The sequence below is a fragment of the Impatiens glandulifera genome, chromosome 1 (assembly GCF_907164915.1).
Source record: "Impatiens glandulifera chromosome 1, dImpGla2.1, whole genome shotgun sequence".
Taxonomy (NCBI): domain Eukaryota; kingdom Viridiplantae; phylum Streptophyta; class Magnoliopsida; order Ericales; family Balsaminaceae; genus Impatiens; species Impatiens glandulifera.
Window position 1 is genome coordinate 42,368,034 of NC_061862.1, and position 69,808 is coordinate 42,437,841.

The following is a 69,808-nucleotide window of genomic DNA, read 5'->3' on the forward strand; positions in this document are numbered from 1 at the left end:
CAACTTTGATTCAAGTAAATGATAATATACAGTAGAACCAAAACTATGCAAAAAATCATAATTAGTTGCAGGTTTTCCAGACCATACCTTTAATGGAGTCTTACCATCAAGTGCAGATGATGGTAGGCGATTTACCAAATATTGAGCGTATGACACAGCTTCTGTCCAAAATTTCCTGTCTAACCCAGCATTAGACACCATACATCGAACTTTCTCCACCAATGTCATGTTCATACGTTCCGATACTCCATTCTACTGTGCTGTTTTTCTGATTGTGAAGTGTTAAACTATGCCACACTCTTGGCATAACTTCTGGAATAGATCATTCTTGTATTCTCCACCGTTATTAGTCCGGAGAATTTTGATTTTTCTTCATGTCTCGTCTTCAGCTTGAGTTTTCCATTTAAGAAAAATCCCAAACACTTCACATTTATTCTTCATAGTAAACACTCATACTCTTAAAATCATCAATAAAAGTAACAAAATAATGTCTACCTCCAAGAGAAGGAGTCTTTGCAGGTCCCCAGACATCTGAGTGCACATAATCCAAAATACCCTTGGTGTTATGGATAGTAGTGTCAAATTTTACTCGCCTTTGTTTTCCCAGAATACAATGTTCACAAAAATCTAATTTACAAACTTTTGTACCTTTCAACAATCCTTGTTTGAAAAGAGTTTGTATAGATTTCTCACCAGCATGCCCCAATCGCATATGCATAACTTTGTTGCCTCTAATTCCTTACTACTCCCGGAAGTTGATACACTTGTTGTCCCATTAACTGTACTACATTGATAGTAATACAAATTATTACTTTTCCTGATAGCTTTGAACATCACTAGCATTCCAGATATTACCTTAAGAATTTCATTTTTCAATTTCACATGTAGGCCTTTTGACTCCAAGGCCCCCAAAGAAATGAGATTCTTTTTCATATTCGGTATGTACCAAACCTCTCTGATAATTCTGGTAGATCCGTCATCATTTCTAAGCTTGATTGAACATATCCCTTTTATTTTACATGTACTAACATCTCTCATGTATACAACTCCGTCATCTAGCTCCTTAAAGTTAAAGAACCACTTTCGAACTGGTGTCATATGATAAGTGCAGGTTGAGTCCAATATCCACGCCTCATAATGTGATGTTGTCTGTGACATCGATAAAGAGTATTCTGAATCTGCATTACCTTTGTTTTCTACAACATTTGCATCTTCAGAATATTTCTCCTTCTTCTTCAACTTTAGTCAGTTAATCTTCAAATGTCCTTTCTCACGACAAAAAGCACATTCATCTTTGGCAACTCTACTTTCGGATCTTCTTCATTTCCCTTTTGATTTGTTTTGTTGACGGTCCCTGACCTTCAATGCTTCATCTGCTGTACCTATTTTGTTTTTCCTTTTGTCCTGTTTTCTCAATTCATGACTATATAAAGTTGAACTTACAGCATCAAAAGAAACATTTTCCTTCCCATGAAGTAACGTTGTTTCTAAGTGTTCAAATTCATCAAGAAGGGACGATAGCAACATCAAAGCAAGATCTTCATCCTCAAACTTGACATCAAAGTTTAACAGATCTGCTACTAATTCATTAAACTTAGTAATATGTTCATTCATAGTATTACTTGATTGGTAATTAAATCGGAACAACCACTTCTTCATAAGGAGCTTATTCTGACCACTCTTCTTCAGAAATGTGTCCTCCAATGCTTACCATAATTTCTATGCAGAAGTTTCATTCTTCACGGCATACTTCTGCTCTTTAGACAGTCACGATCGAATTGTTCCGTACATCAACCGATTCATGATACTCCATTCTTTTTCTTCTATTCCATCTGGCTTTTCAACCTCAATAGCAACATCTAGACCTGCTGGAAAAGACAATTTAGAATCTCATATTGCCACATGCCGAAATGCCCAGTTCCATCAAAGATTTCCACCGCAAACTTCAAATTTGACACAGGTGTCCTTGTCCAGGATGACGAAGGAGTTGACGCCCTTTTTGAAGACTTAGTCTCCATGCCAAGGACGAACCTTCAGCTCTGATACCACTTATTGGGAAAAACCCTAACAGAAACACAAAAGAAGAAAACAACCGAAAAAATACACTAACAGAATTTGATAACAGAGTTCAGCCAAAATGTTGCCTACGTCTCCGAGCACTAAGGCTATAAATTAATAAGGAAGAAGAGATACAAATATTGGGTGCTATAAACCAAAGAGGGGAGAATTTCTTTATACACTAAGAAACTTCCCCAACTCCCATCATCTTTCGATTTGGGATTTATTCTAATTGTGAATATAATTTCTTTTATATACTAAGAAACTTTTTCACTCCCATCATCTTCCGATGTGAGATTCTAATTGTGCCAAAAACAACAATGTCATGGAAAACAAAGAACCAGACGACAGTTTCACGATCAAGTGCTGAAACTGAATACCGCAGTCTTGCATCCTCTATTTGTGAACTGGTATGGATTTCTTACCTCATGGAAAATTTAAAACAGAAACTGCAGTTACCTATTACATTATGGTGTGATAATCAAGCAGCGATTCACATTACAGAAAATTTAGTGTTCCATGAGAGAACAAAGCACTTGGAGATTGATTGACATATTACAAGGGACAAGTTCAAAGAAGGTTTCATCTTTCCCAAAGATATATATACTCGAAATCAAGGGGCATATTTTTTCACTAAGGCATTGGATCCAAATCGATTTTAGTTGCTGTTGTCCAAAATGAATCTCAAAGATGTTCATTTTGAGGAGGGAGTGTTAAAATATAATTTAAAGTGACTGTTTATAATTTATATTTTAGATGTAATTTGAACATTAGACTAAAGTATAAGTATACTTTGTAATATTGTTGCATATATAAAAAGGGAGGCAGTCCCTCATGATCTGCTACGTTTTGTAAAATTCTTTACTTCTAAACCCTAATCTCATATATATTCTCAATCGGAGTTCTTTAGATTTGTTCTTGTGTTTATAATAATCAAGAACACCTCATATTTTTTCTTGATTAATTGGGGCTTTAAAGGAATCGATAAAAAAATTGGAGTTTGAAAATGTTTATCGGATTTTTGTAAAATCTAATGAATTGATGAATGTGTCACGAACTCAGTAAGCGAACAAATGACATTGCTCATAAGAGAATAATTGACAAATATGCAAAGAAGGGCTTGAAGACGATGTTATAAAGTTACAATTAATTATTAATCTTTTAATTAAAACTAATCCTTATTCTTAATTATTAAGAGATTACATTATATAAAAGATTTTTAGAATTTTGAATGCACGGATAATATTGTTAATGAGAATTCTCATTTTCATACTCACATTGTCTTCTTGAATCCATTATCTTTTTTCATTATCTCGTGATTCTTCTTTATCTTCTTATCTCATTGATTTTCTCCGTAAACCATTTACAATTGTCCCATAATAGTTGGTTGTAACAAGATCCTATAACTTCATTGATCGTTTCCATACATTTGTTTTGAAGTTTCCCACCAAGAAAAAGGTGAGGCCTGAAGAAAAATAAATAAATAAATAAATAAATGACAGGCTTAGGATTCAAACCAAGACTTGCACACTATTTGACCAAATCAACAAGGTCTGATCAACAACCAGCGCCCAGACCCATCCACGGCTGTTTGACCCAATCATCAAGGCTCTAAGCCTTGTTTAGTTTATGCTTAATTGATATTTGCCTTATTTGTATTTGGAGGCTTTATTAATAATTCTAAATATCCAAAAGAAATGTAAAATGACTAAATAAATACTTTACAACAAAGTGAGAAAGAATTGCTTAAGTCCTTGTTTAGAATTTATTTTATTTTTTTAACTTTGATTCATTCATTTATTATTTTATTTTATTGTTTTATTATTTTTTTATATGTATTATTGAGATCTTGTTTTCATCTCATAAGGATATATTGATACAAGACTTTAGTCACATATTTAATTTTTTATTTATCTTTAAATAATGAACTTGAATAATTAAACTAAATGTAAAATGTTTTTTTTTATAAATGATCAAAAATTTAGAGTAGAGATCATTGAATGATTTACATGTAACTCATCACCAAACCTTTCCTTATTTAATTTAAGTTTTTAGATAATTTTGATTTTTATAATATTTTTTGAAAACAGTCAAAAAAAATTATTATTATTATTATTATTAATTTTTATTTATTTAAAATCGGTACGTTAAATTAAGTATCTTAATATAATTATTTTATTTATGTGTTATATTATTATATTATTATATTATTTAATAAAGAATAAGGTTAATTGAAAATATTATAATAATTAATTTTTATTAAATTTAAAAGTGAGAGAGAATAATATAATTTAAAACATAAATACAGTTTTTTTAATATTTAAGATTATAAGTACCTATAATTATATTTATTTTAGTTTGTATATAAAATAATAATTTAATAAATATTGTTTTTATTAAATTTTATACTTTTATATCTATTGAAATATTTAAATTTTATGTTTTTTTTTTTATTTAAAAATAAATAAAACAATTTATTATTATAAAAGGTTTTGTTTATAAACAATTTTATTTATTTTTTAATTTTATAAAATAATAATTTGTTTTTAAATATATATAATTTTAAATATAAAAAGAATATGCTTAATAATAATAATTGAATTTTTATTATACTAAATTTCTTTATTTTTAGATTTTAAATTTATATATTTAGATTTTTTTATATTTGAAATAATATTTAATAACTAATATTATATTTATAATGTTATATGTTTAAATATATTTTGTTTATTTACTTAATTTTAAAATTTAAAATATTAACAACTTATTATAATTAAAAACTATTTGTTTTAAAATAAAATATATTAATTTTTACTAATATATAATTATAAATTCTAATAAAAATAAAAATAAATAAAATTTATTATGATATAACATTATAAATATTTTTATCACCCCTTTTCAACTAGTAGCCTTTTCAAACAGATTAAAGAATTCATTTTTATTAAAGTTAAAAAATGAAAAAGAATAATTAAAATAAATAAGTAAATAAATAAGATTAATTCTATATAATTAAGTAAATAATTAATAAAAAATTAACTAAAACCATATATATTAAAAATATATAGTTTACATTATTATGAAAAAAAATAAAAGCATCATTATTATTTATAAAATTGTAAATTTTGAAAACATATATTTATTTTTTTATAATATATATATATATATATATATATATTTACAAATATTATAAAACATAATTTTATTAAAATAATTTTTATTAAGATTAATTTTATAATTTAATATAATTGTTTTTAATAAAATAAAATATTTTATATATTAACTTTTATTAAAATATTTATATGAAATTTATTTATTTTTATCACTGTTATATTTATTTATTCGTTTAATAAAAATTATCATTATTTGGTTTTTTTAATAAAATATTAATATATACTTAAAAATATATATTATAATTAATCATTTGTATAAATCAAATATTTAATAATTTATTTTTATTTAATAAAATATTATTTAAATAAAAAGATTTTTTAAATATCTTTTAATTCATTATAAATAAAAATATTTTATATTATTTAAATATATGTTTTTTTCATATTTATTATTTATATTTTAATAAAATATAATAATAATTATTTTGTTATTTATTTAAAAAATAAATTTATAAATAAGGTTAAATTTAATTAAAAAAAAAGTTAAAATCAAATATCTTTTTAGTTTTGTAATAAAATATTTTATGAAATATTTTTTATAAAAAAAAATTATATAAATTTTAAGCTTTTTATATTTAGGCAATTTAAATTTGTTTAAAAGATTTATACTTTAAAATTATTATTTATTTTCAAGTTTAAATATGAAAATTTAGTTATTAAATAATATAAAATATTGTTTTTTTAAGTATAATATTATTTTAAAATAAATAAAATCGAAGAAATATATTTTTTATTATTAAATTCTATTCTATTGTTTTGTTTTTATTATCAGATTAAAATAATTTTAAAAAATAAATTAATTAATTTTAGGATTTTATATAATTAGTAAAAAAAATATTAGACAAAAATTTATATTACTATTATTTTCAATTAAACTATTAACTAAATTTTCTTTTATATTTTAATTATATATTAATTAATATATTAAAAGTTCAATTGTCACATTTAATAAAAGTGTAAGTTTGTATTTAGTTAAATTTGTTTTAATCAACCTATTAATTTATTTGAATAAAACTTGAATTATTTAATAAAAATAAATTATGATTGATTTTGAGGAATTATTATTATTTTAATAAAAATATTTAAAATATATTAGTATCTAATGATAATTTGTTATATATATATATATATTTATTTATTTATTTATTTATTTATTTATTTATTTATTGGTATTTTGATTAATGTATTAAGTGAAATGATTAATGAAAGAGGGTAAGTAATGATGTTCAATTATTTATGTGACATAAATAATTCATAAAAAAAATAAATTTAACTCTACAACCAAAGTAAAGAAAATAAATGTTTTAATGTTGTGTTTGATAACTTGACTTAATTGAATATATTAAGTACTTGTTTAAAATAAATAGGTTTAATAACACATATTTATAATCACTTATTATTATTATAGACTTAAGAGAAAACACGTTAAAAATAAAAATAATAAGCTCAAATATGAAACTTATTTTAAAAATGGGAAAAAGCTTATCGTGATACTCTAAAAATTAAATCATCAAAAGACAAGTATATCCTTTTAAATTTAATAAAATTATTGTTATATATTATTGTTATATATTATAAATTCGTATTATTTTTCCATTTTTTTATTTTTATTTTCCTTATCATAATTCATTTAATTATTTTCTATGAGATTATATTTTCAAATATTATCAATAAAATATAAGATTATATCTAAATTAATTATAAAATAATATATATATATATTTATATATATATATATATATATTTATATATATATATATTATCTCTTATATTTATTTATATATATAAATATAAAATCGTATTAATTTTTTAATTTTTTCTAAGTAAACAAACTTCCTTCCTTCTCTGAGATAAATATTTTTTTTATTATCTCTTACATACATACAGTTATATATATATATATATATATATATATATATATATATATATATATATATATATAAACATTATCGAATAAAAATATGATTATATCTAAACTAATTATAAAATATAAAAAATAAGATATATATATATATATATTATCTCTTATATTTATTTATATATATAAATATAAAGCCGTATTAATTTTCTAATTTTAAACAAAAAAAAATTCTTCTAGAATAAATATATATTTTTTATTATCTCTTATACATATATAATATTTATTTTAATTCTTTTTATTTAATATATTAAATTATATATTTCAATATATTATATTAAGTTTATTAACTAATATGAGTAATATATAAGGGTATAATAGTTTAGATGTATTATTGCATATATTAGTTTTAGATATTATTAAAATAACTAAAATATTGAATACTTAAATTTGATGTGTTTGTTAATTTAATTTTTTATCTCTTGATATTTAAGTTATAAAGTACTTAAAATTCAGTATTCAAAACTTAATTTTAAATTTTATCAAATTTTAAGTCTTTATTTTTACCATCTAGATTTTATATTAATATTATTTTCATTATAAATTGATGAATTTAGATTTGAACTTGTATTGAACATGTTATTTCATGGAGGTGAAGATGAATGTGATAGGTTAGTTGAATAAATCGATTTTTTATTGCTTACGAGTATGAATACTCATATTAGCCTCGCAATTGAAAAAATAAAATAAATTTGTCATCCATCGAAGTAAAAACCAAGAATTCTTGGTCAAGATGAAATCTAGTCAACATAACCAGTTTTAATTAGTGGGTATGATAATATTTTGTATTGCTTTTTACCATGTAATAAATGTTGGATGGTGGGTAGAAAATGGTTGAAAGTGGTTGTATAAATGAACATGGAACAAGAAAATACTCTTAATAATAATCTCTCATGTGTAAATGGACTCAATTTTGTTAATCATTCCCTTTAAATCACATCACTGTCCCTACTGTGACCCTAATATATGAAATCCACCCGGGGTATTTTTGAAAAGATGAGAAATAAATGAGTTGGAATGCTATGGTCAAGATGTTAGTTATAGGTTGAAGATAGATCATAATAATTAAAGAAGGCTATCACAACTTCTTCTTCAAGGATTGGAGATTTGAGTGATGATGCCTTGTTCCTTTTTAATAAGAGAAGTTGGCCATTTGTGTACTTCAATAAGAGAAACATAGACCACTTTCATAAATGGAAGAAAAAGTTCCACCTGGTTCAGGTTTCATCCAACTAATGAATTGATGAATGTGTCACGAACTTAGTCTCGCCGAAGCTCCACTTGCTGTTATGTGACAGAGGAGAAAAAAGAGAGAAGGCTCAGAGAACAAGAGAAAAAAGAGAGAAGGCTCGGAGAACAAATGAAAGAGAAACAAATGACATTGCTCATAAAGAGAATAATTGACAAATATGTGAAGGGCTTGAAGAGGATGTTATAAAGTTACAATTAGTTATTAATCTTTTATTTAAAACTAATCTTTATTGTTAATTATTAACAAAATAAAATTATATAAAATAATTTTAGAATTTTGAATGCAGGGATAATATTAATGAGAATTTTCATTTTCATACTCACATTATCTTCTTGAATCCCTTCTCCTTTTCTTTATCTCACGATTCTTCTTTATATTATCATCTTTTCTAATTGATTTTCTCTGTAAATCATTCGTAATCATCGCATAATAGTTGGTTGTAACAAGATTCTATAACCTCATTGAACGTTTCCAAACATTTGTGTAGAAGTTTTCCACCAAGAGAAAGGTGAGGCGGACGTGGAAATCCGCTTCAGAAGAGAAGAAGAGGAAATAAAAGATAGGCTCAGGATTCAAACTAAGACTTGCACGGCTGTTTGACCCAATCAACAAGGCCTGATCAACCACTAGCGCCCAGACCCATCCACAGCTGTTTGACCTAATCATCAAGGCTCAAAGCCTTGTTTGGTTAATGCTTATTTGATATTTGCCTTATTTGTATTTGGAGGCTTTATTAATAATTCTAAAAATCTAAAAGAAATATAAAATGATTAAATAATATTTTACAACAAAGTGAGAAATGATTGTTTAAGTCCTTGTTTAGAATTTTTTTTTTTTTTTTTTTTACTTTGATTCATCTAAATTTTAAGGTATTATTGAGATCTTGTTTTTATTTACTTATATTTATTTTCATCTTACTTATTTCTTTTTTTTCACCGTGACTATAATCTAGACACATCTCAAGATAAAATGATACAAGATGAACTATAAATAATCGAACTAAGCGTAAATTAAAAATTTTATATAAATGATCAAAAATGTAAAGGAGAGGTCATTATTTCATTACACATTTTATGGTTTTGATTTCCTAACCAATCACCAAACATTGGTCTACATGACTGACTGATTTAGTCTAATCATTAGGCTTTGTTCGTATTTGGGTTTTCAAAATAATTCAACCAAATTAATTGTCACTTCACTCATCTTTTCATCCTTCAAATCAATCATGTCATTAACCAAAATACTAAAATACCCTTTATTTTAAATTATAATTATTTATTTTATTTATATATATCAATACCCTTTAAGTTTTTTTACCAAAAAACATTATCATTTCCTCAAAATTATCACCAATTATTACCAATAATCATTTTTCTCTCTTTCCAAGTTATTTAAATAACCTGGACCGAACAAGCCCTCAATTAATTTAGGTCAAACGGACTGATTTGACCAATTGGCCTAAGCCTTATTTAATTTAGGTCAAATGGTTTAAATTATGTTTTGATTTTTATTTTTATATTTTTTTAAAAACCGTAAAAGGAAAATTATTATTATTTATTTAATTAAATTAGGATACGCTTAAAGTTAAATTGTCTATAATTTTAATATAATTATTTTATATTTATGTGTTATATTATTATATTATTTAATAAAGAATAAGGTTAATTAAAAATATTATAATAGTTAATTTTTATTAAATAAAAGGGAGAGAATAATGTTATTTAAAAAATTGATTTTTTTGTAATATATATATATATATATATATATATATATATATATTTTAGTTTTTTTATTACTGGTCAAACAAATATATTAAAAAAGATAATTACAATTTTTTAATAATAAAATCATTATGAATAACTATAATAAAATTTATTTTTGTGTTTATATAAAATAATAATTTAATAAATTTGTTTTTATTAAATACTTTTATATCTATTAAAATATTAAAATTTTATGTTTTTATTTATTTAAAAATAAATAAAACAAATTGTGTTTTTGTAAAATGATTTATTATAAAAGGTTTATTTATAAACAGTTTTATTTATTTTTTTATTTTATAAAATAATAATTAGTTTTAAAATATATAATTTATATTATAATTTTATATATAAAAATATGATTAATAATAATAACTGATTTTTTATTATACAAAATTTCTTTATTTTATATTTGTAATAATATTTAATAATTAATATTATATTTATAATGCTATATATTTAAAAATATTTTGTTTATTTACTTAATTTTAAATTTTAAAATATTAATAAATTATTAAAATTAAAAACTATTTTTTTTAAAATAAAATATATTAATTTTTATTAATATATAATTATAATTTCTAATAAAATTAAAAATAAATAAATAAAATTTATTATGATATAACATTATAAATATTTTTAGCTTCTAAGTTAGCACCCTTAACTATTTAACTATATTACCTTCATAAATTTAATAAATGAATAATTTTTTTAAATGAATAATTTTTTTATTAAGAGTTATTTTTTATTAAAGTTAAAATATGAAAAAGAATAATTAAAATAATTAAGTAAATAAATAAGATTAATTCTATATGATTGATTAAGTAAATAATTAATATAAAATTAACTAAAACAATGTATTATAAAAATATTAAAGATTAAATAAATTGTTTTAAAATTTTATTAAAAATATATTTGTTACATTATTATGAAAAAAAAAACATCATTATTATTTATAAATTTGTAAATTTTGAAAAACAAATATTAATTTTTTATAATATATATTTTTACAAATATTTTAAAAACATAATTTTATTTAAATAAGTTTTATTAAGATTATATTTTTTAATGAAATAAAATATTTTATATATTAACTTTTATTAAAATATTTATATAGATTGATTGAAACTTAATAATTTTATTTATTTTTATCACTATTATTTTTATTTCTTCATTTAATAAAAATTACAAATATTTGGTTTATTTAATAAAATATTAATATATAATAAAAAATATATATTATAATTAATAATTTAATAAATCAAATATTTAATAATTTATATTTATTTACTAAAATATTATTTTAATAATAAATATTATTTTAAATATCTTTTAATTCTTTTTAAATAAAATATTTTATATTATTTAAATATATATATATATATTTTGCATATTTATTATTTTGCATATTTTAATAAAATATAATTACAATTATTTTTGTTATTTATTTTAAAAAATAAATATATAAATAAGGTTAAATTTAATAAAAAAAAGTTAAAATCAAATATTATTTTGATTTTGTAATAAAATATTTTATGAACTATGTTTTATAAAAAAGTATTTTTATATAAATTTGAAGTTTTATATATAGGTCATTTAAATTTGTTTATAATATTTTTATTTTCAAGTTGAAATATAAATTTAGTTATTAAATAATATAAAATATATTTTTTAATTATAATATTATTTTTAAATAAAATAAAATTGAAGAAATATAAGTTTTATTATTATTAGATTAAAATAATTTTAAAAAGAATTAATTTTAGGTTTTTATATTATTAGTAAAAAAAAATATAATTGAAAAAAATAATATCATTATTATTTTTTTTAATTAAATTATTAACTAAAATTTCTTTTATATTTTAATTATATATTAATTAATATTTCTTCTTAAATTGGTGACAAATTTGCTCATATATTGTTATATATTAAAGTACAATGTTTATGTGAAATATAACTATATTTTATCCACTAAATAAAACTAATCTTAAATAAATTTACAATTAATTAACTTGTGTCACATTTAATAATTTAATAAAAGTGTAAGTTTGTATTTAGGTAAAAAAATTAATAAATTATTAAATAAAATATTAATTTATTTAAATAAAACTTGAATTATTTAATAAAGTTAAATTATGGTTATTTTTTAGAAATTATTATTTTAATAAAAATATTTAAAATATATTAATATCTAATTTTGATTAATGTATTAAGTTACGTGATTAATGAAATAGTGTATGAAATAATGTTACATTATTTATGTGACATAAATAATTAATAAAAAAATTAAAGATTTTTATATTTTAAAGAGAGACATAAAATTTAAGACAAAGTTACTAAAGTTATTTATATTATGAATGAATATCATAAACAAAAAAGCATTCAATATAAACATAATAAGTAGGGATGGCAATGGGCGGTTTGGTTCGGTGAATGACAATATCATCCCCGCCCCGAATTTACCCACCCCGCCCCGATCCCCGCCCTGATTCCCAACTTGGTTTGTAAATATAAACCATCACCGCCCCGATCGGGTACGGGGTTTCCCCGCGGTGCACCGAAACCGAATAACAATTTAAATTTAAAATATAAATAATAAAATAAAATAAAATAATTCATATATTTAAAGTTATAAATTATCAAAATATTAAATACCAAACAAAAACAACATTCAATAATAATAATTTTAAAGTATTAAATACCAAAACAAATAAACTTCCAATAATTATAATGTTTCAAAATATAACAAAAACTCTAATTGGACTAAATCTCCATTCTTCATCTTCATTCTTCAATGTTTAGGATCACATTCTGTATTAATAAATAAAATAAAGTATAAAAATTTAAATAAACTCACATTTCTCAAACTATACAAAATAAAAACATTTCAACTTATTTAAAAAACAATAAATTACTATTTTTTTTAAAAGAAAATAACATGTAATACCATTTTTTATTGGAAGAACAATAAAAGTGTAAATAAACTAATGAAGTATCATACTTCTTAATCTATACTACTTAAAATAATTTTACTTTCTTTTAAAAATATTAGATTACTAACATACTCTTTTCTCAAACTATTAAATAAACTAATGAAGTATCATATTATACATGAATATAATAGCAAAAGAAAATTATCGGACACAAATATTATACAAATTAAATAATAGCGATCTAAACTAATTGTTTATAATGAAAATAAAATAACTAAACTCACCTGAGATCGAAAATATTGTCGTCAAGTCGAGAGAAGATGTAACAAAGATTGTGAAAGACAAAGACGAATATAGAAAACACCCTACAAAAAAGACGTGATGCCATTTTGTTTATATTAATTAGTAAAAAACAGTAAAATAATATTAGCAAAGAGTTCAACTAACCTTCAAACTGAAAACACCTTTAAGATTCAAGAGAGAATCATAGATCATGTATGTAGAATAAAAAAGATGTAACTAAAATTAAAATAAATTCTAGAGAGAGAAATAGTAAAGGAAGATGAAGAGATAAAAAATAAAAGATATTTAGAGATATCGTGTATTAAAGATAGCGTCTAGAGGGATGGAAGATAAAAAGGTTTTCAATGAAAAAGAGAAAATTAATGATGACATTAATTAATATATTTTTATTAAATAAATATAATTATATTGTATCGGTTCGGTTCGGGGATCGGTTCGGTGCATGTAAATACCATCCCCACCCCGAACCCCGGTCAACATATTTCGGGTTTTCCCCGATCCACCCCGATCCCCAGTCAAATTGAGTTTAACACATAATTTGTTAGTCTTTATTTTTACCGCCTACGTATAGACTTTATATCAATATTATTTTCATTATAAATTGATTAATTAGCATACAAGCAAGTATTTTGTTTTTCATGAATTTAGATTTGAACTTGTATTCACCATGGTACTTCATGTAGATGGTACTTCATGTAGGTGAAGATGAATGTGAATAAATCATTTTTTTATTGCTTACAACTATTGTGTATGAATACAAATATTAGCCTCCCCATTGAAAAAATAAAATAGATTTGTTCATTAGAATATCAATAATTCTTGGTCAAGATGAAATCTACTTAATATAATCAATTTTAATTAGTGGGTAAGATAATAATTTTTATTGTTTTTTACCAAGTTTACATTAAAAAAAAATAATGATGAAAAAATAATAAATGTTAGATGGTGGGTTGAAAATGGATGAAAGTGATTTGACACAAATGAACATGGAACAAGAAAATACTCTAAATGATAATCCGGTGTAAAATGGACTCAGTTGTATTAATCCTCCCTTAAAATTACATCACTGTCCCTATTGTAACCCTAATATATGAAATCCACGGGGGTATTTTTTTGAAAGTTGAAAAAAATTGAGTTGAGGTTATTTGCCCTATTTTTACTAGTGTAGGTTGTGTTCTTACACTAGAGTTGTTGAAGCTATTAAAACTTCTGGTGAGTTTTTATTCATGTTGCAACACCACATTCTAATAAATTTTATCTTAATGTAATGGCATGTTGGTGTTATATGTATGGGTTAATTTGGATGATATAGATATGTTCTAAATGTCATTGGAAATCTTTTTACAAGCTAAACTCTTTCAATTCTTCTTAAATTCAAAAAAACCCAAATTTACTTAAATTTTAGAAAAATTAATAGCGCGTTCATGGCATATATATATATATATATATATTAGAATGTGTTGGTGTGTTTATGGATGATTGATTGGGGCTTTAAAGGAATTAGTAAAAAAAATTGGAGTTTGTAAAATATTAATCGAGCTTTTTAAAGGAGAAAAAAAAAAGAGAAGACTTAGAGAACAAAAGGAAACAAATGACATTGTTCATAAGATTGGGGCTTTAAATGAATAATTGAACTAAGTGTAAAATATATTTTTTTATATAAATGATCAAAAATTTAAAGTAGAAATCATTAAATGATTTCAACATGTAACCAAACCTCGCCATGTAACCTTGATTTTTATATATATATTTTTAAAACCGTCAAAAATTATTATTATTATTATTAATTTAATTTATTTAAAATTAGTACGTTAAATTCAAGTATTTACAATTTTAATATAATTATTTTATTTATGTGTTATATTATTATATTATTTAATAAATAATAAGGTTAATTGAAAATATTATAATGGTTAATTTTTATTAAATTTAAAAGTAAGAGAGAATAATATAATTTAAAAAATTGATTTTTGTAACATAAATATTATATTTTTTTATTACTGGTAAAAGAAATATATTAAAAAGGTTTTAAAAAATAATTATAGTTTTTTTAATATTTATAACATTATAAGTAACTATAATTATATTTATTTTAGTTCTTAAATAAAATAGTAATTTAATAAATTTTGTTTTTATTAAATTTTATACTTTTATATCTATTAAAATATTTAAATTTTATGTTTTTTATTTATTTAAAAATAAATAAAACAATTTATTATTATAAAATGTTTTTGTTTATAAATAATTTTATTTATTTTTTAATTTTATAAAATAATAATTTGTTTTTAAATATATATAATTTTAAATATAAAAAGAATATGCTTAATAATAATAATTGATTTTTTATTATACTAAATTTAATAAAAATATATGTTTAAATATATTTTCTTTATTTACTTAATTTTAAAATTTAAAATATTAACAAATTATTATAATTAAAAACTAATTGTTTTAAAATAAAATATATTAATTTTTATTAATATATAATTATAAATTCTAATAAAGTAAATAAAATTTATTATGATATAACATTATAAATATTTTTATCCTAAATATTTTTTAGATATTTTTAGCATTGTCACCCAAATTAAAGATTTCGTTTTCAACTAGAATTTTCAAACAAATTAGAGAGTTTGTTTTTATTAAGGTTAAAAAAGATTATGAAAAAATAAAAGCATCATTATTATTTATAAAATTGTAAATTTTGAAAAATAAATATTTATTTTTTTATAATATATATATATATATATATATATATATATTTACAAATATTATAAAACATAATTTTAATTAAATAAGTTTTATTAAGATTAATTTTATAATTTAATATAATTTCTTTTTTAATAAAATAAAATATTTTATATATTAACTTTTATTAAAATATTTATATAAAATTTATCTAACCTTAATAATTTTATTTATTTTTATCACTGTTATATTTATTTCTCTGTTTAATAAAAATTACCATTATTTGGTTTTTAATAAAATATTAATATATATTTAAAAATATATATTATAATTAATCATTTATATAAATCAAATATTTAATAATTTATTTTTATTTATTAAAACATTATTTAAATATTAAAGATTATTTAAATATATTTTAATCCATTTTAAATAAAATATTTTATATTATTTAAATATATGTTTTTTTTCATATTTATTATTTATATTTTAATAAAATATAATTATAATTAATTTTGGTTATTTATTTATAAAATAAATATATAAATAAGGTTAAATTTAATAAAAAAAAGTTAAAATCAAATATCTTTTTGTTTTGTAATAAAATATTCTATGAACTAATTTTTATAAAAAAAAATTATATAAATTTTTATAAAAAAAAATTATATAAATTTTAAGCTTTTTTTTATATTTAGGCAATTTAAATTTGTTTAAAAGATTTATACTTTAAAATTAATATTTGTTTTCAAGTTTAAATATGAAAATTTAGTTATTAAATAATATAAAATATAATTTTTTTTAAGTATAATATTATTTTTAAATAAAATGAAATTGAAGAAATATATTTTTTATTATTAAATTCTATTCTATTGTTTTGTTTTTATTATCAGATTAAACTAAATTAATTAATGTTAGGTTTTTATATTATTAGTAAAAAAAATATATTAGACAAAATTTTATATTTTTATTATTTTCAATTAAACTATTAACTAAATTTTCTTTTATATTTTAATTAATATATTAAAAGTTCAATTGTCACATTTAATAAAAGTGTAAGTTTGTATTTAGTTAAAAAAAAATTTAATCAACGTATTAATTTATTTGAATAAAACTTGAATTATTTAATAAAAATAAATTAGGGTTGATTTTGAGAAATTATTATTATTTTAATAAAAATATTTAAAATATATTAGTATCTAATGATAATTTGTTATATATATATATATATATATATATATATATATTAATATTTTGATTAATTTATTAAGTGAAGTAATTAATGAAAAAGTGAAAGTAACCATGTTCAATTATTTATGTGACATATAATTAATAAAAAATAAATTTAACTAGATTTTGTAATAGGAACGGTACAACCAAAGTAATAAATGATTCATTATAAAAATAATAAGAGTTTAGTCTTTATTTTTGGTATTTACCATCTAGATTTTATATTAACATTATTTTTATTATAAATTGATTAATTAGCATACAAACAAGTATTTTGTTTTTGATGAATTTAGATTTGAATGTGTATTGACCAAGGTACTTCATGGAGGTGAAGATGAAGGAGGTGAAGATGAATGTGATAGGTTAGTTGAATAAATCGATTTTTTATTGCTTACAACTATTGATTATGAATATACTCATGTTAGTCTCGTAATTGAAAAAATGAAAAAAAAAAGAAATAAATTTGTCATTCATCAAAGTAAAAACGAATAATTCTTGGTCATGAAATCTAGTCAATATAACCAGTTTTAATTAGTGGGTAAGATAATAATTTTTATTGTTTTTTTCCAAGTAATAAATGTTGGATGGTGGGTAGAAAATGGTTGAAATTGGTTGTATAAATGAACATGGAACAAGAAAATACTTTTAATGATAATCATTCCCTTCAAATCACATCACTGTCCCTTCTGTGACCCTAATATATGAAATCTACCCGGGGGTATTTTTGAAAAGATAAGAAATAAATGAGTTGGAATGCTATGGTCAAGATGTTAGTTATAGGTCGAAGATAGATCATAATAATTAAAGAAGGCTATCACAACTTCTTCTTCAAGGATTGGAGATTTGAGTGATGATGCCTTGTTCCTTTTTAATAAGAGAAGTTGGCCATTTGTGTACTTCAATAAGAGAAACATAGACCACTTTCATAAATAGAAGAAAAAGTTCCACCTGGTTCAGGTTTCATCCAACTGATGAAGAGCTCATAACTTACTATTTGACACTAAAGGTTTCTGATTTTGGGTTCACTTCTAAAGCTATTGCAGATGTTGATCTGAATTTTTTAATTTTGATGTTGTTAATGGCAGAAAGAAGATAATAATATGTCGACGAATGTTGGGTTTTGGGCTCATATTTAATTAGAGTTTATATACTGTAATTGGGCTTTAAGCCTTTATTGGGCTTAGGAGTAGTAGTTTAGTCTTTTGGCTTTTGGCTTTTGATTTTGATGTACTCTTATAAATAGAGACATTGTAACCTAGGGTTACTTGGACCATTATTCCATGGAATATCAATAGATTGGACGACTCCCCGAGGATGTAGGCATTGTTGGCCGAACCTCGTTATATCTTGTGTTCTTTATTATTCTTTACCAATTTATCTTTATATCTTCTTTTATTGCGTGTTTAGATTAGATCGTTTCTCAACAAGTGGTATCAGAGCATGTTTTGAGAATGTTTAACCTAATCTATTTGTGAAGATATGATAGAAACCCTAACCACCATTGAAGAAGTTGTTGGATATTTGTGCTTTTGTTGAAGATGGCTATTGGAGAAACGACATTGGTTGTAGAAGAATTAGCCGCTGTGAAGATTTGAGTCGAAATCTTCAATTGCTAAGGAGTTGTCAACGGTCGTTAAAATATTTCTTAGTTCTGGGTGACGAGGTTTGAGAAGAAGAGAAAAGAAGACAATGGTCTTTTATTCTTCTCGAAGGCGCCAATGGGTGCAGGTGATGAAAAGTCGTTGTGTAGGCATCGACACCAGAATGAAGAAGATGAGGTATATTCTTTTGACTTATTTTAATGTGGGACATATGGTCTATTAAAATATAAAAAAAGGAAAAAATATATATCTCAATATATATTCCATATATATCTCCATATATATTCCATATATATCTCAATATATATTCCATATATATCTCCATATATATTCCATATATATCTCTATATATATTCCATATAAATATAAATAGATATTATATTATGATATAATATATAATATATAGAGAGGAACCAAGAATCTTTGAAGCGTCAACAACTTAGACTTTTTCTTCAAATCTCGTTTGATTTCACAATAGGTTTAAGACCTATTTGATTCCAATTTTCACAAGTAAAAATAAAACTCTCAAAGCTTTGTATGCTTTGATCTTGGATTTGTATTAAGGCTTGTTTGACTTGAATTTCTCAAAGATGGAGATATGTTATTTATCTGCTAAGAGATTTGATATTCGTCAATATGGAGATTGAAAATTGAAGTTGAAAAAGAAGGTGGAGTACTTATTCAATGTTGCAGATTATAGAAGACAATTGATGCAACATGTAAAGGGTTTTCTGATTAAAGCAGGTGGCTTTAATGTTTGTTTGCAAGAGTGTATTTTTGATATGTGTGTTTAAGGGCCGGATTTGGATTTGCATCAACCTTATGAGTAGGTTTTGATTGGCAATCCCGGTAAGTATTGGTGCGAAGTTGTCAAGTGGGTGTTAATGCCTCAAGGGTTCTACCAAGAATGATAATTTCTAAGGTATGAGTTGAGGGTGCACTAATCATATATATGGTTTGTTAGATTCTTTCTATGCAGGATTTTGCTAGAAGAATGTGGAGAACAAACGATACATATTCATGCTTATTGAAAATTAGTTGGAGGTTTTATTATAACCGATTGTTGTCTTGGCATACATTGGTGACATTATTTCACTATGGCGAGGGCTTTGACTTGAAGAAATTCTCGGTTGAAATAAGTTTGGAGAGATTTTTCTTTGGAAAACGGTTATTGAAAAAGTCAAATTAAAAGAGAGGTAGAGAGAAAATCTAGTAGTAGATTTTCGCCTACAGCCGCACAGGGTTCATCAAACTGACGATCAGAGATTCAAACAGAGTCCGATTGCGCTGAGATTTTTTCGAGAGGGTTGGTAACTCATTCCTCTACATTTTCAACGGTCGGATCAAGGTTTGGACGTCTCGAAGTTTGTTTTCCTGGGCTTAAAGTGTTTGCCTAATTTTAATTTTATTTGACTTATTTGAGACAAAAAAGTTTGTATCTTTTTTGGTTATGACCTTATCTTATTGGAAGAGCTAATCAAGATGAAGACTGTGGTGAGATTATGTGCTTTTACACTTGACAAAAACATGATCGAGTATGGAAAGTTGTTATTTATATGGTGTTTACTGATGATAACATTGTCGACATGTTAACAGGGCAATCCTTTAGGCCAAATTGCAAGATTACATTGAGTTGGCGGGTGATTAAGGATTGAAACAATTCCAGTTAACACATATTATCAATGAAAGACCAGGAAGAGGAAGACTAATGAAAGACACTTATAAGTTGAGGTGGAGACATCTTGAAAGCAACTCTCAAACGACCGAGAAGAAATCATTGCATTATCTTCTAATGTGAGAAGATAAATAAAAACCTTGAGTGAGATTCCTAGTGATGAAAAAGGGGCTAGATGGGAGACTCGGTTAATTCGAAGGTGATGATTTTGTTACTTCTTTTGTTCTATCTTAATTGTCTATACATTGTGAATCATATATATGATGAATGGGATGATTGAGACTTTGAATAGGGATTCCTAGTCATGAAAAAGGGGCTAGATGAGAGGTTCGATCAATTCAAATGGAAGGATATTCGATTTCTTTTAGAGAAACTATAGATGATCATTTGAAGCATTGGTGAAGACAATTGAAGAGAGATAGTGAATCTTAAAATAATATTCTTGGATTGCTAGGCATTTTTGGATTCAAGAAACTAGCAGATTGCAAGCAAATTTGGTCAAGGAGAAGTATGAGGTTCAAGTTGATTGAGTATGCAACGTTTAAGGCAAGATGGGTGACAAATACTTTGTCAAATCTTGAGCTAAAGAAAAGAGATGTCGTGATAGCCTAATTTATTTGTTATGAAGTAGACGATAAATGTTCGTCTTGGGTCTTCTTGTTTTTTATCAATATCTTATTTTGAGGAGTAGACGATGAAAGTTCGTTTTGGATGTCCTCAGTTTCGATAGATATCTGATTCTGAAAAAGTCGACGATGAAAGTTCGTCTTGGGTCTATTCGATATTTTGGTTTCAGTCGATTGTTGGACTTGAAAAATAAGACACTCAGTTTGTGGCAAACAAAGGTAAAAATTATTTTGACATAATAAAGAATTGTTAATTCTAGTTTCCGCATATGTCAACGGGTATGAACAAAGATTGGGAAGAGTTGTTGAATGTCTCTAGTCGCTGAAGTAGCGTAGTTGCCAAATTTACTTGTTGTTATAAACTCTATGATTTTATCTTCTAAGGGCATTTAAACGGAAGTGGAGGTATAATGATTTATCTCGTGAATGGCTCGAATAGTGAAGATTGATGTGTGGCTCATAACTTTTTGATGACGCGATATACCTAATGGTGGAGATTGTTATTCTTCTAAGGGCTCTTGAGTGAGTGGAGGTGAAGATTGATGGGTACGGCTCGTGTATTTCCTAAGGGACGTGAAATTCGTCAAGGTAGAGATTTGTAATTTATTCATCACATCTCAATAAGCGCGGTATTCGCCCAAGGTGGAGATTGTTGGGTTTTGGGCTCATATTTAATTAGAGTTTATATATTGTAATTGGGCTTTAAGCCTTTATTGGGCTTAGGAGTAGTAGTTTAGTCTTTTGACTTTTGATGTACTTTTATAAATAGAGACATTGTAACCTAGGGTTACTTGGACCATTATTCCATGGAATATCAATAGAATGGACGACTCCCCGAGAATGTAGGCATTGTTGGTCGAACCTCGTTATATCTTGTGTTCTTTATTATTCTTTACCAATTTATCTTTATATCTTCTTTTATTGCGTGTTTAGATTAGATCGTTTCTCAACAACGAATTCGTACGAAGAGGCCATTACAGAACTGCAGGCTTCTCTTAGATCAATTTGATTTCGTTTTTCTTTTCTATCGGAAGTACAATCTAATCAAATAGTGGATCTGATTGCTCTCTCTAATTTGTTTATTAGTTAACTTATTACTATTTTTATCTCACAAATGTAATTATATAGTCTTTCTTTTCTCGGTAATTATTTAATACCTGCACCGAGAGCATAGCTCTCGGTAATAATTTAAGAATTATCTTTAAAAGCTACAAATGCTCTGGGAGAGTATATATTTTTTCACTGAAACAGTTATATCAGCGACACCTTTCGAGAGCATTTATCGCCCTCGGCAAAAACAATCATCGAGGGCAAGTTGTCTTTCTTTGAAGGTTTATGCTCTCGTTAAAAATCATTTTTTACTAATGAATATGAGATAGTATGGAGCATTCTACGTAATTAAAGAGTAACAATGACTAATCTTAAAGTTATCATATTTTTTCAACGCAAAACATCACGAAGAAGTCACCTTTTTACGTCCACACCAAGTTCAACATTCTATTATGTGAAGCTAACTCTTCAGCATTTAGTCTTCTCCTATATATGATTCTCATTGCAAAGCCATTAGAACTCGTGTCAAGATATCTTTGATTGTAGCATCTCTACATATAGAAATCGAGGCAAGGGTCGTGTTCGATGAGGAAAGACTTTTGACACTACACCATACGTCATCCCAAAAACTAATTGAAAGGTCATCGCCAACTGAAAATCTGCATTGTCTACGAAAAGACTTCCACATTAACGAGATGTCACTCCAAATACTGCATCATTACATTTACACTGCCTAGTTAATAAGTTTGGTGAACCAGTCAAATAAAGAGGTAGGCTCCAAGGAATATCTGATACACTATTTCGATAAAAGAACTTTATAAAACGAAGTCAAATCTTGTATACCCAAGCCTCCTCGGTCGTTAAATTTATTCACTTTATCTCAACTTAAGTAAGGATGACTAAAGGACTCCCAATGAAACTTACAAATAATATTTTCCATCTTCACAGCTACACTTTTAGATATAAAAAATAAACCCATCATGTAAATAGGCATAAATTAATGTTTAATAATATTTTTTTCTATAAATTACTTAATTATAAAAAAACAACAATTTAAATTTTTAATAATACATTTGTTATAATTTATTTTATTTATTTCTAGTAGTATTTTATTTGTTCTACAGTACCTCTAAATTTATTTTAATTATATTTGTTAAAAAAAACTCTAATTTATTAATTCTAAATATTTTAATTAACTAAAATTTGATACTTAAAAAAAATTATTTACAAAATTAATCGCGAATTTGTTTTGAAGAAAAATAATAAATTGTACTAAAGTACCATCATTACAAAGATTAAAAACAATAATTCATATAAAATCTAAATTTTATCTAATTCAATTCGAAACCGTTTCGAATTAGTATTTTGGATTCAGATAGGAATGAATTTTAAATTAATCCATCAAATGTTCAGCGTTCAAAATTGTTAAAATCTCGAGTTAACTTTTAAAATCTTAAATAGGTAAAATTTTATGATAATAAGATTTTAAGAGTTTAAAAATATTTAAATTTTACTTTATACTGTTTTACCTTAAAAAAATAAAAATTTATATTATAAATTAAAAAATATTATTTATTTAAATAAATAAATTAATATAATATAATTTTTTATAGTGTTATTTACTTATTATTAATATTTAATTAATTTGATATTTAAATATATAAATTTTAAAATTGACTAAATATAAAATATTTAAATGTTTATAAACTATTAACATTTTTTATACATAAACTCACTCTTTTGAAAACTTTGGCCCAATATAAGAATATGAAGAAAAGAAGGGATCGAGTGGGAGTATTGGCCTGGGCTTAATGTTGAGACTGTTGTACTTCACAGTGTAAGTACATGATTGGGCTTAATTAAGTTCAGCCCATTTAATATGTTTCTCTGTTGAATTCTTATTTTATGTTATGCATTTAATTTTTCTCTATTGCTTGCTCTTGCTCCTAATGTCACCCTGATAATGGTCATGAATCTCACTTTTGTTGTTGTTGTTATATTACCATGAATAAAATAATTTAATCCCATTATTTTCTAATATTTTGTTTTAAAACAATCATATTATTATTTTGGTGAGATATGATTAGGAAGATTATAATTTCTTTAAATTAATTTGATTATAAATATACTCACAAATCTATTTATTAAATAATAAAACTAAACTTTGATCTCAATCATATAATTTTGTAAGTTTTACCTAGTCACATATTCAAATAGTTGTTTATATTTGATATAGTGTCATTAATTAATTAATTAATTAAATTTATAATATTCAAAATGTGTAACACATCCTAGCCATTTCAGACTTATTAACTATTTTGAGGGAGTTATAAGTCGATATCGTTATCAAGGTGTGATAATAACTAACCAAAATACTAAACATATATATATATATATATACTTGTTACATTCTTACATACAGAAAATACTATTAAATAATAAATTTATATATAAAAAAAATAAACTATTTTTAAACTTATTTATATATATGTTTATATTATCACATCCATACCAAATGAGTAAAAAAATAGTCTAAAAATTAATTTCCTATTTTGAGCTAGTGAGATGAAAACTCAGATCCAAATTGAATATTTTCAAATAGATCATATATATTTACAATTTAATTATTTTATTTGGTTTGAACTTAATTTTAATTTAATTTATTTTATTTATATTTCATATCTTAGTTATTTTATTGTTTTGAATTTTATGTATATAACATTTTATGCATTATGAAAAAATAGATAAATTTATTGAATGAAATAAAATACTCTAAAAAATACACAAATTTCTCCGGACTATCTTAATTCAACATTATAAAATGTTGACATTAATTTTCTAGCAAACAAAAATATATACACCTTAATTATTTTGAATTAAAATTTTATTTAATAATTAGTTTTATTAATTGTTAATTTATAATAAATTATTATTTTGAGAAAAATGAATTCGGAGAGAATTAAATTTTGAAGACAATCCATTTTCTCCCTTAAGCTAAAAACAAAATCTCCCAAAAATATTGTTCACCGACAGTTATTGCTCTGCCGACTAATTAATTTGAAAACTTATATAACATGCATAGACAATAACATTTTTTAAGTCAATTAAGGCATTTTAACAAATCTAATGAGAAATAAATTAATGAAAGAAAAAACAAGCATGAAAATCCATAACCTCTAAACAATATTTAAATGACCATTTTCCTCATCATAATTTTGTGGTTTTGTTTTGTAAATTATGAATCGATAAAATATTTTATTAATATATATTGTAGGACCATTTATTAGAGTTTTTTTTAAGATAAAAATCAAAATTAAACAAGAAAGACAATATAAATGCCAAAACTATCAGACTAAAAAATAAATAACTAAAAACCATACAAATAAAATAAAGAGAGTAACAAAAATATATAATAATATGTTTTCCTCTTTTGATATTAGTTTTTCTATAAAAACAAAATCCACATATTTTACTTCATTTTTTAAAAAAAATTATCTTTTAAACTAAAAAAATATACTTTATAATAATTCAATCAATTAATATTTTAAATAATATATTTTTATGAATAAAAAAAATCTCAAATAACCCAAAATCAAGCAAACAAGCTTCAAACAAAAATCAAATTTAGAATGATCTCTCAAACCAAATAAGTCGGTGAAAGTCAAATATTGGTCAGCTTAATTAAAGACAAGTCAAATATTTAAATTACGCATCTCATCATGAAAACATGAACCGGAAAATTGGAAGATAACTAATTTAATATAAACAAGGCTTATTAAGACAAGGTAATTAATGGCGTGCTTGAATTGAAATTAATTAATTGTTTTTTTTTAGAATAAAGAAAATTAGTCTATACCCAAATAATTTAGCATCACATAAATTAATCTAATATCAAAATAGTTTTTTTTTTTTTTTCTTTTTAAACAATTTATATCATTTCAATAAAAAAATAAAATAAACGATTTATATCATTTCAATAAATAAATAAAATCAGAAAAAAAACTACAAGAGTTTAATATTAATTAAGGCAATTTGTCTTTAATAAAAGGAATCGACAAAAATAAATATTTCACACACAAAATAAAAGAATATGAGTACAACAATCAAAAAAATCAAACAACTATGAGTTTTCATCTGGCTTTGAAATCGCAAAGATGAGTGACTTCGTTATAATTGATGTTTTAATTTTGACATAAATTCCAATTTTGATCATTTTGGGTATTCAACTCCAAGTAAGTATAAAAGAATTGTAATATAAAATAATATTTCTCTAAATTTTATCATTATTCGTATCTCAACTTATAAAACGCCTTAAATTTCGTTTCGCCTAAACATGATAAACAATATAGGCAAATCAAAATTTACTTTTATCTCATGTTAAGATTAATTTAATCATTTATCCAAATAAATTTTTTTTTCAATAAATCAAACAAGTCTTAAAAAAGCAAAAATCGAAAATAAAGACTAATCTAGATTCTAGATAAGTTGTTTCCTGAATAAGCGGCGAGGTAGCGCCGTCGTCTGCTCAACCGTGCCGTGATTGGTGAAGCTAATTATAGTAGTGGGGCCTATTCTGATGAATCGGATCCATAAAACCGGGTCCGACCCATAGAAGGAAATAAGATGGTGACGAATATTAATTACTCTACCTGTCTCTCATTAGGGTATTAGGCACATGGATCGCACATGCTTGGTCCTTCATCACCTTTTAAAAAGAAATTAAAAAAAAATGGAAGAAAATATCCAAATTACGTGTCATGGGTCTCTCTCTATATTTATTTATATATATTAAATGAATGCATAAAGTTTATACCAAAATTATTAATATATACTTTAAAATTCTGTCACAAATTTATTATAACTAACTTTAAGAAAATTCATATAAAGCTTTTAAACTATTTACTAGTTTTCATATTCTCCCCCAAAATTTTATTTTCCTGATTTTGGTCCCTTAAGTTTTAAAATAATTTTTGAAACAACTCACACAGCTTAATAAAATTAATCTATTGTTTCTGAACCTTTCTTTGAAAACATATTAAATTATTTGTATCTAAGTGTTACTCAAACATGACTATAAATATGATTGTTCATAATTTGTGTGCTTCTATCTATGTAATAATAACAATTCCCCCAAATATAAGAGATAGGGAGGAAATGAATAAGGATGGTAATTTGAAATTGATCTGCGAAAATCGAAACGAATTGTCCCGTTTGAGACAGTTTTTCTCAAAATCGAACAGGGATGAGACGAGGATGGTATTTGTGTCCCCCGCCCCGACCCGTCCCGATCTCACCTCGATTATGCTCCGAACACTATAAAACATAATTAAATATATTGAACCACCGATATATTTATTTATTCACTATATTTTATAAGAGTTCTAAGTTTATTTCTTTATAATAATATAAAATTTAAATATATTATAATATATATATATATTATATTAAAAAATTTGTTTATATAATATTATTTTATAATTTTTTTAATTTTTAAAAAATATTTATTAACGGTGCCTCGTGGGGATTCTCCGAAACCGAACAAAGCCGAACAAAACCAAACGGGAGAAGGATGATATTAAAAAAATCCCTCAAATAACTGCCTCATTGCCATCTAAATAAAACAAATAAAGTTTGTGGGTAATCTAAAATTTACAATAGTACTATAAGGGCCATTCCAACTATATATATTGGACACTGCATATTAAATTCCATGTGAGACATCTGTGAGGTAGGTGACAAAAAAAAACTCCACTAATTGTATAATTAGTCACTTGTCTTATACTATAATTATCCAATATTGCAATAAATAATCTTAATATCTCTCATTGAACTCTGAATAATATTTCAAATAATTAATCTTACTACTTGCATGCTTCAAACAATTGTTCTTCCATAACCTTTTTGTTTTCAATACTTTCAAAAGATTCCGACAATGTTGATAACAATATCTAGAACACATATGGTTTACACTATCCACGATTATATCTTTAAGCTAGTTAGTTTTAATTAATAAGTTCTAAATAGAGATAATTAAACACAATATATCGTCAAAGTTTGAGCAAAATCTAATCAAATGCGCTGATTGTGGCTTATCCATATTAAGTCCAGCCTGTCATGTTCCTCATAGAAGAGCAAAATATACCATAAGAGATTGACATTTATGCTAAATTAATTAGGTAGCTAGTAGTATTTCCATCAAATAATGTTATAAGGTGGGACTTGCCCTAACACCTCTACATTATATTCTAAATAATTAATACTATATTTATTATGTGAGTAACGGTAGCTACTTATAAGCAATGTGACTTTTATTATTTTTTTCTTTAAATTTTATGGATGGAGTTAGTGCATTTGACATCTGACTCAATATTGGTGACCAATTCCAAATTATATATGCAATTGCGGCATAAATGATGAGATGCGGAGGATGCCTTGAGGAATAAAAAATATATATTGGATAAAATAATAATAATAATAATAATGTTGCTTAATTAATTATTGTCTCCATAAAAATGAAGGAGAGTCAAACTTAAGACACAAGTCAAATGGTTACACGGGCGTGAAATGTGGATTATGATGGAAGTCTGTTTGTATGCTATCATATATACATACACAATCCTGTTTTATAAAGCAATCGGATTTACAAAATACTTAAATTTATGGTTCGATGGAAATTAAAACTTAAATTTCAGTCATTACCAACATTATAATTTATATATACAAAATTCATATCTATTATATTAACCCTAATAATTATATGTTAAATTCTACTATTTTTTATTTTTTAGGGGAGATTATTATGATCCTCACAACCATTAACCACTTTTAGTGAAAATAGAATACTAAACATTTGATCTTTTAAATATTTTGGTGATCGAATTGTCTTGATTTATTGCTTTCTTACAATAATATTTATGATTTAATTTTCTCCTAAGGTAACTTAATTTTAAGATGATTGGTTGTATTAATTATTATTAGAATCAATTAGAAGTAATATTCACTTAAATAATAAAGGATAATTTGGTCACTAACTTACAAATGCTAATAACGACAATGAAACATTAGGGACCGAATGTGTCTCTCTAGTAAATACGAAGACAATTAAGAAAAATATAGCTTAAAATAAGAAAGAAAAATGAAATGATTGTAAATAATTTAGTGATAAAAATACTTATATTAATAGACTTGCTATTAGTATCATTTTCATTTTATCCAGTTTCTATAAATTGTCATGAGATACTATATATATATATATATATATATATATATATATATATATATATATATATATATATATATATATATATATATATATATATATATATATATATATATATATATATATATATATATATATATATATATATATATATATATATATATATATATATATATATATATATATATATATATATATATATTTATATTTATATTTATATATATTTCTATAAATATAGTTTAATTTATTAAAAATATATATTATTTTAAATAAATAAACATAAAATTTTCATAATATATGAATTATAAATAAACATATGATTAGTGTTATATATTATATATCCCACCGTGGCCGGGTTAAAAGGTCGACCAAATATATTAAAATATCATGAGTTTGATTCAAATTGAAAACATACTGATACACGATGGTAAAGAATTATACTACTTATCATTATTTTCAAAAAGCATTCTTGATTTATATGTTTGTTTATTTAGTTATTTAAAAAATTAATGATTGAGTGTGATTTTAAGATGTACAAATGTTTTAATAAAAGAACTTAAAAAGTAGTAGTATAAAAAAAATTAAATAAAATATATTTTAATATTTTAATTAATAAATGAAGTGAAATAAAATTCGTTAAGTTGAACTTAATAACCCAAATCAAAAGTAAAAAAAAAATAGTCATTAAAAAGAGATAATTCAGATAAAAAATCAGACAAATTGGACATGATCTCAAACCTCTTACAATGATAAGCAAAAGAAAGAAGAAGGAGAATATATATAAATGGATGTTAATTAATTAAGATGAGGAAGCAGTTAATGGCGGTTAAAAAGTGAGTAGGATAAGCCTAACCATGGTTAACTGTGTTGTGAATAACGGCCGTTAAGTTTAACCCTTGCAGTTATCTTTTCCCACACTATAAAAGTCCGTTTCCTTGGAGCTGCTCTAAACTAAACTTTTCCTCTTCCTCCTCTGTTTTTCTCAGAAATAGTGAGTGTCGGCCATGGTGATCTTCAATAAGCTCATATCTCTGACTTCAGTCCTGATACTTCTGCTACTCGTTGTAACAGCAGCCATGGAAGAACACGTACAGAAAAACACCTCTTCTTTAATGTACATTATTCTAACTCTTTCTCTCTCTTTGCACTCACATTTTTCATAATCTCGTCTCTATTGATTTCATTTTACCTTTGTACATTCATTATATTCTCTTTCAGAATTCACGAAACAAAGGAGTTACAGAGCTCGATGAACACAACAATGGCCACGAAAAGGTCCGTAGTAGTATTTTCATTTCATAGATCAGTTATAAATTCAAGATCAGATCAGATCTAAGATTATTCGCTTTGGATCTTCTTCGATTCATATACTTTCTCAGTTTCTCTTCAAAAGCATTATTTCACTTTTTTTTACCATTTCCACCATTAAAGAAAAAACTAGCTTTTCACGGTTTAACGGTATTCGGTTGAGTGCCCCCCTCCACGTTCAACAGTGCATCTTTTTTTCTCTCTCTTCTCTTCTCTCCCCCCACATTCAATATCTGTACGCGCCATTAATTACAGTTAGAATTCTCTTCAAAATTAAATAATAATGTTTAATACTTAATCATATCAAAAAATTACCATTTGTGTTTAATTAGCATGGTTTAATTACTGTTTTAGGTTAGAAGAGGTTGAAGCAATTAACGAAAAAGCTGTACAGGATCCTGAAGAGGTGACATCAATGGTTATGATGTAAGTTTTTATTTTAAATAAATCATGAAAATCCGAATTAATTATTTACTGGACCTTGTGATATTATTACTGTGATTAATTAACATGTTTTTTTTTTTCCATATATCTGTATTAAAGTTTCATGAAAAGTTACCTAAAAATAAAATAAAAAAAGGCATGGATGCATTCATTATGAGCTAACTGATTTCTAAACCAAAGCTCGTGGTAGCATTTACTGATGATGGTTACAGGTATTTTTGGTCCGACCATTTGTACCAAACAGAGTTTTAAATTTACAGCCTTACACATAAAGGGTGTCTGTCTTTACTGTTTAAAAGTACATAATTGGCCTCCACCTCATCTCACAAACCAAACAAAATTATTTATGATGTTTTTCACCCATTTGTTTGATGCATTAAAACAAATTATTACCATCTTTGTTAAATTTAATGTCAGTTTTTTTGGAATTTTTTTTTTGGACATGTTAGATTACATGCATCAAACATTCTCATCTCACAGCTATTCATAACAATTAGATTATCATATGATATATTAAAATTAAAAACTAAAATTATTTGATTCACTATTTAACAATAAAAATTCTTATTACCCTCTTGTTTGATTTTCATTAGCATTTAATAAATAAATAAATAAAAGTAAAGAAGAAAGGATATAATTGTTATTTAGTAATATTTTAGGGCAATAATTGTACTTTGTTTTTTGTTGGTGTTATGTTTAAACAATTCTTAGGATCATATCTAATATAATATTGAATGCATTATTTTTTTTCTTCTGAAAAAAGATATTTTGATCCAAAACAATATCTAGCAATAATTTGAGTCTAATCCAAAGAAAAAATCTAAGCAAACACAACATAATTAATGATTAATATAGAATGACCCATGTGAAGATGAAGATAGAACACAAGTGAGACAGAATTGTCTCACTCTTAAGAAATGGCATGTTGCTTGTCTCTCCAATAATTGAATAAACCACCAAATTGCCCCTGCAGCTTGATAGGATGATAGATGTCATAATCCCACGGTTATTACTAGTGAGAGTAAACAGAGACTCCACCGACACACATGATGGTTAAAATACAGATTACAATCCTCAATGCTGAAGCTAGTCACAATCGCAATCTTGTTTTAGTGGAATCACTATTCAGTAATTTTGGATTCATCAAATGAATAATGTGTCTTTGATTGAGCAGGAGCATCAAGAACAGCACAGAGAGGAGGAGGGAATTGGGTTATTTCTCATGTGGAACAGGAAACCCAATCGATGATTGCTGGCGATGTGACCCCAACTGGCAACGCAATCGCAGGCGTTTGGCAGACTGTGGCATTGGGTTCGGCCGGAACGCCATAGGAGGCCGTGATGGCCGCTTCTACGTGGTTACCGACCCTGGCGATGACGATCCAGTCAACCCACGTCCGGGAACCATCCGCCATGCTGTCATTCAAGAAGAACCGTTGTGGATTGTGTTCAAACGGGACATGGTGATCACACTGAAGCAGGAACTAATCATGAACAGTTTCAAGACAATCGATGGGCGTGGGGTTAATGTCCACATCGCAAATGGTGCCTGCATAACAATTCAATTCATCACTAATGTGATCATTCATGGTCTTCATATCCATGATTGCAAGCCCACAGGTAATGCCATGGTGAGAAGCTCTCCTACCCATTTTGGTTGGAGAACTATAGCGGATGGAGATGCCATTTCCATATTCGGATCGAGTCATATTTGGGTAGATCATAACTCACTCTCAAACTGCGCTGATGGGTTAGTTGATGCTGTCATGGGTTCAACCGCGATTACCGTTTCCAATAACTTCTTCACTCACCACAACGAGGTTAATTTTTAATTCTACCGATGTCATTTTCAAAATATCTGAAGATGAAAATTAATGAATTAACCGTTGGTGTACGTAGGTAATGCTGTTGGGTCATAGTGATTCCTATACTAGAGACAAGCTTATGCAAGTCACTATCGCTTATAACCATTTCGGAGAAGGTCTTATCCAGAGAATGCCGAGGTGTAGACATGGCTACTTTCACGTGGTAAACAATGACTACACACATTGGGAAATGTATGCTATTGGTGGAAGTGCTGAACCCACCATCAACAGTCAGGGTAATAGATACCTTGCCCCATTCAATCCTTTTGCCAAGGAGGTACATACATTAATTGTTTTCCTTTCTACATTTCTCTGTTAGATTTCTTATGGATTAATCCAACATTAATCTTAAACAGGTGACGAAAAGAGTTGATACGGCCCAAAGCCAATGGAGGGGATGGAATTGGAGATCAGAAGGTGATCTTCTTCTTAATGGAGCTTATTTTACTCCATCTGGTGCTGGAGCTTCAGCTAGCTATGCAAGAGCTTCAAGCTTGGGAGCTAAGTCTTCTTCCATGGTTGGTGCCATAACTGCCAACTCAGGCGCTCTTTTATGCCGCGGAGGCAGGCAGTGCTAGTCCAAATCCCCAGCCAAAAAACCGGGCAGGGTACAGTTTAATTTTTTTCATATCTCCTATATACGTGTGTTAATTCTCTTGGAATCAATAGCTGCCTAAGTATTTGGCCTTCGGGTCATAGGAATTCAGTGATTCGGTATTCTTCGTCTCCTGTTATCTTTTTTTTCATACAATTATAAGATATAAAGTAAGTGTGAATATTGAACTTTTGAGTTATGAGTAGAAGAAAAGGTGAAAAAGGAATCTGGGTTTTATGAACAATGCACATGTATGTGTATGTCAAACATATCTTTTTTACTTTGCTTTGAGAGGGGGGCAAAGGTAACTTTTCTGTGACAAAATGGTTAGAATTTGAATTGTCATTTGTGATTGTGAAGTGGAAAATTGGTCATTTTTTGAGACCCACACAGAAAGAAAGAAAGCAAACAATGGCATGTGAAATGTCAAGTCTGGATGGACCCATCCACCATGTGACCTTAAATGACAATACCCAACTTTGCACATGGTTGGACATGTTTAATTTACTCAAAACTCTTCAACTCTTATAATTCTGATAGTTAACTGTAAACAGAGAGATGTCAATTTCAATGGCCCTATTTCAGAATTCAGATCTTGAATGATTCTTCAACAGGACCATCTTAATTAATAATCATGTGAGGATTGGAAAGGCATTTGGGTATGAGAGAATAAACAGAAAATTAAGTATTCATTAAAAACACCCATTTCAATCTTCTTCTTCCCCCCGGCTCTGTTGAATCTACAAGATAAGGGTAAAAGAGAAAGTAGGTACATCTCATTGCCGTAAATAATAATGAGTTTGCCTAATTTAAAGTAGACCAACAAGAAATTAAATGCTTATAGGCAGCCTATAAGCTTTGCATTGAAAATATGTGTTGAAATAAGCCATTATGTGTATGTTAGTTGCAGCATATATATTGGATGGAACATGGAGATTACCGACACGTTATAAGTCAGCAAAATTACTCCAAATTTCTTCCACCGCCAAATAAATTTATCTACACTAACGGGACAGAAAATTACACATTCCCTTAGAAAAAGCTAGCATGTTTTTTTGGACCCATATTCTGATTTGATCTTTTCACTATGAAGATCTAAGTGGAGTTTTTGTGGAAGAAATAATACATTGGTTTTCTCTCAAGCATCAGGTTAGCTCTTGAAGCAATTGGTCTTTAAACATTTTTTTTCTTTGCATTCTGTTAAATTTCTTTTTAATCAAAATCTTTTTTATATAAAAATTGTTTTTTTATTATTATTTAAGTTAAATTATTAAAATATTTTTTATATTTAAAATTTAAATTAAAAAAATATTAACTGTATTCAGTGCCGGCCCGCAATGTTGGGCTGCCCTAGACCCACATTTTTAACTCATAAATACAAATTTTTTGTTTTAAATAAAGAGAAGATAAAAAGTGTCTACCTCGAACACTTTCGTTTGGAAATACATCATTTTCATTTATGATCTTAATTGGACCTCGAACAACTAACATTATCTTCATTTTGTCGTTAATACTTCCTCACATTCCCGGATCGTAGTTCACATCTTTAATAACACATTTATCCTCATAATCCTCGTTAACACATTCCTCTTCCTCGTCATTTTTTCCATCAATCCATTTTTCTTCTTTTTCATTTTCTTCATTAACACTTTGATACTCATTTTTTTCATTGATACATTGATCTCTAATATTATCCTTTGTAGGTGGTTCAAAACTTCATATTGAAAAGTATCATCTTCTTCATTATCACATTCATCTCTAATGACATTATTTTTTTCATCATTTATTTCTTTATTTCTAATAGTGTCATTTTCTCTATCACTTATATCTTCATCTCTAAGACTCGAACTCGAAGGGATAGAACTTTGATTTTTTACATTGAATAATTTAGAAATAGAGCGCACCAATGACTTTGTCATCGCATCATTTCGTCGTTTAATTCTTCTATTATAAGATCTAGAAGTTTGTTTTTGAAATAGACGAAACTTCACTCTATTTTGATTTATATTCTTCGTCATAACTCAAAAAATACATATATTAAAATAATTATTTTTTTTATAAAAATAAACAAATACTAATTCAACAAATATGTTATGACATTATTTATATATAACATAATTTTAAATCCTAATTTATAAACTTATAATCTAATAACTATCATATTAATTACTAGTTTCTAAGTAACAGAGATTAAGTATTTTAAAACTAAATTTCTAATTTCCTTGAATTGATACTAAATAACTAAAATCTATCCCAAGCATTAAGTATTAATAATAACATATTAATTACTAATTTATTAAATACCTAATTCAAAAAATCAATATAGTTATAATAAAATATTTAAGTATATAAATTAAAAGATGATTAAAAAAATAACCTTAGAAAATTTGAAAACTAATTAAAAAATTAGAAAAAATTTAATAAAGTTAAAGTATATTACGTAAAATTTATAAGCAAGAGTTTATATAATTTATAAGAATATATATTAATTTAAGTAGTTTATAAAATTTAAAAGAAAATATTTAAATTAAGAAATTAGGAAAAAATAATATAAAATAATTAGATTGTGATGGTCATGCTTGAAAAGATAATAAAGAAAAAGAAAAAAAATTAAAAAAAGTTATCGTTTAAAATGGAAAGAAAAGGTAAAAAATATCAAAGTAATTTTTTTAAAATAAGAATTGGGCTGTCCAAGGGGTGGGTCTTCCTAGCCCATGGGCTTTTCGGGCTTGCCCCTGGGTCAGACTCTATTTGGTCCAATATTCTAAACCTAATTATAAACATAATATTACTGTATTATTTATTCAAATATTCTGAACCTAATTATAAACATAATTTAGAGATAATTATAACATAATTTGTATACATATGTGAGTTGTTTCATAATACATACATCAATAAAATATACATACTCTTTTTCAATCTTATTAGTTGAAACGGTTAAAACTTCTAGTGAGTTTTTATTCATGCTTAACACCACTTTCTAATAAAACTTCGTCTTACTGTAATTCGTGTTTATATGTTGGCGGATGTTATGTGTATTGGTTTTTGGATGATATAGATATTGAACGTTTTTATATCTCTGTTTTGAAGTTTGGTTAGAAGATTAGCATTTTAGTATTTTTTTTGTTTCTCTGCTTTGAAGTTGGGTAAGGAGATTAGCATTTTTAGTATTTTTTTGATTTTGGTCTTTGGTAGATTGTTGTTATGCGAACAAGACTGAGAAAAAGGCAAAGCGTGGAAATTCCCTGTAAAAAAGAAGAAGAGGAAATAAAGGATAGGATCAGGATTTATAGATCGTTGTTTGACCCAATCAACAAGGCCCAATCAACCACCAATGCCCAGCCCGTTCACAGTTGTTTGACCCAAGACTGTTAAAATCTCGAGTTTACTCTTAAAATCTCGAATTTACTCTTAAAATCTTACGATTTTACGATTTCATATTAGGTTAACAAGTCTAATTTTAAGTAAACTCTTAAATATGTAAACTCTCACGATTTTAAATTTACGATAATAAGATTTTACAATTTTATAAATAATTTCGATTTTTTATTTACTTATTATTTTTTAATTAATTTTATATTAAAAAAAATATATTTTTAAATTGGTTAAGTATAAAATATTTAATTATATGTATAACTAATAATAATATATAATTATAAATTAAACTTTTACGATTTCATATAAACTTTAATTTTACGAGTTTACAAATGTCTAACGATTATACCTGAACTTTCGATTTTGATAATCTTGATTTGACCCCATCAATAATGCTCAAAGCCTCGTTTGGTTTATGTTTATTTGATATTTATCTTATTTACCTTTTGAGGCTTTATTACTAATTCTAAACATCCAAAATAAAATAAAAAATAATTAAATAAATATTTTCCAACAACGTGAAAGAATTGCTTAAGACATTTTTTTAACTTTGATTTATCTAATTTTTTAATTTTCCAGGTAGGTATTATTGAGATATCGCTCTCATCTATGTGTATTTATCTGATCTTACATATTGATCTTACATATTGATCTTTCTACAATATGAATATGATTATAACCTAGACACGGTCTTAAAATAAAATGATACACATGTTTATTTATCTTTAGATAATGTACTAGGATAGAATAAATGAAAGAAAGTTTAAAATAAATATTTGGAAAAAAACTCAGTTAAACGTTTAGACGTATATACTTGTACAACTAGCTCATCTAGACGTATATACTAATAAAAGTTTATTTAAACATACGTACTATCAAAAATTGGCTCATTAAATCTCTTTTAGTAAACAATGGTTAATTTTTATTTTTTAATTTATATATTTTTTAATTAAATATTAATATATTTTTTTTCTAATTTTTTTTCATTAATAAATGAATCCTATATTTTTACTTTTTTCATAAATGTTTTATTACATTTATATGAGTATTTATTATTATTTATATATATATATATATATTATATATATATATATATGAGCATTCGTCATTCATTATTTTAACTTTATACATTTTCTTTCTTTTTATAATTTTTTTTTTATATTAACATTGATTATTAATTATTTTAAAATTATTTGGTTTCAATGATTGAATATAACAATAACTTATACTTTCAACAATAATTTTTTTTAACATAAAAATAAATTAATTAATATTTAGATAATAATAGTAACTCATTCATCAAACACTAAAACACAAAAAGAGTAATAATCAAATATTAGACAAAACAATGTTACTTACTATTACTATAAGTTATGAATAAAAATTAAATAAAAAAATATTAATTTCATTTTTGTTCATATTAAATTAAATAAGAAAAAATTCTTTAAAAAAACATTACAGTAAAACATAAAATTTATATAAGTTTTTAAATTTTTTAAAAAATGAGAATTTAAAATTTATGAGAAATAAAAACTGATAAAAAAATTAAGATAAAATAAATAAAAAGAAATTAATATAAAAATAATAAAAAATTTAAGAATGAAATAAATTACCAATTTAATTAATGTAAATGAAGGAGAGTGAAAATATATTAATATTTAATTAATAAATATATAAATTTAAAAATAAAAATTAACTATAATTACTAAAAGAGGCTAAATGAGCCAATTTTTGATAATACGTATGTTTATATACGTCTAAGCGAGCTAGTTGTATGAATGAGTGAATTATTTCCTAAATATTTTGTATAAATTGATTTTTTTTATAATAAAAATCATAATTTTATGGTAAATAATCCCGATATCATTTGTAAGTGTAATTCATCACCAAACATTTCTTTCTTGTACGAGTGATTGGATTTGGGGAAATTTGAGGAAATGACCCCAATAATAAGCCTAAATGGGGAAAGTGTCAGCGCATAAATTAAATAGCGCTGGTGACCCTCTTTTTTTTCTGACGAAAATGCCCCTATTGTGTCACGCATCCTCCAGTTGCGTGACGCACCCGAGTGCAATGTGAAAAGTCCACAATGCCCTTTCTATATAATTAGAAAATTTCCAATTCTTTCCATTTCTTTTCATTTCTTTCTTCCATGTTCTCTCTCTTCACCTCCTCTTCTCCTCATTCTCACTAAAAACAAGACGACCCCCGATGAAGACTCCCAACGAAGACGTCGGAATCCCAACGAAGGAAGGATGTCCGCTGATATGCTTCCTCCTTCCTTTATTTCTTTCTTTGAACGCATTGTTTGTTAGGGTTTAGGGATTAAGGATTGATTAGGTAAATGTCACCGTTGCGGCGGAATCCGGGTGCATCACGCAGGTGCGTGACGCACCCGACCAGACCATTTATAGTTAGTACTTGCATTTCATTGTTACGCTTGTGTCTCTCGATTGATAGTACCATTTTTTATCAATTGCAGATGAAGTATTTGTTGACGTAAGTAGTTTGTTTATGTATAAAAAATGGCGGAATTTAGATAGAATTTGACAAGTTGAAAAAATTGTTAGGTTGGATTTAATATGAGGAAAGTAACTAAAGGAAAATGTAACTATAAAACTATGGGATCTTGGTGGGCAAAGGAGGTTTAGGAGCATGTGGGAACGATACTTTCGTGGTGTGTCTGCAATTCTGTATATAGTTGATGCAACAGACAGAGATAGTGTCCCGATTTCAAGAACAGAGCTTCATGATCTCTTGGAGAAACCTTCTTTAAGTGTCATTCCTTTGCTTGTTCTTGACAACAAGATTGATAAATCTAAAGCTCTAACCAAGCAGGCTTTGGTTGATCAGCTGTAAGTCTCTATCTATCCATCTATCTGTTTATCGTTGTTTATCGAATATGATTGACTATAATGACCGTTCTTCATTTTTTTTTGCAGGGGTCTTGATTCAATCAAAGACAGAAATCTGCTGTTACATGATCTCTTGCAAGGATTCTATAAACATAGACGTTGTAATTGATTGGCTTATCAAACATTCCAATTCCCCCGCCACAATATGAGAAACCACACCCTTTCCTCTTTTCCAACATCATGGTTCTCTATAGTTGCTATCCCAAATGAATTTGTATTCATTGGACAGTATCCACAATAAAAACATATACACATTAGTAGAAATACCCAGGATGAATTTGTTTAATTTGTTACATTTCAAGCAATAGTTAATGTTGTTAATGTATGTAATGATTCTTCTCGTCTGTTTTTTGAAGCAAAAATGTCATCTATTTTGTTGTTATTATTCACCACCGCAAAATCTTAGATCATTCTTTACTCGATAAACAGACATGGGGTGTTTAATGAAGTAAGCGTCGTTCGAGAAATTTGGGTTTTAACAAGGTTTACTATAATAGTATATGTATACAATTGTTTGAGATTAACTATTTCTATGTGTTTTATTTTTTGAGTTTTAAGAAGTTAATATGATTTATACTAATTTTGTAAAACAAAACAATAATGATGATGAGCATTATTAAATTAAAACCAATGAATATGAATTAATATCTATCTAATCATTAATGGTTCAACAATACATAAATTTGACAAGTTTAGTCCAAATATCTGAACAATTGCAATTTATGATAACAATGAACAGATGATAACATCTATGAAAAATGAATTCAAGAATCGAATATACTTTTCAAACTCCCAGAAAAATATGCATGAATTATATAAAGAACAAACCACCCAACCAAACAAAACAAACAATCAATCTCAAATCGAAACTACTAATTTATTGAATTCGCGACCGAAGATTCCACCACCGACCCAGAATCAACTCCCTCGCTGTGTTGTCGCTATAAGCTAGACCGACATGTATCCTCAATTTGTGCGGTCACCTCTGCAATCGATGGTCGCTTGTCAGGATACTGTGTAACACAATCAATGGCATGCTGCAAAAGCTTTACCATCTCTTCTTCAATATCTTCATGATACCTAAGAAGTTCTTGATCGAAAACCTCAACCGTTCATTCATCTCTAACCACGGATTGAACCCATCTCGGTAGATCCACTCCATCCTCATTCATTAAAGCATGAGTTGGAGCTTTACCAGTCAATAATTTCAGCAACAATACACCAAAACTATAAACATCAGCTTTCTGAGAAATCTTACGTGACACAACGCAACTGCGTGACGCAACCAACCTAAGAGCCCATCAACAATCATATACGAATCAACCAACCTGCATTCAACGAATCAGGGGCGAATCAATGACATTTTATAAACGAAATAAACACAAACAATCATATGGAAACGAAATCAACACAAAATATAAACGAATATAACGAATATAGTGGAAATTTTATCTTTGGCCGTCGTCGTTCGCCGTTGGAAGTTCTTCGCCGCTCTACGCCATTGAATATAGTGGAATGGTGCCTCTTCGATTTGTTCTTCGCCGATGAAAAGAAGAGAAAGTCTTCTCCGCCATTAGGGTTTACGGCGGAGAAGACGTAGATGAGAGAGAAAATGAATGAAAAATGAGTTTTTTTAATGATTTTATAGGGTTTCGGTTGCGTCACGCAACTGGAGTTGCGTTATGCAAAGGTATAATTGTCATTAAAAAAAGAGGGTCACCAACGCTATTTAATTTATGCGCTCACACTATCTACATTTAGGCCTATTATTGGGTTCATTTCCTCAAATTCCACTTGAATTTGGCCCTTTCTTAAATTTAAGTTTCTACCTCTTTAATTTAATTATTTTATTTATTTATTATATTATTATATTATTTAATAAAAGGTAAGGTTAATTGAAAATATTATAATAGTTATTTTTTTTATTAAAGTTAAAAGTGGGAGAGAATGTGTTACGAGGGATTATTAGGGGTCAGGGTTCTTAACCCTAAAATAAGTTGATGGGTAGATGTAACCCTTATTAATAAGGCAGTATTCCAAAATATGGAATATTAATTGATTTAAAATTAATAATTATTTATATGGAAATAAATAATTATTAATAAGGTATTGTTAAAAATGTGAGATTGACGGGCAACTGATTATGGCAACTGGAGAGTATATAATGAAAATAATATAATCTACAGAATATTCGGCTGAGGATTGATTATGGTAGGTGTAGGCTATATAAAGAAGAGATCGGGGGTCTATAGAAAATACATTAGACATTTATTCGAGAATTCTCTCAAAATCAACTTCTCTCTATCTTCTTATTCTTCCCCAATTGTATTCACCCTATTAGGGTTCTATCTCTCTTCTATCAATTCAAGTGTTATCTTATATTCTCTTCGTTCTTCATTCTATTTCTATTATTTATGTCATTTCAATATATATATATATAACTAATTCGAGTTTAAGGTGTATCATTGGTATCAGAGCGACATTCTTGGCAATATGGTGGAAACACGTGTCGACGGATAGTTGAATGAAAGTCATAAACATAGTCAGGCGTATGAATGAATAAAGTGCAGTGAGTTGTTAAAATGAATTTTCCAAAATTCTTTGGAGAAAATGTCGAAGATGTTGAAGACTGGATTTATGAGGCAGAAAGATTTTTTTCGGGTTAACGACACACTTGAAGAAGACGAGGTTCATCTTCCGACAAGTCACATGAGGGAAAAGGCACTACGATTGCTTAGGGAACACGTGGTCATGAAAAATCTCAGCAGAGGATTAACGTGGAGAGAGCTAAAACAACTATTGCGGCGTGAGTTTGGGTCATGTGTCAGGGACAATCCACGACATATACAATAGAAAGTGCAACCAGAACCGTGGAAGGTAATCGCGGAACAGTGTCAACAAATAACCGACTTGTTAAAATCATGGAGGATCGCTGATGAAATTAAAAGACAGAAACAAAAGGCCGATGAAGAAATAACAAGGCAAAAGTGGGAAAACGATCGTCAAAAATTGATAGTCGAATCCGATGAGTTACTAGAAGATGATAAGCAACCTGTAGAAGATGTTGGACAATCAACACATTCCACATTGACACATTCACAATCGATGTCTTCCCCATTGACATATTTGAGTCTAAACAAAGACGAAACATCTTTTAATGATGATTGTTCTAAAGTGGAAGACACACCTCCTGTTGAAGACTTTTGTTATGGAAAATAAATGGAGGCTTCAAATACTCATGATATCAAACACGACAATCTCAGTCTCGATGAAGAAATCTACGATAATTCAAGTTCTTCGATTACTTATTTGCAAGTCTCACAAGTGTACGATGATAAAGAGAATGCGAAGACAACCTACGTTGGAAAAGAAGATCATTATCGGATTGATTTGGGAGAAGTAAAATTTAAAGAAATATTTGAAGATGTTTTGGGCCTTGAAGATAGGATGTTGTCGTTTGATCCCATTTCTTAAGCATACTTAGCGCCAAGTCCAAATTGCGTCCAGATTTTGCGGTTCGAAAAATCTCAAGATGTTGGATCTTTTTTTCAGAAAATTTTATGGCATAAAATATGGATGAGATGCAAATACTTATTATGGTTTGAAGAACCATCAGATGCAGAGTTTTGCAATTGTTCTTATGCCTTACAATTGGGAGATATTTTGAAACAATTTGTGTAGTTTGAAGAGCCACCAGATACTTGGGAGTGTCAGTTAAACCTTCGTTTATTATCTACAGGGGAGAATGAATCTTGGTTGGAACATGAATTTCCAAAACTTGGGTTTGTTGGAAATAAGTTGGCTTCTTCTTTTAATTGTGTTGTTCGTGGTCGAACAAATGTTGAAGGGGAGGCTAATGTTACGGGGGATTATTAGGGGTTAGGGTTCTTAACCCTAAAATAAGTTGAGGGGTAGATGTAACCCTTATTAATAAGGCAGTATCAAAAATATGGAATATTAATTGATTTAAAATTAATAATTATTTATATGGAAATAAATAATTATTAATAAGGTATTGTTAAAAATGTGAAATTGACGGGCAACTGATTATGGCAGCTGGAGAGTATATAATGAAAATAATATAATCTACAGAATATTCGGCTGATGATTGATTATGGTAGGTGAAGACTATATAAAGAAGAGATCGGGGGTTTATAGAAAACACATTAAATATTATTCGAGAATTCTCTCAAGATCAACTTCTCTCTATCTTCTTATTCTTTCCACATTGTATTCACCCTATTAGAGTTTTATCTCTCTTCTATCAATTCAAGTGTTATCTTATATTCTCTTCGTTCTTCGTTCTATTTCTATTATTTATGTCATTTCAATATATATATATACCTAATTCGAGTTTAAGGTGTATCAGAATGATGTTTTAAAATTTTGATTTTGTTTTGTAATATATATATATATATATATATTTTTATTATTAGTAAAAAAAATATATTAAAAAATTTTAAAATATAATTAAAATATTTTTTAATATTTAAAACATTATAAGTAACTATAATAATATTTGTTTTAGTTTTTATATAAAATAATAATTTAATAAATATTGTTTTTATTCGATTTTATACTTTTATATCTATTAAAATATTTAAATTTTATGTTTTTTTATTTAAAAAATAATAAAACAATCATTTTTTATTTATTATAAAAGGTTTATTTATAAACAATTTTGTTTTTGTTTTTTAATTTATAAAACAATAATTAGTTTTAAAATATACTTAATTTACTAGTTTAATTTAAAATATAAAAATGTATACTTAATAATAATAATAATTAATTTTTATTATATTAATTATAAACCTAATTAAGTTTTACATGTTTTTTTAAAAAACAAATATTAATATAAAATTATTCATAATTTAAGTTATCTAAAAAAATTAATAAGAAAAATTATTTTAATATAAATATAAATTATTTATATTAAAAAATTATTAATATATAGTTATTAAATTAACTTAAAAAATAAATTGTAATTCAAAATTACATATTAAATCGGATAAAAAAATTATTTTTTAATATACTAATATAATTTATTTTTAATTTAAAATAATTTATTTGATGGATTTTTAATTTAGGTTAAATAGGGCAATCCACATATTATATAACCTCATATCTAAATTAAACTTGATTATACTAAATTTATTTATTTTTATATTTTATTATTGTTTTTATATTTATAATCATATTTAATAATTAATATTATATATAAAATATTATATATTTAATTATATATTTTTTATTTACTTAATTTTAAATATTAATAAATTGGTTTTCTTAAATAAATTATATGAATATATTAATTTTTATAATTTTTTATTAATAAATAATTTATAACCTAATTTCTTAATTCAATTTTATTATATAAATTTATTTATATTTATATTTATTTATTGTTTTTATATTTATAATAATATTTTAATAATTAATATTATATTTATAATGTTATATATTTAAATATTTTCTTCTGTTTATTTACTTAATTTTAAATATTAATAAATTATTAAAATTAAAAATTATTTGTTTTTAAATAAATCATATGAATATTTAATTTTTATTAATATATAATTTTAATTAAAATAAATAAATAAATAAAATAATAAAATATTTAATATAGTTTTTATTAATATATAATTTTAATTAAAATAAATAAATAAATTGTAAAATTATAAAAAAATAACCATATATATAACTATAATTATAATATTAGAATTATAAAAAACAAAACTAACTAATATTTTAAGTATTGTAACTACATTCAACATAATTCTAAAGATATTTTGTTCAACCCATAATATTAAAAAAATATTATATAAACTTTTTTACAAATATAAAAATATAAATTTAATTAAATAATTTTTAATGAATATTAATTTTATAATTTAATATATTTTATATTTTAATAAAATAAAATATTTTATAGATTAACTTTTATTAAAATATTTATATAAAATTTAACTAAACTTAATTATTTTTATCACTATTTTATTTATTTCTTTATTTAATAACAATTTCCATTATTTTATTTTTTAATAAAATATTAATATATAATAAAAAAATAGATATTATAATTAATAATATAATAAATCAAATATTTATTAATTTATATTTTATTTACTAAAATATTATTTAAATAAAAATATTTTTTTTTAAAATCCTTTAATTAATTTAAATAAAATGTTTTATATTATGTATTTGTTTTCATATTTATTATTTAAATATTTAATAAAAAATATAATTATAATTATTTTTGTTATTTATTAATGAATAAATATATAAATAAGGTTAAATTTACTAAAAAGTTAAAATGAAATATCTTTTTATTTCTGTAATAAAATATTTTAAGAATTATTATTTTTATTAAAAAACAAAATTTATTTAAATATTTAAATATAAATTTTAAGATTTTATATTTAGGTAATTTAAATTTGTTTAAAAGATTTAAATTTTAAAATTATTATTTATTTTCAAGTTTAATTATTTAAATTTTTTTATTAATAATATAAAATGTTGTTTTTTAAAGTATAATATTAATTTAAATAAAATAATTATATTTTTTTATTATTAAATTCTATTGTTTTATTTTTATTATCAGATTAAAATAATTAAAAAAAAAAGGTTTTTATATTATTATTAAAAATATATATATTAGAAGAACATTTATATTTATTTTCAAATATATATATTTTTTAAATTAATAAATAATTTTAATATTATTTTAATTTTAAAGTTTTTTAATAATTTAATAAATATTATAAAAATTTTGAAATTTTGTTTACATGATAATTAGTTTATAATTTTGTACGTTAAATGTATCAAACTATAATTTTAGTTAAAACTTAGAATATATATTATAAAAAATAATATAAGCATATCTAGCTATATTTATGTATATATTATTATATAAATATTTATTTTCTTGATTAAATAAATCAAATATTAACCTTTATAACTACTAAAAATAAAAGTATAAATATTGAAATTTAGTATTAACTATTATGAGTTATATTTTATCCACTAAAATAAATGAAAATTAAAGTAAAGGACATAAATAATTAATATTTTTTTTTAATTATTTTTAGATTTTACAAGAAGACGATAAGATCTACGAGAAACTTGCTAAAGTTTATTTGTATTATGAATGAATATGATGAACGACCAATCGTATTAAAAGTTAATAATTTCAATTTCTTTCACTATAAAGATAATAAGATTGAGTCTCCAAATTACACATAATTTGTAAGTTGTTATTTTGACCATCCATCCAGACTTTATATTAATATTATTTTCATTATAAATTGATTAATTAGCATACAATTAAGCATTTGTTTTTGATGAATTTAGATTTGAACCTGTATTGACCATGGTTATTTCATGGAGGTGAAGATGAATGTGATAGGTTAGTTGAATAAATGGATTTTTTTTTTATTGCTTACAACGAGTATGAATACTCGTAATAGCCTCACAAATAAAAAAATAAAAAAAAATTGATGGATTTAAGTGATATTCATCAAATTATTTTAACCGATGACATATTTAAGCTTGATCACTTTATCATAGCGAGTCAATGTTGTATTGTTATATAAGGAGGTGTCATAGTAAGCCAATGTTGTGTTGTTATATAAGGAGGTATCATAAGCGAGTCAATGTTGTGTTGTTATATAAGGAGGAGTCAGTTTGCACATCCTCTTGCATGGTTAGTTTATGGTTGAGATTTGTAGCTTTTTTGACCGAAGTTTAATGAGTTATGCCAAAGTTTATTCGCAGTTGTTGGGAGGTTTGATTGGAGAAAGACAAATTAACTGGTTTGAAGTGATAATATTTTATTCTCGTTATTTTTTGATGGATTAATTGGTTGGAACGAAAATGGAGAACTTTTGACAACTATAGATGATTAATGAGTTTCATTCACAACGCCATTATCATGACGCTGTCGAATGAAAGATCAGATAAAAATTTGTTCTCGACAGGTATCTCATTACTCTCTTAGAAAATTTAATGCATTTTGTTTTGTTAAGTTTTTCAATTGCCTTATTTTTCTCTATTTTTATTTCTTCCACCTTTTGTATTTAATGCTTTTATTGTTATTCTTTAAACTAGCATGTATCCCGTGCATTTGCACGAGTAATAATATAAAAAATCGTGAAAAAAATATTACGGTAAAATTTTTATGGTCGGGTCAACCCACAATCCGACCCAAATATCCATTTACTCTCACATATATTCAAATTAACCACAGCTCTCGACCCGGCAATCCGGACACTTTAAAAATTAAGTATCATTATATATATATATAGATTAGTTAGTTAAAAAGTTGAACTTATATTGTTAAAATATCACGCGTTTATCAAATTTTGGGTTGAATTTAAAACATAAAGTGTTATTAGCCTAGTTGGTTAAAAGGTTGTACTTGTTTTATTAGGTTGTAAGTTCGAATCATACTTATAGCATTTTTATTTTTATTTTTAACCGTTTTAAGTTTATGGGCGGGTCAACCCACAATCCGACCCAAGTATCAATTTACTCTCACATATATCCAAATTAACCACAACTCTCGACCCAGCAATCCGGACACTTTAATAATTAAACATCATTATATATATATAGATACGCTTCTTCTTTCATAGACCATTTAAAAAAAATGAAAAAAATAAGTTGTTCTCTTTCTCTAGTAAATATAATTAATGAGAGTTATCTATATATATATATAATGATGCTTAACTTTTAAAGTGTCCGGATTGCCGGGTCGAGAGCTGTGGTTAATTTGGATATATGTGAGTATAAATGGATACTTGGGTTGGATTGTGGGTTGACCTGCCCATAAACTTTAAATGGTTAAAAATAAAATTAAAAAAGATATAGGTATGGTTCGAACTTGCAACCTAACAAAACAAGTACAACCTTTAAACCAACTAGGCTAATAACACTTTATATTTTAAATTCAACCCAAAATTTGATAAACGCGTAACATTTTAACAATATAAGTTCAACTTTTTAACTAACTAATATATATATATAATGTTGCTTAATTTTTAAAGTGTCCGGATTGGTGGGTCGAGAGCTGTGGTTAATTTGGATATATATGAGAGTAAATGAATACTTGGGTTGGATTGTGGGTAATGATGCTTAATTTTTAAAGTGTCCGGATTTCCGGGTCGAGAGCTGTGGTTAATTTGGATATATGTGAGAGTAAATGGATACTTGGATCGGATTGTGGGTTGATCCGCCTATAAACTTAAAACGGTTAAAAATAAAATTAAAAATGCTATAGGTATGGTTCGAACTTGCAACCTAACAAAACAAAACAAGTATAACCATTTAACCAATTAGGCTAATAACACTTTATATTTTAAATTCAACCCAAAATTTGATAAACGTGTGACATTTTAAAAATATAAGTTCAACTTTTTAACTAACTAATCTATATATCTATAATGATTAATTTTTAAAGTGTCCGGATTGCCGGGTCGAGAGCTGTGGTTAATTTGGATATATGTGAGCGTAAATAGATACTTGGGTCGGATTGTGGGTTGACCCGCTCATAAACTTAAAACGGTTAAAAATAAAATTAAAAATGCTATAAGTATGGTTCGAACTTGCAACCTAAAAAAATAAGTACAACCTTTTAACCAACTAAGTTAATAACACTTTATATTTTAAATTCAACCAAATATTTGATAAAAGCATAACATTTTAACAATATAAGTTCAACTTTTTAACTAACTAATCTATATATATAGATATAATGATGCTTAATTTTTAAAGTGACCGGATTGCCGTGTCGAGAGCTGTGGTTAATTTGGATATATGTGAGAGTAAATGGATACTTGGTTGGATTGTGGGTTGACCCGCCCATAAAATTTTTACCGTAATATTTTTTCACGTTTTTTTATATTATTATTCGTGCAAATGCACGGGATACATGCTAGTTATTATGATTTTACTTATTTTTTTATTCGATTCCATTCAAAATAGGTTGTATTAACATTTCTATTTCTAGAAGAAGAAAAAAATTGGTAGAAATGAATAGACAATACAATTGTGGAATGAAGTTTTTTATGATTAATACGCCAAACATTTCATTCAACTAATAAAAAAACCAAAAAAATATGCATAAGACATTGAAGCGAAATAACAAAGTCAATTAATAAAGGGAAATTGGAGACTCAAGGAATGGATCCGATGATTGCTGGTGTCTTTGGACAAATCAGCCAACGCCTACGTTCGATGTCGCTCTCCAACGTTCTGGAACTAGTGGCACTCGCTCAAGAGACCGTTGGAGAGGCGATTTTTTTTCAGAAATATAAAAATGGCTTGAGACCACCATTTTACAAATTGTTTGATGCCATATAACGAAGAATATATTAAGAATTTAACAACAACAACCTCGGCGAAGTTCGAAGACAGAAAATGCAATCGAGGAAACACAAAGTTAGAGCAAGGGCCTTATCATCGTGGATCATCTAGAGTGAAGGAGAGACAATGAATCAAAATTCTTCATTGTCATCTTCAAGCTCTTGAGCATTTTTCGAGTATGGGTGTCATAGCAATCGATATTATCCTGTTAATATCGATTGGCGTTATAGTCAATCGGTGGAGATGGTCGCTATTTGCCCTATTTTTACTTAGTGTGGATTGTATTCTTAGACGGGGATCCTAAAAGCTTACTAGAGTTGTATTGAAGTTGTTAAAACCTCTAGTGAGTTTTCATTCAGTTTCATCTTAATGTATTTCGTGTTCATATGTTATATGTATTGGTTAATTTGGATGATATATTTTATCAAAAAAAAAATTGGATGATATAGATATGTTCTAAATGTCATTTGCAAGCTATCTACCAAGCTAAATTCCTTCCATTCTTCTTAAATCCGAAAAACCTAAATCTACTTAAATTTTTAAAAAAATCAATAGTGCGTTCATGGCGTTGTTATAAAATCTAATGAATTGATTAATGTGTCACGAACTTAGTCTCGCCGAAGCTCCACTTGCTGTTATGTGATAGAGTAGAAAAAAGAGAGAAGGCTCAGAGAACAAGTGAAAGGGAAACAAATGTCATAAGAGAATAATTGACAAATATGCAAAGAAGAGCTTGAAGACGATGTTATAAAGTTACAATTAGTTATTAATCTTTTAATTAAAACTAATCCTTATTGTTAATTATTAAGAAATTACGTTATATAAAATATTTTTAGAATTTTGAATGCACGGATAATATTAATGAGAATTCTCATTTTCATATTCACATTATCTTTTTGAATCCCTTCTCCTTTTTTTATCTTGCAATTCTTCTTTTATCTCATCATCTTTTCTAATTGATTTTCTACGTAGACCATTCACAATTGTTGCATAATAATTGGTTGTAACAAGATCATTTAACCTCATTGAACGTTTCCATACATTTGTTTAGTTTTCCACCAAGAGAAAGGTGAGGCGGCCTTGGAAATCTGCTTCAGAAGAGAAGAAGAGGAAATAAAGGATAGGCTCAGGATTCAAACCAAGACTTGCACGGTTGTTTGACCCAATCAACAGGCCTGATCTACCACTAGCACCCAGACCCATCCACAACTGTTTGACCTAATCATCAAGGCTCAAAGCCTTGTTTGGTTAATGCTTATTTGATATTTGCCTTATTTGTATTTGGAGGCTTTATTAATAATTCTAAAAATCCAAAAGAATTATATAATGACTAAATAAATATTTTACAACAAAGTGAGAAATGATTGTTTAAGTCTTGTTTAGAATTTTTTTTTTTTTTTTAACTTTGATTCATCTAAATTTTTTTTAGGTATTATTGAGATCTTAGATTTATCTATTTATATTTATTTTTATCTTACTTATTTCTTTTTTTTTTCACTATGACTATAATCTAGACACATCTTAAAATAAAATGATTGAATAAACTAACTAAGTTGTAAATTAAATATTTTGTATAAATGATCAAAAATTTTAATTAAATATTTTTTATAAATGATCAAAAATTTAAAATAGAGGTCATTATTTGAGTACACATCCTACTTATAGTTTTGATTTCCTAACCAATCACCTTGTATTTAATTTAGGCCAATCATGTTTTGATTTTTATTTTTATATATTTTTCAAAAACCGTAAAAAAAGAAAATTATTATTATTATTAATATTTTTTATTTAATTAAAATAGGGTACGTTAAAAAAGTTAAATTCAACTGTCTATAATTTTAATATAATTATTTTATTTATGTGTTATATTATTATATTATTTAATAAAGAATAAGATTAATTAAAAATATTATAATAGTTAACTTTTATTAAACTTAAAAGTGAGAGAATAATGTTATTTAAAAAAATGATTTTTTTTTGTAATATATATATATATATATATATATATATATATATATATATATATATATTAGTTTTTTTTATTATTGGTCAAAAAAATATATTAAAGAGTTTTTAAAAATAATTATAATTTTTTTAATATTAAAATCCTTATGAATAAATCTAATAAAATTTATTTTAGTGTTTATATAAAATAATAATTTAATAAATATTGTTTTTATTAAATACTTTTATATCTATTAAAATATTAAAATTTTATGTTTTTTTATTTAAAAATAAATAAAACAATCTGTTTTTGTAAAATGATTTATTATAAAAGGTTTATTTATAAATAGTTTTATTTATTTTTTAATTTTATAAAATAATAATTAGTTTTAAAATATATAATTTAATATTATAATTTTAAATATAAAAATATGATTAATAATAATAATTGATTTTTATTATAAAAAATATCATTATTTTTATATTTTTATATTTCTAATAATATTTAATAATTAATATTCTATTTATAATGCTATATATTTAAATATATTTTTGTTTATTTACTTAATTTTAAAACTTAAAATATAAATAAATTATTAAAATTGAAAACAATTTGTTTTAAATAAAATATATTAATTTTTATTAATATATAATTATAAATTCTAATAAATTTAAAAAGAAATAAATAAAATTTATTATGATATAACATTATAAATATATTTAGCTTCACCCCTTTATCTAGCACCTTCATAAAAATTAATTGTAAATTTTGAAAAACAAATTTTAATTTTTTATATTATATATTTTTACAAATATTATAAAAACATAATTTTATTTAAATAAATTTTATTAAGATTAATTTTTTAATTTAATATAATATCTTTTTTAATAAAATAAAATATTTTATATATTAACTTTTATTAAAATATTTATATAAATTTATTGAAACTTAATAATTTTATTTATTTTTATCACTATTATATTTATTTCTTCATTTAATAAAAATTATGAATATTTGGTTTATTTAATAAAATATTAATATATAATAAAAAATATATATTATAATTAATAATTTAATAAATCAAATATTTAATAATTTATATTTATTTACTAAAATATTATTTTAATAATAAAGATTATTTTAAATATCTTTTAATTCAGTTTAAATAAAATATTTTATATTATTAAATATATATATTTTTTTTGCATATTTATTATTTAAATATTTTAATAAAATATAATTATAATTAATTTTGTTATTTATTTTTAAAAATAAATATATAAATAAGGTTAAATTTAATAAAAAAAAGTTAAAATCAAATATTATTTTGGTTTTGTAATAAAATATTTTATGAATTATTTTTTATAAAAAAGTATTTTTATATAAATTTTAAGCTTTTATATATATTTATATATAGGTAATTTAAATTTGTTTATAAGATTTAAACTTTAAAATTATTATTTATTTTCAAGTTCAAATATATAAATTTAGTTATTAAATAATATAAAATATATTTTTTAATTATAATATTATTTTTAAATAAAATAAAATTGAAGAAATATTTGTTTTATTATTATTAGATTAAAATAATTTAAAAAAGAGTTAGAAAATATTATTTTAATAAAAATAATTAAAATATATTAATATCTAATTTTGATTATTATATTAAATGACGTGATTAATGAAATAGTGTATGAAATAGTGTATGAAATAATGTTAAATTATTTATGTGACATAAATAGTTAATAAAAAAATAAAATTTAATGATTTTAAATTTTGAAGAGAGACGATAATTTAAGACAAAGGAATATATAAAAAAAAGGAAGCTAACAATTTCTTCAATAAAAGATTCATTTATAATAAGTCTGACACATAATTTATTAGTCTTTATTTTTACAGTCTAAACTTTATATCAATATTTTTTCATTATAAATTGATTAATTACTGTACAAGCAAGTATTTTGTTTTTCATGAATTTAGATTTGAACTTGTATTCACCATGGTACTTCATGTAGGTGAAGATGAATGTGAATAAATCTATTTTTTTATTGCTTACAACTATTGTGTATGAATACAAATATTAGCCTCCCAATTGAAAAAATAAAATAGATTTGTTCATTAGAATACCAATAATTCTTGGTCAATATGAAATCTAGTTTATATAACCAGTTTTAATTAATGGGTAAGAAAATAATTTTTATTGTTTTTTACCAAGTGTACATTAAAAAAACAGTGATTGAAAAAATAATAAATGTTGGATGGTGGGTAGAAAATGGTTGAAAGTGATTAGTCAGAAATGAACATGGAACAAGAAAATACTCTAAATGATAATCCCTCGTGTAAAATGGACTCAATTGTATTAATCATTCCCTTAAAATTACATCACTATCCCTATTGTAACCCTAATATCCCTAATATATGAAATCCACGGGATTATTTTTTGGAAAAATGAGTTGAGGTTATTTGCCCTATTTTTACTAGTGTAGGTTGTGTACCTACACTAGAGTTGTGTTGAAATTATTAAAACCTCTGGTGTGTTTTCATTCATGTTACAATACCACATTCTAATGAAACTTCATCTTAATGTAATTCATGTTCATATGTTGGCTGATGTTATATGTATTAGTTAATTTGGATTATATATATATATATATATATATATATATATATATATATATATATATATATATATATATATATATATATATATATATATATTACCAAGCTAAATTCCTTCCATTCTTCTTAAATCCAAAAAACTCAAATTTACTTAAATTTTAGAAGAATCAATTGCGCGTTCATGGCATTTGGTTGAGTAGTTCTGATTCCTAATCATTATTATATATGTATGTTAGAATGTGTTGGTGTGTTTATGATGATTGATTATGACTTTAAAGGAATCGGTAAACATTTTGGAGTTTGAAAATGTTTATCGAATTTTTATAAAATCTAATGAATTGATGAATGTGTCACGAACTCAGTGTCGCCCAAGCTCCACTTGATGTTATGTGATAGTTATGTGATAGAGGAGAAATGTGATAAAGGAGAAAAAAAAAGGCTCAGAGAACAAATGACATTGCTTATAAGAGAATAATTGACAAATATGCAAAGAAGGGCTTGAAGATGTTATAAAGTTACAATTAATTATTAATCTTTTAATTAAAACTAATCCTTATTGTTAATTATTATGAGATTACATTATATAAAATATTGTTAGAATTCTCATTTTCATACTCACATTGTCTTCTTAAATCCCTCATCATTTTTCATTATCTCGTGATTCTTCTTTATCTTCTTATTTCTACTCATTGATTTTCTCTATAAACAATTCACAACCTTCACATAATAGTTAGTTGTAACAAGATCCTATAACTTCATTGACCGTTTCCAAACATTTGTTTTGAAGTTTCCCACCAAGAAAAAGGTGAGGGCGGATGTGAAAGTTTGCTGGAAAAAAAAAAAGAGAAAATAAAGGATAGGCTTAGGATTCAAACCAAGACTTGCACACTGTTTGACCCAATCAACAAGGTTTGATCAACAACCAGCGCCAAGACCCATCCACGGCTGTTTGACCAAATCATCAAGGCTCAAAGCCTTGTTTAGTTTATGCTTAATTGATATTTGCCTTATTTGTATTTGAAGGCTTTATTAATAATTCTAAATATCCAAAAGAAATGTATTTGAAGGCTTTATTAAAATGACTAAATAAATAGTTTCTAACAAAGTGAGAAAGAAGGGAAATTGGACGAAATGACCCTAAAAATAGGGGAAATTGCCTCCGTGGTCATCTTTAATAAAATTTGATCTGATGACCACTTAAATTTTTTTTTTTGACGAATTTACCCTTTTCGCGTAACGCGAAAGGACTTCGCGTTTCGCGAAGTGAGACGCTGTGAAAAGTCCAGAATACCCTTACTATATAATAAAATCCGGCCATCTTTTTTTCATTTCTTTTCTTCCCTTCTCTTTCTTCCCTTCCGCTTTTCTCCTCCTTCTCTCTAATCTCGCCGGCGACGGAGTTCAACGGCGACACTCAATGAGCTCCACGACGAGCACAAGCATTGTAACAATTGGTAAGTTTATGTATTTCAAGTTTATTGTTGTTCATTTATGCATTTTCGAATCACTGGGTTGTTTAGGGTTTCATCTGATGATACTTCCCGTTTCGCGAAGTACTTCCCGTTTCGCTAAGTACTTCCCGTTTCGCTAAGTACTTCCCGTTTTGCTAAGTACTTCCCGTTTCGCTAAGTACTTCCCGTTTCGCTAAGTACTTCCCGTTTCGCGAAGGGTTTCCATTTCACAGTATTAATTATCCCGTTTCCAATTTTTCTTGCAGCCGAAGTTTTCGTTTTCTATAATGGAGAGTGGAAAGTTGATGTTAATGGAATATGGTTTTTTGATGCCTCTTCAATTAAACATTGGATTTACCCCAAAGTACTCGTTATGCTGAATTAATTGATAAACTCCATGAAAGACTTCAAGTGCAGAAATCTACCTATGATTTAGTGCTGCAAGTGAAGTATGATATTCCGAATATCACAAATCCTAAACCCGTTTTTATTGAAGATGATGAGGATCTGAACATATATTTATCACGCTTGATTTTGGGTAGAACTGTGTCACCATTGTGTGTGTCTGTAGTAGAGAAGTCACAATTTACTAAAGAAAAGATACCACTACTTACCTACCCAACTCAAGAAAGTATTCTCCCACAATTTACTCAGAAAATTGTACCAGAAGCTTTACCCTCGGAGGTCTTTGTTGAAAGTAATGAAGCCGGAGATAACTCTTTGCCTCACATCCCACTTACTCAGGACTTGCATGCATCAATACCTACACCACATAGTGCGAGAAGAGCATCAACGGGTACACCTACTAGTGCAAGAAGATCATCATTGGGTACACCATATAGTGCAAGAAGATCATCATTTGGTACACCATCGACAGACATATCACCGACAGACATATCACCGACAGACATATCACCGACATACCCCTCATTTGCGTTGGCGTTAACTACTGAAACTGTATTGGAAGTCGGTGCCTTGTTTGAAAATAAAAAGAACTACAACTGATGCTATATAAATATGCGATGGCTAATCATTTTGAATTCAAGGTGGAGAAGTCAAGAAAACATCTTTGGTATGTGAAATGTTTGGATGAGAAATGCAAGTGGAGATTGCGTGCCGTGAAAGGTAAATTATCTGAGATGTTTGAGATCCGGAAATTCGACCAACAACACTCATGCTCAGTTCTATCCTCCACCTTCTCACTCTCCTCCTCCACCTTCCCATCCTTCATCTCCATGTCATTCGTCTTCATCTCCTCCACATTCCCTTCCTGCAAAAATAAAACAACAGTGTGGTCAGTTAAGAACAACAAAAGATAAGTACTTAACGAAGTGTTAAGTACTTAACGAAGCGTTAAGTACTTAGCCAAGCGTTAAGTACTTAGCGAAGCGTTAAGTACTTAACGAAGCGTTAAGTACTTAACGAAGCGTTAAGTGCTTAACGAAGCGATACGTATCTTTATCTTACCTCAGTCTTGCCCTTTTTTTCCCATTTGCTCTTCTTCTTCTTCTTCTTCCTCTCCTCCTCCATACTATCTAATTTGACTATTAACGTGACCATCCTTTGGTTGGATTTGGCTAATAACTGTTCGCACATACTAACAACCAACTTTTTCATATAAGCCTTGTGATTTGTTTGAGTTTCTTCGTAAGTTGTTTTCATCTCTTTGAGCTCCTCCTTCACCTCTTTGATGAGCTCCTCCTTCAGCGCTTTTACCTACTCTTTCAGCTCTTCACATTTACATCCAACAGAAGATGTTGGAGGTAATCCAGGACTAGTAGCGGATGGGGGGCTAGGAATGTTGGCAGGACTAGATTCAAAAGCAAGCTTCCTCTTCAGGTTTACGGCTTCTTTGAAATTAAGCGCAGCCTTTCTCTTCCGGGTGTTTGGTTTGGAAGTAGGTTCTTCATGTTCATCCTCAGGTTCACTTCCCTCCTCTTCATCATCATAATCCTCCTTCACTAACTTCCCTTCTGTAAATCCCTCAAAAAATTCATCAGTTGACTCATCTATTTGTTCAAAGTCCTCACCACTGTATAACCTCTTCTCCATGGAGGACTCTTCCATCTCAGTCAGATCCGTTGTCTCCAGGGCAGTCTTTATCTCGATCAAGGTGTTCTTCCTGTTGGAATGATAGACTAACAACCTTGGGCGTAGAGGATCATTAAGCTCATTCTTTCTAGCAAATTTAGGAACAAAACCTTTGATGACCTCATATGTCCACACTTGAAATGTCAGTGCAAACCCATAAATGTTATAAGCAAAAGGAGCATAAGGATCAGTACTCTTTTTCTTCTTCTTATAATATTTGTGACTGAGATGTCTCATGTTCTTGTTCAAACCTTTGAGGGTGGCTCTAAAGGTCACCTTCCCCCAAGGAAATCGGAGGAAACTTTCCTCGTCTTCGACCATGTGGAGGATTTTTGCAAATACCACCCTCCTTGGGTCAAATGAAAATAGGTACTGGCAAATCAGGCATACCAGCCCCATCTTCCAGGCATCTTCCTTATCTCTACATTTCAAAAAAGCAGTCTCCAACTCTTGCATTACTACACTCGTCTTCCCTTTAAAATATTTTACCAACAGAGGTGGACAACCTCGGCATTCTTCTTCGTTCACCTCAGGAAACCTTCCGAAGTTTAGGCCCGTCACCAAGGCGTACTCTTTCATACCAAACACAAGTTCTTGCCCATTGATATTGAAAGTTATATCCTTGGAGGTTGAGGTTACCCTCCTAAGCAACATGTGATGTACAATAGTTCCTGAGAACTGCAACACTGGCGCAGAGACTATATATCTGAATTGGGTATTGTACACCTTCTCCACAAGATCCATTTCCTCAAACTTCATAACAATCTTCTTCAGGCAGAGGGCGCTTTTCCAAGAAATCCTTCCAGGAAAATCAGGAACGGTGGTTTCTGCCATCTACAAAAGGAACAACAACAAAAATGTAAGAACAAATACATAGACCACACCAAACGTTAAGTACTTAACGCTTTAAGTACTTAGCAAAGCGTTAAGTACTTAGCGAAGCGTTAAGTACTTAGCGAATCCCTAAACCAGAAACAATAACCAACAACCAGAAACAAACATGCAAATATAAGGCAATAATCAATAACCAGAAACATACATTAAACGCTAAACCTAACCAAATAAACTGAAACAGCCAAAACCCTAAAACTAAACATGCAAATATGAAAACCCATAACCAAAAAAAGACATGCAACAACCAAAAAAAACAAACCTGAGATTTATGGGGAATCAATGATAGAGAGGGAGGACACGAGGGGGACGGGCAGATCGGCCTTGTCAAAGTCTTCTTCAGTGAGACGGTTGTAGTAGAGAGAGAGGAATCGAGAGAAGAGGGAAAATGGAAGAAATGAATGTCGAAATGTTTGATTTTTTAAAATATATGGTATGGCGCGTGCATATACGCGCGCCTCTTCGTCTTCCTACGCGCGCGTGCAGAAACGCTAAGTACTTAGCGAAGCGTTAAGTACTTAGCGAAGCGTTAAGTACTTAACGCTTCGCTAAGTACTTAACGCTTCGTTAAGTAACTAGCAGAAACGATATCATCTACAAATATCATCACAGCCAAAAGAATAATCAATAAGATGAACAAACTAATAAACCAATATGAACAAATATGAACATATATGAGACCCAATATGAACAAATATGATTCAATATGAACCAATATTAACCAATATCACCAAAAAGAACATATTTAGGGTTAGGGTTTCATTAAGAAATACAAATAAGAACATAAATCTGTTATATAAACATAGATTCGGGGATTAGGTTTCTTATCTTGTAGATTTAGGTCATAGAAGTCGCCGTCGCCGGAGTTTACGCCGCCGGCGACAAACTCAGGAGAAAAGAAATCATGAGAGAGAAAGAAAATGAGAGAAATGAAAAAATTTGAGTATATATATCAATACTGTTTCACTTCGCGAAACGCGAAATCCCTTCGCGTTACGCGAAAAGGGTAAATTCGTCAAAAAAAAATAAGTGGTCATCAGATCAAATTTTATTAAAGATGACCACGGAGGCAAATAAGCCTATTTTTAGGGTCATTTCGTCTAATTTCCCAGAAAGAATTATTTAAGTCCTTGTTTATAATTTATTTTATTTTTTAAACTTTGATTCATTTATTATTTTATTATTTTTTTTATATGTATTGTTGAGATTTTGTTTTCATCTCATAAGGATATAATGATACAAGACTTTAGTCACGTGTTTAATTTTTTATTTATCTTTAAATAATGAATTAAGATTGAATAATTTAACTAAGGGTAAAATATTTTTTTTTATAAATGATCAAAAATTTAAAATAGAGATCATTGAATGATTTTCACGTATCAATCACCAAACCTTAAGTTGCCATGGATTAAGTCTTATTTAATTTAGGTTCAACCTTATTTTAGGTTCTTAGATCATGTTTGATTTTGTTTTGTATATATTTTTTGAAAACCGTCAAAAATTATTATTATTATTAATTTTTATTTATTTAAAATCAGTACTTTAAAAGTATCTACAATTTTAATATAATTATTTTATTTATGTGTTATATTATTATATTATTTAATAAAGAATAAGGTTAATTGAAAATATTATAATAGTTAATTTTTATTAAATTTAAGTGAGAGAGAATAATATAATTTAAAAAATTAATTTTTTTTTGTAACATAAATATTATATTTTTTTATTACTGGTCAAAGAAATATATTAAAAAGGTTTTAAAAAATAATTATTAGTTTTTTAATATTTATAACATTATAAGTAACTATAATTATATTTATTTTAGTTTTTATATAAAATAATAATTTCATAAATATTGCTTTTATTAAATTTTATACTTTTATATCTATTGAAATATTTAAATTTTATGTTTTTTTGATTTATTTAAAAATAAATAAAACAATTTATTATTATAAAAGGTTTTTGTTTATAAACAATTTTATTTATTTTTTAATTTTATAAAATAATAATTTGTTTTAAAATATATATAATTTAATATTATAATTTTAAATATAAAAAGAGTATGCTTCATAATAATAATAATTGATTTTTTATTATACTAAATTTCTTTATTTTTAGATTTTAAATTTATATATTTAGATATTTTATATTTGAAATAATATTTAATAATTAATATTATATTTATAATGTTATATGTTTAAATATATTTTGTTTATTTACTTAATTTTAAAATTTAAAATATTAACAAATTATTATAATTAAAAACTATTTGTTTTAAAATAAAAATAATAATTTTTATTAATATATAATTATAAATTCTAGTAAAAATAAATAAAATTTATTATGATATAACATTATAAATATTTTTAGTCTAAATATTTTTAAATATTTTTAGCAACTATATTATATATCAGTTCAGATCTTCTGCTACCGATTGCCGTGTTCCCCTGTGGCGCACCAATCAGATTGCAGCATTATTAATTTAATAATAAATCAATCTGGGCAGGAGACGGAGGGAGGGAGAATCCGGAATCCGGGTTTAGGCCCGGGTTCACACAAGACGCCGTTAACGGAAGCGCCCGTTAACGCCAGGAAATAATATAATATTCAGATAATACCCAGATAAGATATCTTCGCTCTGATCTACACGCCCGTTGCCATGACCCTCATGTAAACCCCGCATACCCACCCATGAGAAGAACGCCTGCCGTTCATGAAAATACACTTACACGTCCATGTAAAGACCGAATTGACAGTCATATTATATTTACGTTTTTTAAATATTAATTTAATTTATTAAATAACACAGGCAGCGATATAATATTCGCTTCAAGTAATTCAATCTTTTATTTTCTTGGATTTTTTTTTTATTTTTTTATTTCATTTTTTTTGCCTCGAGACTCTCTGGAGCGAAGATATATTTGCTTCAATTCATTCTAATAAAAACCTCATGTAAAACCCACCTACCCACCCATGAGAAGACCGCTTGACTACCATGTAAAGACACTTACCCGTCTATGTGAAGACCAAAATTACATGGATTTTATATTTCCGTTTATTAAATATTAATTCAATTAATTGAAGATGACATGCAGCAACTGAACAAATCTTCGCCTCAATTACCGGCTAGGTTTTTTTTCATATTTTTTTTTATTTTTTTTTTTTGCCTGGAGACTCTCTGGAGCGAAGATATATTTGCTTCAATTCATTCTAATAAAAACCTCATGTAAAACCCCCCTACCCACCCATGAGAAGACCGCTTGACTACCATGTAAAGACACTTACCCGTTTATGTGAAGACCAAAATTACATGGATTTTATATTTCCGTTTATTAAATATTAATTCAATTAATTGAAGATGACATGCAGCAACCGAACAAATCTTCGCCTCAATTACCGGCTAGTTTTTTTTTCCTATTTTTTTTTTATTTCTTTTTTTTTGCCTGGAGACTCTCTGGAGCGAAGATATATTTGCTTCAATTAATTCATTACTTTTTTTTCTTTATTTCAATTTTTTCGCTGGAAAAGAACATTTGTTCGCCTAGACCATGTTCCATGTAAAATGGATTGAATAGTCGCTTCTCGAGAGAACACTTATTCGCCCCTAGTCCCTGTGTCATGTTACATGGAATGAATAGTCGCTTTTCGAAAGAAGACATGTTCGCCCCGGTTACATGAATATATATACCCCCTAATATGATTATTTTATTATCATTTCCGCCCGATTCATCTCTATCTCTTCCTGCCTCCTTTTCACGGCGATTCGTAACCGGCTCCCCGTCGACCGAACCTGAATCCACATCTTCACGACTCCACAATGGTACGTATTCCTGACTAGTAGCTTTTAATATTTAGGATTATGGAACTACTACACTAGATTCTGTTATGTGATGTTGTTGTCTCTTTAATCTTTTGGAAACCCTACTCTCAAAATGTTACCTTGACTGTAAATCAATGTTATTTAGGAAAACTTACCTAGTGTTGTGTTTTGTGATATTATTTCCCTGAAACCCTAGTACATACTCACAAAGACCGTTTTTTTTTTTCATGCACGTGCAGGCTGCCTCAGCATCCGTCCAAAACTTTGGCAAAGATTGGATTTTATGCCCAAATCAATTAACAAGTGAAGAGATAGTACTCTTCGTTACATTTCTCCCTTTTTTTTCCATATTGTTTAAGTTTTCATCCTGTTTAACTGAAATATTTATGATTGTTCTTAAACAGCACTTGATGCAACAATATGCTAACACATGTGGTGCCACGGTGTCAATGAGGTGGCGAGACGATGTTACCCACGTCATAGCATCCACCGATTCTAATGGTGGATGCGGTCGCACTATCAAAGTATTGAAGGGCATATTGAACGGGAGTTGGGTCCTTACCATTGATTGTGAGACTCTGTTATTCTTAACCCTTTACTGTTAACTCAATATTCATTTTCACATATATGAAACTAAAAACACCTATTGCTTTTATACAGGGATAAAATCATCAATCAGATTTAACTGTTACGTGGACGAGGAACCATACGAGGTGCAGCGAGATAATCATGGGACTGTGGGCGGTCCAAGAGCTGGCAGAATGCGTTATTTGAACAATGTAAGTTTTGTCTTATTCCCTCCTCCATATGATATTCAATTGTCCATCATTACTAATAATGTATTGTATTTTCTTTCAGCTGCCCAAACTCTTCGACAGTTACACCTTCATATTTGCAGGGGAATTCATCCCGGCTTACAAACTTGATCTTATGGGGTTTGTAATTGCTGGAGGAGGTACAACTAAAGAAATGGAGAATCCATTTGTCGAGCCCGAGGACGACAAAACTATAGTTGTATACGACAAGTCTAGGCACGATGTTAATGAACTTGTTTGGGTATTTGAGGCAGAGAATCCTCTGAAGACATATTTGGATGTGTTTGGTGTTCCTCACACAAGCTTGCTAGAATCCATTGCTGCTTGTGATTTGCAGCCTTTGTTTTTGTAATAGACATGTGTTGGTTTAATTTTTTACTTAATATTTGAATATTTTGCATTCTTGAAAATTCAATGTCATATTTGATTTCAGAATTATGTTTTTTGTTCTTCGAATTGTTTTTTTTTTAAACATCAGCCTTATATTTAACTAAATCTTGAAACATTAACAAATACTGTATAAATTGAAGTATAAATTTGATAAATAATTAATATTTTTTAAAACTACTGTCAAAATAATATTTGTGAAACAATTGTCAAAACAATAATGTGAAGAAATCTTCGCTTACTGATTGATTGATTGATTTATTAATTTAATTTCATAATAATTTTTGTCATTTAATTATTAAAATGAAATAATTTTTTTAACAAGTCACCTCACCGCCACCTAACACCTGCCACCTTTTCATTAAATGCTGCATGCAGCAAGCCATGCTGCTAAGCTAGACAACTTTGTACTCTTCTCTCTCTCTACTGTACGACCATTTCTTCGCCGGAGTTATACTACATTGTCTACCATCGACCTCTCCTTCGCCGGAGACTTCATTATAATATCAATCCGTCTTCCTAAATTATAAAATGGTATGTTTTTGAATGTCATCTATACCTCCTTTACTTTTCTTCCCAACCTTTTCTATGTTTTTTGAATCATCGACATGAAATGTTCTGTTCTTTTTGATTATCAGGAAGGAATACGTCTCAGCGAGAATGATATGGACGAGAATGATATTATTGATTTAAGGTAACATTTTTTAACTTCTCCAATTTTTGTAGTGCACATGTAAGCGAAGATCTCTTCACTACTATATTATGAGATAATATCTTATGAAGCGAAACTATATTCGCCTAATATTACAATCTTCATACTGTTGAAGTGAAGCATTCTTCGCTTATATTGTTTTCATTTTCCAATAATCTACAAACCTTTATTTTCCACTTGTTCAAACTGAACAGCGAATCTGCTACTTGTCGTCGTCAATTGAATTTCGATGGAAACGGCCAACCTTTGGAGGACATCGAATCCAACTTCATTCCACTTTTAGGTAGAGAATTTGAGAGTGAAGAAGAAGGCTACGTATTCTACTTAGCATACGCTAAACTAATAGGATTTGGTATAAGGCGCAGTTCAAAACACGTAGACAAGGAGGGTAAAATACTGGATAGAGTTTTTTGTTGTAGTGCACAGGGTGAACGGGGAAAGGACAAACGTGATGTCTATGTGAAACGTAGACGTTCTGTGACTCGGTTCTGTTGTGAAGCGAAATTGAGGATAAAGCGTGCAGACAATGGAAAGTTCCAAGTGGTAAATTTTATTAGTGATCATAGTCATCCTCTTGCAAGTCCAAAGAAAACTCACCTGTATAGATGCCATAGGAATATTTCTGCAGTTGCAGGCTTACATATCGAGATGGCCACTAACGTGGGAATTCCTCCTAAGTCATCACATGCTCTAATGTCTAAACAAATCGGTGGAAGGGAGAATCTAGGTTTTCTTCCTGAGGATTACAAAAATTACCTGCGCACGAAAAGAACCAGAGAGTGTAATTTTGGGGAAACAGGGGGTGTATTAGAGTATTTGCAGAACAAACAATCCAATGATCCTGGTTTTTATAATGCTTTTCAACTTGATGCGGACGATTTGATAACGAATATTTTTTGGTGTGATTCCAACATGCGGTCCGATTATTCATACTTCGGAGACGTGGTCAGTTTTGACACCACATACAAGAAGAATAATGAAGTTCGTCCAGTTGCGCTTTTTGTAGGTGTCAATCATCACAAACAATCAATTCTTTTTGGAGCAGCTCTATTATACGATGAAACTGCGATGACTTTTGATTGGTTGTTTGAGACTTTCACCAAAGCTATGCATGGGAAAAAACCAAAAACCATTCTTACAGATCAAGACGCTGCCATGGCTAAGGCCTTGGCGTCTCAATGGCCCGAAACAAATCATCGTCTCTGTATTTGGCACATATTTCAAAATGCAGCCATACATCTTAGCTCGGTGTTCCATAATTTCAGAGATTTTTCTAAGGATTTTTCTTCGTGTATATATGATTTTGAAGAAGAGATAGAGTTTGTTGAAGCTTGGAATCAAATGTTGACAAACTACGGGCTTGAAAACAACGATTGGTTGAAACGCATGTTTAGCATCAGGCGAAAGTGGGCATTAGTGTATGGACGACAAATGTTTTGTGCTGATATGACGACAACACAGAGAAGTGAGAGTATGAACAGTATGTTGAAAAGGTACTGCTCCTACAAACACAAGTTTTTAGAATTTTTCAAACACTTTGAAAGACTACTTGATGAAAGAAGATATGATGTGTTGAAGGCTGATTTCAAATCAATTACCAGCCAACCAAGTCTTAACTATCCAGTTTTGATCTTAAAGGATGCCTGCAAAGTTTACACCCCAGAGGTCTTTAAGTGCTTTGAACAACAATGGTTTATGTCGCATGATTGTGGTGTTGAAATGTTAGAGGATGTTGACACACACAGAAAATACAAGGTAACACCCCACACTAGGAGATGCTCTCATACAGTTATAGTTCATAAGAATGACGATAAGAATATCGAGTGTAGCTGCTGTAAATTTGAATTTGGAGGGATTTTGTGTGCTCACATCCTAAAGATTTTCACAACGATTGACGTGTTGAAGATTCCTCCGGCGTTGATATTGAAGAGGTGGACAAGAACAGCCAAAGATGGAATATTTGGAACTGATCCAATCGTGGACAGTACTAATGTTGATCCGAGTGAGCTTCATAACATAAGATACAGAGATTTGTGTGGGTTGTCCATGCATTTATTTAACAAGGCAGCCGAAAGAGATGACACTTACAATCATGTCAAAGAAATCATGCTGAGCCAGTGCACGTTTGTGGATAAAAAATTGCAGGAGAGTATAAATATGCAAACTCCACCAACCGGTTTATCACGTTCGGCCGAGGGTGCCCCTGTTCAAGCAAAAGGAATGAAAACTAAGAAGCCAACAAAGTCGGGTAAGAGAAGGAAAGGTGGACTGGAGAAGAACTCAAGAAAACGAAAATCAACAAGAATAACTAGTGAATCACATATTCCGGTATGAAATTGCTGACTTACCCTTCTTTACTAATAATTGTGTTATTAATATTCATATAATAACATACTTTTAAATAAATTTGATATTCCTTTCCAGCCATCAAGTGCAATGCCAACGACAACTCCTCAGTTCTCAACTCCTCAACAATGGGACGAAAGTTTCAGCATGGACGCCAATACTCCGTTCACTGTTCTTTTGTCATCTCAACTATCGAATTCCAGTTTCATGTGAAATCTGATATGTATATAGTATTGTATGTACGTTGGATTTGAAACAAAGAATAAGGTCGAATGTATGCATGCGAAGTTTTATGAAATACCAAATGAATGACCACACTAATTCATTTCTAAAAAATTACAAACACCTATATCAATCGAATATTTATTCGCCCCAAGTCAACTAATATTAAGTATCCTTTTAGTTGCAAATTGAGAAAATGAAACATAATACTGAGGCGAAGATGTTTTCGCTTGAACCTAACCATATTTGTCTGATGAAATTGATCTATATGTTGAAACTGGTATTTACATGTCGGGGTAAGTGCAGTGACATGACAAGTCATCCCGCTTCTCATGGATGAGATGGTGGCTTTACATTATCAATAACGTGAGGCGAATATGTATTCGCTTCATAGAAAATATGTCTAAGAGGCGAATATTTATTCTCTTCATATTTCTTTCATGAAATTCGAGGCTTCACATCTATATTTTATGAAGAGAAGGTCTTTGAAGCGAATATTTATGCGGATCATGTTTATTTCACTTAATTTATTCATTTAACACATAATTGAACAAGTATTTGAAAATCAAATTTCATAAAAAACACACTTCATGTATACACGTTCATTAGTGTGAGGATGTGAAGTAACAATTTTTGAGAATTGAAATTACACAACATATTCTTTACTGTAACAATAAATCATTACAATTATAGGAATAGTTTAATTACCCCATCTGTCTATGAGTACATTATTGTACTCATGTGAACTAAAATTCTTTGTAAAATTTAATTCCACAATATGTATACAGTTCCCAATTCATTGACTTATCCATTTACGGCAGGAATTGTAGACATCGCTCCTGGCCTTGTTTAGCTCCGAGCCAATGACACGCCAACAGTATTCCATCCTCAATGTCTTTATTTGGTTCCTTACATTTCTTTTAACTCCAAAGCCAGTTTTCCACCCCTTCACCTCACCTTCATACGTCTCCATGTGTCTCATGCAAAAAATGCCGCAGTCAGTGTAATTCTTTGAATCCTGCCATGGCAATTTCAGACATATCTTTTCCAAACCGCCATACTTTTTAGCAAGAACGTGGTCTACATCGTTCATATATTGTTGAATGTAGTCATCCTGATACATCATTACAAACAACATTATGTAATGTATTTTAGTGCTACTAGAATTCCAAAATTGAACTGTTTTAAATTTTAATTGTAGTGTCATACCAAGATTTTTGCATTCTTATATCTTCTTTCGAAGGGCGATTGCATAGGTGACTCCCGGTTATCAATTACTTGAAATTGCCTTTGTATGAAGTTATAGCAAACAAGGTAGAAATGTCTGTCATCAATGATTGGGAAAAACAACTGTGGATAGAATTAGAAAAGATTAGATTTGAACTGAGTGGTAAATGATATTATAAGGTATGACAGCCAGAGATGTACTTACGAGGTCCACTTCCCAGAGGTCCATTTTTGAAATTTGGAAAGCACGACCTTCTAGACAGAACCTGTCATTGAATTTTTCTCGCGTAGTTATCCCACCTTCACGAAAAATCTGTTTACAGCAGTCTTTAGTCTCACAGAATAACATAATTGATAAATAACAGTGCTAGTACAACTTACGGTGAGCACGGTTGTGTAGAAAAATCTTCTTGTAACGAGATTTGACATTTTTCCACAAAGGTTGTGCAAAATGTATGACCAAACATCAATAATCATACTGTCTACCCAGTTTGATTAGCCATTGTGAGCATGTCCCCGCGCGTCACGTGTAGACATAGGTGTTCCGCAATAAATAACATTTCACTGCATGAAAACAGCAAAACATTTTCAAGATGGTGTGCAATTCCTATTGTTTATGAATAATTAAGCATTTACAGCAAACATTACCTTGGAATCAAGTCCTCCAGCAAATACGAAACCCACAAAAATCTTCTGAAAGTTTGTTAGTTTCTTGTCATCCCTAAACTTTTATTGAATTGTGTGTTTTCAAAGCTGTAGGCAATTCCAATGCTTTAACCCATTCTGTCGTTTGCATGTTTGGACGAGAAGAGCCTTTTGAAGTGGCGGGTAGTACACGGGAGATGCCCTTCTTCCGGTTCATTTCTTTACTATCTCCAAAGAATAGGCGGGTAGTGAAATGGCGTTAGTAGACTGGAGATGCCTTCTTC

The 69,808-nt window shown here is 26.8% G+C and overlaps 2 protein-coding genes across 2 annotated transcripts; both read left to right on the forward strand.

Annotated features, from left to right (window-relative positions):
• The first annotated feature begins 30,472 nt into the window (after positions 1-30,472).
• Positions 30,473-33,939, forward strand: LOC124922567 (probable pectate lyase 8). The gene is made up of 6 exons (XM_047463290.1): positions 30,473-30,547; positions 30,770-30,789; positions 31,146-31,217; positions 32,410-33,055; positions 33,135-33,377; positions 33,457-33,939. The coding sequence occupies exons 1-6, from the start codon at positions 30,488-30,490 to the stop codon at positions 33,676-33,678; spliced, it is 1,263 nt and encodes a 420-aa protein (XP_047319246.1). The 5' UTR covers positions 30,473-30,487; the 3' UTR covers positions 33,679-33,939.
• A 5,789-nt stretch (positions 33,940-39,728) lies between these two features.
• LOC124925895 (ADP-ribosylation factor-like protein 8c) lies at positions 39,729-40,097 on the forward strand. Its single transcript, XM_047466022.1, has 2 exons — positions 39,729-39,928; positions 40,016-40,097. The coding sequence occupies exons 1-2, from the start codon at positions 39,729-39,731 to the stop codon at positions 40,095-40,097; spliced, it is 282 nt and encodes a 93-aa protein (XP_047321978.1).
• The last annotated feature ends 29,711 nt before the right edge of the window (positions 40,098-69,808 follow it).

Excerpts from the sequence above, each read along its gene's own strand:
- LOC124922567 (XM_047463290.1), top strand. The coding sequence starts at position 30,488 with ATGGTGATCTTCAATAAGCTCATATCTCTGACTTCAGTCCTGATACTT. Across the intron at positions 31,218-32,409 it reads GTGACATCAATGGTTATGAT|GAGCATCAAGAACAGCACAG; the intron begins GTAAGTTTTTAT and ends TTGATTGAGCAG. Across the intron at positions 33,056-33,134 it reads TCTTCACTCACCACAACGAG|GTAATGCTGTTGGGTCATAG; the intron begins GTTAATTTTTAA and ends TGGTGTACGTAG.
- LOC124925895 (XM_047466022.1), top strand. The coding sequence starts at position 39,729 with ATGTGGGAACGATACTTTCGTGGTGTGTCTGCAATTCTGTATATAGTT. Across the intron at positions 39,929-40,015 it reads CAGGCTTTGGTTGATCAGCT|GGGTCTTGATTCAATCAAAG; the intron begins GTAAGTCTCTAT and ends TTTTTTTTGCAG.